The sequence below is a fragment of the Trichosurus vulpecula genome, chromosome 2 (assembly GCF_011100635.1).
Source record: "Trichosurus vulpecula isolate mTriVul1 chromosome 2, mTriVul1.pri, whole genome shotgun sequence".
In the NCBI taxonomy this organism is placed as follows: domain Eukaryota; kingdom Metazoa; phylum Chordata; class Mammalia; order Diprotodontia; family Phalangeridae; genus Trichosurus; species Trichosurus vulpecula.
This window is the reverse complement of record NC_050574.1, coordinates 93,262,125-93,334,213: the sequence shown is the minus strand read 5'-3', so window position 1 is coordinate 93,334,213 and position 72,089 is coordinate 93,262,125. Positions and strand designations below refer to the sequence as shown.

At 38.6% G+C, this 72,089-nt stretch overlaps 2 protein-coding genes across 2 annotated transcripts; one reads left to right on the top strand and one right to left on the bottom strand.

The window, feature by feature from the left end:
• Positions 1-17,543: 17,543 nt before the first annotated feature.
• NHLRC3 (NHL repeat containing 3) lies at positions 17,544-34,173 on the bottom strand. The gene is made up of 7 exons (XM_036746264.1): positions 33,787-34,173; positions 31,066-31,218; positions 29,845-29,992; positions 26,009-26,209; positions 22,643-22,734; positions 20,928-21,040; positions 17,544-20,338 (listed from the first exon to the last, which is right to left on the bottom strand). The coding sequence occupies exons 1-7, from the start codon at positions 33,868-33,870 to the stop codon at positions 20,110-20,112; spliced, it is 1,020 nt and encodes a 339-aa protein (XP_036602159.1). The 5' UTR covers positions 33,871-34,173; the 3' UTR covers positions 17,544-20,109.
• Positions 34,174-34,462: 289 nt separating this feature from the next.
• On the top strand, positions 34,463-67,738 carry PROSER1 (proline and serine rich 1). The gene is made up of 13 exons (XM_036746820.1): positions 34,463-35,377; positions 50,876-50,941; positions 53,308-53,376; positions 56,215-56,309; positions 57,486-57,579; positions 58,068-58,178; positions 59,305-59,388; positions 60,228-60,306; positions 60,704-60,799; positions 62,724-62,765; positions 63,484-65,293; positions 65,687-65,837; positions 66,309-67,738. Exons 1-13 carry the CDS (start codon positions 35,333-35,335, stop codon positions 66,429-66,431), a joined length of 2,865 nt encoding a protein of 954 aa, XP_036602715.1. The 5' UTR covers positions 34,463-35,332; the 3' UTR covers positions 66,432-67,738.
• Positions 67,739-72,089: the final 4,351 nt, after the last annotated feature.

The following is a 72,089-nucleotide window of genomic DNA, read 5'->3' as shown; positions in this document are numbered from 1 at the left end:
AGTCCTCTATTTTATTGAAGATCCATATTTTGCCTTGGAGCATTATACTCAGTTTTGCTGGGGTAGGTGATTCTAGGTTTTAATCCTAGCTCCATTGACTTCCAGAATATCATATTCTAAGCCCTTCGGTCCCTTAATGTGGAAGCTGCTAGATCTTGGATTATTCTGATTGTGTTTCCACAATACTCAAATTGATTCTTTCTGGCTGCTTGCAATATTTTCTCCTTGATCTGGGAGCTCTGGAATTTGGCGACAATATTCCTAGGAGATTTCTTTTTGGGATCTATTTGAGGAGGCGATTGGTGGATTCTTTCTTTTAATTTAATTTAAATTTATTTATTTAACATATTTGGTTTTCAGCATTGATTATCACAACAGTTTGAATTACAAATTTTCTCCCCATTTCTACCCTCCCCCCCACTCCAAGATGGCTCATATTCTGGTTGCCCTGTTCCCCAGTCAGCCCTCCCCTCTATCACCCCCCTCCCCCTCATCCCCTTTTCCCTTCCTTTCTTGTAGGGCAAGATAAATTTCTACACCCCATTGCCTGTGTATCTTATTTTTTAGTTGCATGCAAAAACTTTTTTTGTTTTTGAACATCTGATTTTAAAACTTTATTCTCTCCCCTCCTCCATTCCCACCCACCCTCCCTAAGAAGTCGAGCAATTCAACCTAGGCCACACATGTATCATTATGTATAACCCTTCCACAATACTCATGTTGTGAAAGGCTAACTACATTTTGCTCCTTCCCAACCCATCCCGCTTTATTGAATTTTCTCCCTTGACCCTGTCCCCTTTCCAACGTGTTTGTTTTGATTACCTCCACCCCCATCTGCCCTCCCCTCCATCATCCCCCCCCTTTATTTTTTTTTATCTTCCTCCCTCTTCTTTCCTGTGGGGTAAGATACCCAACTGAGTATGTATGGTATTCCCCCTCAGGCCAAATCTGATGAGAGCAAGGTTCACTCATTTCCCCCTCACCTGCCCCCTCCCCTCCTCCCACAGAACTGCTTCCTCTTGCCACCTTTATGCAAGATAATCCACCCCATTCTATCTCTCCCTATCTCCCTCTCTCAGTATGATGCTCTCTCATCCCTTAATTTCATTTTATTTCTTTTAGATATCTTCCCTTCATCTTCAACTCACCCTGTGTCTGCTCTCTCTCTTTTACATATATATATATATATATAAAAACACACATATATATATATATATACACATACATACACATACATACATATACACATAGATATATACATACATACACATTCACTTATATATATACATAAATATATATATATATATATATATATATATATATATATACATATATATATATATGCATATTCCCTTCAACTACCCTAATACTGAGGTCTCATGAATCATACACATCATCTTTCCATGTAGGAATGTAAACAAAACAGTTCAACTTTAGTAAGTCCCTTGCAATTTCCGTTTCTTGATTACCTTTTCATGCTTCTCTTGATTCTTGTGTTTGAAAGTCAAATTTTCTATTCAGTTCTGGTCTTTTCACTGAGAAAGCTTGAAAGTCCTCTATTTTATTGAAAATCCATATTTTGCCTTGGAACATGATACTCAGTTTTGCTGGGTAGGTGATTCTAGGTTTTAATCCTATCTCCATTGACCTCCGGAATATCGTATTCCAAGCCCTTCGATCTCTTAATGTAGAAGCTGCCAGATCTTGGGTTATTCTGGTTGGGTTTCCACAATACTCAAATTGTTTCTTTCTGGCTGCTTGCAGTATTTTCTCCTTGATCTGGGAGCTCTGGAATTTGGCGACAATATTCCTAGGAGATTTCTTTTTGGGATCTATTTGAAGAGGCGATCAATGGATTCTTTCAATTTCTATTTTGCCCTGTGACTCTAGAATATCAGGGCAGTTCTCCTTGATAATTTCTTGAAAGATGGTATCTAGGCTCTTTTTTTGATCACGGCTTTCAGGTAGTCCAATAATTTTTAAATGATCTCTCCTGGATCTATTTTCCAGGTCAGTGGTTTTTCCCATGAGATATTTCACATTGTCTTCCATTTTTTCATTCCTTTGGTTCTGTTTTATAATATCTTGATTTCTCATAAAGTCACTAGCTTCCACTTGCTCCAATCTCATTTTTAAAGTAGTATTTTCTTCAGTGGTCTTTTGGACCTCCTTTTCCATTTGGCTAATTCTGCCTTTCAAGGCATTCTTCTCCTCATTGGCTTTTTGGAGCTCTTTTGCCATTTGAGTTAGTCTGTTTTTTAAGGTGTTGTTTTCTTCAGTGTATTTTTCAATATTTTTTTGGGTTGCCTTTAGCAAGTCATTGACTTGTTTTTCATGGTTTTCTCGCATCCTTCTCATTTCTCTTCCCAATTTTTCCTCTACTTCTCTAACTTGCTTTTCCAAATCCTTTTTGAGCTCTTCCATGGCCTGAGACCAGTTCATGTTTTTCTTGGAGGCTTTTGGTGTAGGCTCTTTCACTTTGTTGATTTCTTTAGGCTGTATGTTTTGGTCTTCTTTGTCACCAAAGAAAGAATGCAAAGTCTGAGACTGAATCTGGGCACGTTTTCGCTGCCTGGCCATATTCCCAACCAACTAACTTGACCCTTGAGTTTTTCAGCAGGGTATGACTGCTTGTAGACTAAAGAGTTCTATGTTCCACGTTTGGGGGGGATGCACCAGCTCTGCCACACCATCACTCCTCCTTCCCCAAGAACCCCCAACCCGGACTGGGCTTAGATCTTCAGCAGGCTGTGCACTCCTGCTCTGATCTGCCACTTAATCCTCCTACCAGGTTGGCCTGGGGCCGGAAGCAACTGCAGCTGTAGCTGCCCCACATCCGCTGCCCCCGGTGTGGTGGCCGAACCTCGAACTCCTTCCACTCCCTCAGCTTTTCCCACTAACCTTCTCTGCTGTCTTTGGTGTTTGTGGGTTGAGAAGTCTGGTAACTGCCGCAGCTCACTGATTCAGGGCGCTAGGGCCCGCTTAGCCCGGCTCCTGGTCTGGCTGGTCCTCTCCGCTCACGCTGGGCTCTGCTCCGCTCCACTCCCAGCTCCCAGCTCCATGTGGGATAGACCTCACCCAGAGACCATCCAGGCTGTCCTGGGCTGGAGCCCTGCTTCCCTCTGCTGTTTTGTGGGTTCTGCAGTTCTAGAATTGGTTCAGAGCCATTTTTTATAGGTTTTTGGAGGGACTTGGCGGGGAGCTCACGCTAGTCCCTGCTTTCCAGCACCCATCTTGGCTCCGCCCCCCTTTTGCCTCTTTTTGTATCAGAAGCATTTAGCACAGTGCCTGGCATATGGTTAAGTACTTTATACTTATTGATTGATAACCAATAGTGATTGTGGTGGTGGTGATGGCAGTGGTAGTAGTAGGGCTGGAGAGTGGAGTACCAAGCTCCTCTCAATGCCTTTCTCTATAGAGGGCAGAAACTGAACTTTTTGGGTTCACTCTACTCTGCATCTTCTACTCTGCCTGATTTCAACTCTTTGGAACAAGATACTCCCTGGTCTCCCCTCCCTTTCCTGCCTCTTTCCTCCCCATTATATTAAAAGCTCCTTGAGGACAGGGGGTGTTTCTCTTTTTATTAATTGTGTCCTCAACACTTAGCACAGTGCCTGGCATTAATAAATGTTTATTGGATTGGAACAGAAGTAGTTGTAGTAGTAGTAGTTGTAGTACTAGTAGCAGCAGCAGCAGCAGCAGTAGTAGCCAAGTTCCTCTATCTTCTGTTGGTCTTAGTTCGTCAGCTTTTTCAGTACAATGTTGCACTCTAATAGCACCTTCTTTTATGTAGCTGTGGGGAAGCTTCTCTTTTGCTAGAGACACCAAGGGAACTTTCATGCAAAAAATGAGCATGATAAAAGACGAAAATGGTAGGGACTTAACAGAAGCAGAAAAAATAAAGAAGACGTGGCAAGAATACACAAAAGAACTATACAAAAAAGACTTTAACATTACTGATAACCAGGATGGTGTGGTTACTGATTTAGAGCCAGACATCCTGGAGAATAAAGTCAGCTGGGCCTTAGGAAGTACTGCTAACAGTAAGGCTAGTGGAAGTGATGGAATTCCAGCCAAACTAATTAAAATCCTAAAGGATGCTGTGAAAGTGCTGCACTCAATATGCCAGCCAATTTGGAAAACACAACAGTGGCCACTGGATTGAAACAGATCAGTTAATGTACTGTAATATCACTTAAGTTGGGACTTATTTTTTACTGTTTTAGAATGATAGATTAATTAAGTGTCTTTGATTGAGCCTTACTAGATGCAAATCCCCAGGCCCAAACCCCTAACTACTAGGTGCTAAGCCAATGTGGGTGTGAAGCCCTTGGGACCCTAAGGGTAGTTGCTAAGACAAGAGCCAACAGTATGCCTAAGTTCTGGTTGCTCAGATGACGTTTGATGATGTCCAAAGACTGTATAAAAAGAGAGAACAGAGCTTTTTGTCTGGGGCTCTGAGGCACAGGAGGAGTGGCACATGACTGGGCCAGCCATTGTTGTGAGCTCCCCGGCTCCTGAACTCAGATGTTGATAGTTCCTTGGTAACTATGAATTGTATTTGATCTGTTTATAATGTATGTTTGTAATTTGTTTGTATTTGAACTGAAGTTCAGGGTGATTGTTTTTTCCCCTGAACTAAGTGGATGATATTTGCATGTTGGTTTGAAACAAGATTGTTAACCCCTTAACATTACTTTCCTTAGTAAAGCACATCAAAAGAACCTGTACTGGCAGCATTCTTGTTGTTGGGCTTGTGTTGGTCTTTTACCCCTACAGAGGCTGCTAGCTGAATTGTTGCAACATGTACCAATCTAAAGAAGGACAATTGCAAGGAATGTTCAAATTACTGAACAACTATACTCATTTCATATACCAGCAAGGTCATGTTTAAGATTCTGCAAGCTAGGCTTAAGCAATAAGAATTACCAGAAGAGCAGGCTGGTTTGCAAGGAGGCAGAGGGACTAGAGACCAAATTGCCAACATTTGCTGGATTATGGAGAAAGCAAGGGAGTTCCAGAAAAACACTGACTTTTGCTCCATTAACTACATAAAGCTTTTGACTGTGTGGATCACAACAACATGTGGCAAGTCCTTAAAGAGATGGGAGTAGCAGATCATCTTACTTGTCTCCTGGGGAGCCTGTATATGATTCAAGAATCAATAATTAGGACTGATCATAGAACAACTGATTGGTTTAAGACTGGAAAAGAAGTACTACAAAGCTGTACGTTGTCACCTTAGTTATTTAGCTTATATGCAAAGTACGTCATGTAAAATGCTGGATGGTTCAAAAGCTGGGATTAAGATTGCTGGGAGAAGTATCAATAATCTCAGATATGCAGACGATAGCACTCTGATGGCATAAAGTGAAGAATTAAGAATCCTATTGAGAGTGAAAGAGGAGAGTGTAAAAGCTGGCTTGAAGCTTAACATTAAGACATGTGTGCACACACACACACACACATTTTTGGCAAGTGAGTCCATCACTTCCTGGCAAATAGAGGGAGAAAAAATGGAAGCAGCATCAGATTTTGTAATCCTGGGCTAGGAGATCACTGCAGATGGCGACTGCAGCCATGAAACTAAAAGATGCTTGTTCCTTGGAAGGAAGCGATGGCAAATCTGGACAACATACTAAAAAGCAGAGACATCACCTTGCCAACAAAGGTCCATATAGTCAAAGCTATGGTTTTTCCAGTAGCAGTGTACGGCTGTGAGAGTTGGAATATAAGGAAAGCTAAGCACTGAAGAATCAACGCTTTCAAACTGTAGTGCTGGAGAAGACTTTTGAGAGTCCCTTGGACAGCAAACAGATCAAATCATTAGTACTTAAAGAAATTAATTAAGCGTTGTTGTTTAGTCATTTCAGTTGTATCTGACTCTTTGTGACACCATTTGGGGTTTTATTGGAAAAAATACCGGAGTGGTTTGCCATTTTCTTCTCCAGCTTATTTTACAGATGAGGAAACTAAGGCAAATAGAGTTAAGTGAGTTGCCCAGGCTCACATGGCTAGTAAGTGTCTGACGCCAGATCTGAACTCAGGAAGAAGAATCTTCTTGACTCTAGGCCCTATACTCTATCCACTGCACCACCAACCTGCCTCAATGATTTCAGAGACCCATCCCCCCAAATTCCAAATCTATTGCATGGAGTTGGTAGTCCCCAAAATGCTTCTAGTTGCTATACAAATCAAGGTGGGGAAGAGAATCAGGAGAAACTGATACACAGGTCTAAGTGGCCTAAGGATCCTTTTTTTATAAATCCCTAACTTTATTATGAACATCTGTCAGCCACCAAATCTCTGATCTAATATCAGCGTTCTTCTCAGTAACAAACCTTGGTAAGAGGCCAACATATGTAATCTCAATTTGGCCCTCACAGCTGCACAGCAATCCTCTTATTCTTCCCTCTACAGAGAATACAAAGCACAAAGCATTAATTCTGCTGGAAGGCTGAGGCAGCCCGGTAGCTGTATTAGGAGGGCAGAGTTTATAATCTCAAAGAGGATCATATATATGTCTGAAAGGTTCAGAACCGCCGGATATAAGAAACTCTCAAAGTAGGAGGCAGAAGAATCAAAGCATATATTTAGGCTCCACAATAACCAACCCATGAACCAGCATCCCCATTTTGATATATTGATCAAAAGCTTCCAGGCCCAATAAGTACGCCTCGAAAGAGTAACCAGGAGGCTACAGAGAAGCATGATTGCGTAAAGCAAAATCATGCTTCCCCCTCTATGGTAAAAAGATTACCCACTGGCCTGAAGTCCTTGTTCAGCTTCCTCCCGTAGGTCAGCTCTGCCACTGGCAGCTCCTGCTTCAGCTGTAGCTGTGGCTGTGGCTGTGGCTGTGGCTGTGCCTGTAGCAGCCTCTGGCTCCAATGGAAGCTGTTTTTAACCATCCAGCTTCTGCGGGGGTATAAGGTACGCTGGGGAAAGCACAGGTTCTTTCAATCTGCTTAAGCAAGGTGAAGGGGTTGACCGGGAAAGCACAGGTTCTTTCGATCAGCTTAAGCAAGGTGAAGGGGTTGACCAGGAAAGCACAGGTTCTTTCCATCAGCTTAAGCAAGGGAAGCAAGGTGAAGGGGCCGACAAGCTTACTCCAGTCCAACATACAAACAGCATTCAGTTCAGGGGAAAAAGCCAAACTAGTCAAGGGCACTTGTTGACTAAGTGCTAAGGAGCCCATTTTTGGTTGCCAACATACTTCTCCACCCCTTGTTATAGGATACATAATCTAATCAGCCATGTATCCTAGAACATACATTGTGATCCAATTACAAAGGAAACTAAAACATATCATTCATAATAAAGCAAAACATATCATTTGGTGACATTCCTAAATATTGGTTTATGATTCAAATGTGATCCACCCCAGGTCCCAGCAAGATAATCTCTTCAATCAATCATCCCAAAAATAATTATTAATAATTCAAATGTCCACCCCTAGATCCTTGTATCCATTACATAAGATCAATAATATCATAACAATAAAACAACACAGCAAGGATAACACAAAATAAGTAAACAGAACACTATCATCATTTCCACCCCCCTTGAACGATTGGGGCTCAAAATCTTGGGGTGAGGGGTGAAGGTCTCATTTTCCATAGCTTCTTCTTGCTGAAATTGGATGTAGAGATGGCCCTGCCCCAAAAAGTCCCATTCCAGAGGTCAGTTCTTTAACGAGCTGGCAGGAATTCCAAGAATGCTACGTGCTTAGGCAGTCACCGAAAGTGCAGGGTGCTTAAGCCTAAAGGAAACAGAACTAGCAACAACGTTAGCCAAAACAAAGGACAAAAAGAGTAGACAAGTATGGGCTATTATCCTTCAAATAAAATCATCTCAAGTTTGGTTGAGATTTCAGTTATGCAAAGATCCAACATCAGAGCCAAACTCAGGTGGGAAATGTTTCTTTTCAAAAGGAACATAATGAGGAAGCCAAGAGGATCCCACCCTAGATAGAGACTAAGATTGTCCTCTCAGCCTTTCCCCAGATGTACAAGGAAACACAATGGGAAAATTAAACTAAGAGGATCCCATCCTAGATAGAGACTAGGATTGTCCTCCCAGCCTTTCCCCAGATGTACAAGTTTTCATCCGTTAATCACACAAGGTCACCTTTCCTCTGAGTGGCTTATGGCATTTACCAGCATCAGCCATACCTGTGGAGTCCGTGAATCTATTATTATAACCTATTCACGGTAAAATATATGGTTCAGGGGTACTATTTGGTAATTATTTTCCCCTGAATAGACAACTATTACAGTGTTGTCCTTCCCATGGGCTATAACTTCTGCAGCCTTTGGAATATCATCTGGCTTCCGTTTTACCCATACCTTAGCTCCTGACTTTATTCTATCAATGGAGCAAGACCCTTTTGCCCCTCTAGTAGTTATTTTGGGAGGAGGGTCAGTTTTCACAAAGGGTATTTTTTCACAGGGGATGATAATCACTTGAACTATCCTATCATTTCTACAAAATTGTACAGGTTTTTTACCCATATTCTGGAGTGTCACAACAATTTCTTTTTGATAATTAGAATCTATCACTCCAGCCAATACATGTATTCCTTGAGCCGCTAATCCTGGTTTAGGTAATATCCGTCCAAAATGATTCTTGGGGATTCTCATACATACTCCAGTAGGGGTTTTTCTTATCTCTTTCCTATTCAACCTAAAATTCTCTATACAATGTAAATCATATCCTGCTGAACCAGGTGTTCCTGGACTTGGTAGTGGGACATCTTCCCTCACAGTCCAAAATTCAATATTTTGGATCTCACGTGTTTGCTGTTCTCTGATCTGCAGATTTGGGGTCATCATTCTGGCTAGAGGTGTACTCCCCCCTAAGGGCCTATTATTCAAATTACGTAAGGCAATAGACAAATTATCCTTCCAATGTCGATATGAATTATTAGAGCTTAATTTTCTCAGCTGTTCTTTCAACAATCCATTCATTCTTTCAATTAGCCCAGATGCTTGTGGGTAATATGGAATATGATATATCCATTCTATATTATTCAACACACAATATCTTTTCACTTCTTTGCCCTTGAAATGTGACCCATTGTCACTTTGAATCTGCATTGGGGTTCCATAATATAAACTTACAATATCTAGAGTTTTACAGGTGTTTTTCTGAGTTGCGTCTTTATAAGGACAAGCCACTAGTACACCTGAATAGGTGTCAACACAGTAGCCCAGGCTCAGGGTTCTGCTCACCAGATAAGGTGAGGAAGAAATGTTGCAGAGGTGGGGAGTGAAAGGGTAGTGAAGAAAAAATGTAGACATACCAAGATAATAAGAAAAAGAAGCCTCATTAAAAACTCACTGCAAAACAAAACAATAGATCATGCAACATAGGAGATTTTAACAACAGAAAGGAGTAAAACCACAATGAGCAAAGAAAATTTAGTAACTATTGTAATATATAGGGTATATGAACCAGCAGTTCCTGATGAAAGACAGTAATGCTGTGGACTACTCAGAAATAAAGGAAAAATAAGGAAGTCCGGAATGGTTCAACAAGAATATACATTTTATAAAATAAGAAATTAGGAATGAATTTCGGTAAAAAATTTATTTTTTGGCATTTAATAGATGACAAACGTCAAGGTTGGTCTGATGAAAATGATGGGGAAATTAGAAGCTACTAAATGAAAAACAAGAATGCTGTAGTGTTTAGCAGTGAAAAAGTTCATCCATCTCTAAGAAAGTAGTGTTTAACTCCATCAAAAGTAAAGTGGAACACAGTATGCCTGTATGAACATTTAGAATAGAGATGTCTCAAAATTTGCACTTTCCATGTTCCTTTTGAGCTACTACAATTCTGCTTCATTCATGGAGCACAGCACCCTCTTTGATGCAGGCACACTGTGCTGGGTGGTCCTGTTCCAGTGTCTCGAATGTCTCACGATTCTGAAGTTCTTTAGAGAGACCTTGAGAGTATCTGTGTATCATTTCTTCTGAGCTCCATGTGACTGCTTGCCTTGCATGAGTTCTCTGTAAAATAGTTCTTTAGGCAAACATATGTTTGGCATTTGAACAGCATGGCCAGCCCATCAGAGTTACACTCTTTGCAGTAGAGTTTGAATGCTTAGCAGTTCAGCTCAAGAAAGGACCTCGGTGTTCAGTACCTTATCTTGCCAGGTGATCTCAGAATCTTCCCAAGATGATTCAAATGGAAATGGTTCAATTTTCTGGCATCTCCATTCCAAATGTTCATACAGACTACTTGTGGCTGACTTATGATTGAACCTTCCAAGCTTGTATTGGTTTGATCAGCCACAGTCACATTATACGTTGATCCTGCTGACATAGTGATGCCATTTCGGTCCTCTTCAAGTATGAAGGACAACTACTATATTCCATGGCTATCTTTGGTTACTTTTCTCATTTTCTTTGCATGCTTTTTCTATATACTGTTTTCTATATGTTGATATTTTACAGGAAGAACAATGATATAATACTTTATAAATAGTTACTTGCATTTTGTATTTTGTCTCCTCCATTTGACTGTGAGCTTCTTGAGAACAGGGGCTATTTTTTGCTTTTGCATCCCCAGAGTTCACCATGGTCCCTAGTACATGGTATGTACTTAATAAATGATTGTTGATTTGAATTAGCAGAGTAGGAAATTTTTGATTCCATGATGGAGAATATGGTCAAAGTCGTGATTAACAGATTTGGAAAATGAAAAGCCCATAGTGAAGGATATTCTGGCAGGAGAGAAGCAAAGGTAACATTAAAAGAACACATGAATTCTAAGCAAACCAAAGAGGCTGACCTTAATAATAGAATGCAAAACAAAACAAACAAAAAAACCCACCATCACAATAGAGCAAATAATGCAAGAAAACTCTCCAGAATTTCTGAATACAGAGAACAAAGCACTGATTAAAAGAATACATTGATTGCCAACAGGGAGAAAAACAACCTGCTCTTCTAACTCCCAGATATGTAGCAGAAAAATCTTAACAATTTCAATGACAAAACAATAATTTTGGGGGCAAAATTTTGCTCAGAAACAAAATCTACTCTTCAATTGTAAACAGTCACTGTGAGAAGGAAGCCAGGGAGTGATGCAGAGAGACTGATGTTGCTTCATGGGTTCTTTGTTCAGTGACAAGCTTACTTTTTAAAGATGTACCTAACAAATGAAAAAGAGGGCAGATGACTAAGGGTGAACATACAAGTGAGAGAATCTTGTGAAAATAGTATCAAGAAGACAGTTGTGAGGCGTCAGAGTGAGAAAATAACTTGGAGCAAGGGAGTCGAGAAACACACTCCTTTGGTGAGTGCCACCTTCCCCAGGGCTGCTTTTCCAGATTTATAATGCTACTCTGCAACTGACAACTCTTCTTTTCCCCGCCCCCGCCCCCAACACTTCAGACATACCTAGAAGGGGACAGAAATAAAAAGCATTTTATTAGCCTTTTTCACTTATCATTTGGTTGCAGTTTATTTGATGCTTAAGAGTATCATCTTTTACTCCCAGTTTTACATAATTTGTTTTTACTGACAGTTATTGTAAAAAGAAAGAAGCCAATGTGTTTATATCCTAAATGAATGTTGCCCTTGGCTCCCAACCCTTTTGATTTGGTAAAATCAATTGCTGTCTGAAGCAGTCTCTGGGCTTTTTTGGCCTCCTCAGGGCTGCTTTATCTCTGTTAAACCTTCATAGAAAATAGTGAATATTTTTGCCCTTTTTCAATTTCCCATTTTCGGTAATGATGGTTCATTGGAATAGATCAGGTTAAAGTTGCTATATTCATCTTCTATTCTTTATTATCTTGTATTCTAATGTGATGTTGGCTTTAACCTTTGCTCTAATTCAGTGGTTTCCATTTAGTTAGTGGTTGGTTTGTGAATCCCTTGGGGGTTCATGACTATGGTCCAAGGGGCTCATACTAAAAATTCTGTAAAGTACTTTAGGCAGTAAATAATCACACAATTATGTTACAAATTTATTTTTCCTCTGTGAGAACAAGTATGTGCATGTCTGAAACATTACAGGATTTTTTCTTCTGCAATTTAAAACCACCATGGTCATGTGCACAATTTTGGTGTTCATGCATTGATTATATCAAATTCTGACTGCTTTTGACTAAGTGCAACATATTATTGAAGTTTTTTAGCCTGTCATCAAATTGTTTCCAAACCTTCAATAGGGTTCAACATTCGAAAGCAAATCCATTCCATATGGACGAGCAGATGTATATGCACATTATTATATGCATTCTGTACACTGCACCAAAGTAGCTCCCTCATTCCATTACCCTGTAATCCTGTCTCAGCAGCTACATAATCACGTGATCAAGGTGTTAACAAGATGTTTGCATTCTTGAAGTACAAATGTCAGGCTGTTTGAAAGCCATGATTGCTAGGTATGAGCATTACAAGTCATCTTAAAACTTTGATGGTTCATCGCAAAAAGAAACAAATCTTATATTGCTTCTCATTGCAGTATTAAGGCTGTTTTGCAATTTAAACTTACCCTCCACTTGCGTTACTATTTTTCTCTCTGGAAGATTTTCAAATGAATTGGTAGGCAACATTGGTCAGTCATTCAACAGGGTTTCTGAGAGGGTTGCTGGTGTACCAGGGTAGAAGTCAATCTAAAGAGATTCTTTCTTTACAAAGATTAGTTTATATGTAAAATTTATTAGAAATGAAGCAGTATATGCAATTGATTTTTAAATATGCTTATCATGGGCGGCAGCTAGGTGGTGCAGTGAGTAGAGCACCGGCCCTGGAGTCAGGAGGACCTGAGTTCAAATCCGGCCTCAGACACTTGACACATGTACTAGTTGTGTGACCTTGGGCAAGTCACCTAGCCCCAATTGCCCTGCCAAAAAAACAAAAAACAAAAAAAAACCATAAATATGCTTATCATTTAATAATATATTTTTCATTAACCAGTAGAAAAAAATTTATAAAATCACAATTAGGTATTCATTTTCACCAATTGGTTAGGTGCCTAAAATTTTTTTAAAACAAATTTCCATCTCTCAGATGAAAGAGCTTGTACTCTGCAAGATGAAAAAAAAAACTAGTAAATTTGTCTTACCATTCTCCACCATTATTTGCATAATATATTTGTGTGAGTATATTTATTCTATTTAAACAGGTAACACTGTTCTTCTGGTGTTGAACCAAATATTGCAAAAAATTTTCAAATAAAAATTCCAACACTGAAATTAAATTTGTACGTGATTATTATGTTGTTAAAACACCTTACAAGTTGGAACTTATTCCATCAAAAATGTTATTTGTAATGAATAAAATTTGTGAAATAAATTTAATATGAAGTCTTGCTGGATTACTTCAAGTCTTAAAAGAATGTTCCAGACAAAAGTATTTGTATTTTTTATAATTATAATTTTATAGTTTTTACAATTGTGGGCAAAATAAAATTGTATAATTATATAAATTTAAATTGGAGCTTTGGGAGGACAAAAATAATTATCATAGTTATTGTAAGCAGCTAATGAATAAATCTAAGAATATTGAGTAGCATATTAAATTACCTTGGGGATTCACAACACAATTTTTGTTGCCGCTGAATGGGATTCAAGGAACAAGTGATGTTGGGAATCAGTGCTCTAACTTCTCATTGTCTCACAAACCATTTAATTCCAGCATTAATTCCCAGGGGTAACTAATCACTTCCTGCCTATTAAGATACAATTTCATATTTTGTGATTTGGTGCTCACCAGTGTATTCATTCATTAACAAGCATGTATCTAGTACCTCCTAAGCACAAGCTGGAAGAGACAGGGTGGTGTGATGGCTAGAAAGCAGGGCTCAGAGTCAGGAAGACCTGTGTTCACCTCTGACACATAATGTTTCTATGACAAGTCATTCATCTCTAATACCAGGCAATTCTCTAAGATTTCAAAGTTCCAGAACTAATAAAGCTTGTTGGATGGAGGCTCCTCTCTCAGAAGAATTGGAAAGGTCAATACTAAAATAATTTGGCTCCTTCCCTCAATGGGGTTTCATTTAACTGCTTATGTTAATGCCTTAGTAAATAGTCTTTGTGAACTTTTGTGACTGACAGTTTTAATCACTTTGTTCTTACCTAATGAAGAAACTTGCTGGACTTAACTAGGCAGTTCCACAGAGAAGATACCAACAGGGTCATTGTATTAGGAGGGCAGAGTTTATAATCTCAAAGAGGATCATAAACATGTCTGAAAGGTTCTGAACCGCCGGATATAAGAAACTCTCAAAGTAGAAGGCAGAAGAATCAAAACATATATTTAGGCTCCACAGTAACCAACCCATGAACCAGCAACCCCATTTTGATATATTGATCAAAAGCTTCCAGGCCCAATAAGTACGCCTTGAAAGAGTAACCAGGAGGCTACAGAGAAGCATGATTGCGTAAAGCAAAATCATGCTTCCCCCTCTATGGTAAAAAGATTACCCACTGGCCTGAAGTCTTTGTTCAGCTTCCTCCCGTAGGTCAGCTCTGCTACTGGCAGCTCCTGCTTCAGCTGTGGCTGTGGCTGTAGCAGCCTCTGGCTCCAACGGGAGCTGCTTTTAACCATCCAGCTTCTGCGGGGGTGTAAGGTACGCCGGGGAAAGCACAGGTTCTTTCAATCTGCTTAAGCAAGGTGAAGGGGTTGACCGGGAAAGCACAGGTTCTTTCCATCAGCTTAAGCAAGGAAAGCAAGGTGAAGGGGCCGACAAGCTTACTCCAGTCCAACATACAAACAGCATTCAGTTCAGGGGAAAAAGCCAAACTAGTCAAGGGCACTTGTTGACTAAGTGCTAAGGAGCCCATTTTTGGTTGCCAATACAGTCATTCATGGTGGAACACTTTCTATCTTGCTCTTTGTAAAATGCTTTTCAGGTATCTCATTTTATCCTTACAACAATATTGGGAGGTAGGTGCCATTTTTAAGCTCGTTTTATATATGAGGAAACTGAGGCAAACAGGTGATTTACATAGTCAAACAGCTAGTAAGAGTTTGAGGCAGGATTTGAACAAAGGTCATAATATGAAGTCAATTATATGTGCAAATCTGAGTCATGCTATTGTATTGCCTACCATGGACATTTAAGAGGCAAAGGAACCTGAGAAACATGTAGCTCAACAGACTAAAGGAAATGATTATCAAAAAAGTTCATGACACATGTGAACACATAAATTATTCCGACAAAGATTCCCAAAACAAAGGTGAAAATCCCTTTACTCTGTGTGGTATGCTAAGTTCCAAATTTGTGTTCATTAGTCCCTCAAGATAAAATATATACCTTTTAGTATGCAAGTATCCTCCAACTTGCCTGGAAAACAGAAGATGTCGTATATAAAAGCAACACAAAATAAGCAATTTGGGAGAGCAAGGAATAGTTTACATGTCAGATTTATGGAGATGGGAAGAATTATGATCCAAACGAGATAGCATTATGAAATGCAAACTGGATAATTTTGATTACATTAAATTGAAAAGTTTTTGTACCAAGTCTTGCAACCAAGACTAGGATAGAAACAGAAAACTGGGAATTTTTACAACCAGCGCCTCTGATTAAGGCCTCGTTTCTAAAATATACAGAGAACTGAGTCAAATTTATAAGAATACAAGTCATTCCCCAGTTGATAAATGGTGAAAGGATATGAACAGTTTTCAGAGGAAGAAATTAAAGCTATCTGTAGTCATATGAAAAAATACTCTAAATCACTATCAATTAGAGAAATGCAAATCAAAACAACTCTTAGGTACCACATCTCTCCTATCAGATTGGCTAACATGACAAAACAGGAAAATGATAAATGCTGGAGAGGATGTGGGAAAATTGGAAGTATTACATTGTTGGTGGAGTTATGAACGGATCCAACCTTTTTGGAGAGCAATTTGGAACATTGCGAAAAGGGCTATAAAAATGTGCATACCCTTTGACCCAGCAATACCACTTCTAGGGCTGTATCCCAAAGAAATCATACAAGTGGGAAAAGGACTCACATGTACAAAAATATTTATAGCGGCTCTCTTTGTGGTGGCCAGGAATTGGAAATCGAGGGGATGCCCAGCAATTGGGGAATGGCTAAACAAGTTGTGGTATATGAATGTGATGGAATACTACTGTGCTATAAGAAATGAGGAGCACACAAACTTCACAATAACCTGGAAAGGTTTTTATGATCTGATGCTGAGTGAGGAGAGCAGAAGCAGGAAAGCATACATGATTACAGACACACAGTATTTCTGATGACTAACTTTGATAGATTTGGCTCTTCTCAGCAATGCAAGGTTCTAAGACAACTTCAAAAGACTCATGAAGGAAAAAGCTATGCGCATCAAAGAATTACAGTCTGAATGCAGACTGAAGCAAACTATTTGCTCTTTTGTTGTTTTTGTTTCTGTTTTGTTTCTTCTTTCTTGTGGTTCATTTTATTGGTTATAATTCTTCTTTACAACTTGACTACTGTGAAAACATTAAGTGTGAAGGTATGTGTAGAACCTACATAGGATTGCATGTCATCCTGGGTGAGGAAAGGGGAGGAGAGGAAGAGGGAGAAAATCTGAAACTCAAAAAACTTGAGGAACCGAATGTTGCAAACTAAAAATGAAAATTAATAAAAATTTTTAAAAAGTAACACATAATATATAGTGTCTGAAGCATTCACATAGTCTACAACCTCTCAGTTCCTTGGTAAATGTTATTTCTTTCACTTTTAAGAAAATAGTCTGAGATTTTGTAAAGTCAAGAAGATGAACTCTTGCTTCCACTTCTAGGAATCATTTGGCCCATTTCTACCTGGCCCATGTTTTTTATCTGTTCATAACAAACTGAACATCCTTAGTGCACTGTTATCCTTGTTTGAGTGGCAGAACTGCTATAAAAGCCAGGCTGGAGGAATGGAAAGGTCATCTGAACAAACTGTTGTTGCAGTTGTTATACCAAACTTATGACAGCAAGTCGTACTAGCACATCTGGCTAATGCCAAGATTTCAGCCTCTGGCCAACCGACTAAATTATTGAAGGCATATTTTTGTTTTAACCAAGAGATCTAATGGGAAAATGCCTTCCAACAATACTTTAAAACATACTGAAACAACTAAAATAATGATTTTCATTGTCAGACTGAGAAAAAGGGGGAAAATTAAAAGTGTGCTTTAATGGGGCCTTAAAATTTTAACTTTTAATGTAGCTAAGATGCTTTTTATCTTAAACAGAACTCCACTGCCCTCTTCTGTTGTCAAAGAGAAAGCACGCAGCTATATTTTTTCTAGGGAATTCCAATCATTTATCTTAAAAAAAAAAATTAGGTAGTAATTTTCTCCAGTTTGCTTATCAACTATTAATACATTGCACAAGAGAACAATAAAATAAAATCACAGAAATCTTTTCATGTTACTAAGTTATCTCTGATCAACTCAAGTAGGCAAAAAAAATGAGTGCCATTTTTAGTGTTGATTATCTAGAGTTTCTACCTGTTTTGCTTACCCTCAAGAAGCCTTAATGTTTATATTTATTCCGTCATTCTCTGAAAACAAAAGGTGAATAATATACCTACCAAAATATTGATTTAAAAAAGTTTTATTAGCAAGTTATCTGTAGAAATCTGGTTTACAATTTCAAATGTGAGAATTACAAATGAGTAGTTAACCAAACCCTCCCCCTTTAACAAAAGTCAAACCAACCCCTCCAAAATCAATCAACAAGCATTTATCCGTATACAGATTTCAAAATGAGATAACTGGCATTTATTATGTCATTTGATCCTCAACAACCCCGTTGAGAGAAATATTAAAGGTATTATTAACACCCCTATTTTACAGATAACGATACTGAGGCTGAGAGAGGGGCTCATATTGATGAAAGCAATAAAAGCAAATGAATACCCACAAATTACTAGATACCAATGACATGGCATTAATATTATTTATTCACATACTAACAAAATCTTTTTGTTTGCATAGATGCACATGTGCTTTAAAACTTCTCAAAGTGCTTTTCTTATCTACATGGTATCATTTGGCCCAAACAACATTCTTCCAAAGTAGGAGGGCAGATATTATTTCATGACAGCCACAATCCTATGACTCATTTGACAGAGAAGGAAAAGATTTAAAGAAGTAACTTGTTCAAAGTCACAAAAGCTGGTTAAAATGATAGTCAGGAATAAATTTAGGTCTCCAGATCCTAGGTCTTGTGCTTATAAAGTTCTAAATTTGACTATGGCACTAAAGAATGATGACTCACAAAAAAATCACCCATATTTACATTCTCAAAAATCATGTGTCTGTATTACAGTAATGGAGTCAATTTATAGGTTATCAACAGTATTCTGGCCACAATAATTTCCAAAGATAATCTAGGAATAATTCACCAAAATTTCTATAGGGTTTTAGGGTTTACAAAACATTTTATTCACAACAACCTTTTGAGGTAGGTAGTAAAAATATCATTATTTTCATTTTCTTTATGAGGAAATTGAGGCTGAGTAAGGATAAATGAATTGCTTATAGCCATACAACTACTGTGAGTCTGTGCCGTTAGTCACATGGTTAGTATGTCACCAGGTTAGTCTGGTAAGTCAGAAATTATACTGTATCGCTTCCTACTTATTGACATTGTTCCTAGGTAATCAAGGAAGCTACAGTAAATTAAACTACTCCAGTAGCATCCAGGATGCCCTTAAGCTGATTGGAAAAACAACCCTTGTATGACTTTATGCCAGATCATTATACAGAGGAAAAAAGTGCCCTGTGCACAAAAATGATTGTGGTGCCAGCGGTGCTGATGACTACCAAAAGTTCAACTATGAAAGTTATAAGATAGTTATAAAGAGAGCTACTGTACAAAGTGCCAAATAACAGAAGTGAGCTTCTAAATCATCCAGTCCCTGGCTTTGTACAAATTATATTCCAAAGGACATACCAAAATAAAGTACAGAGAAAGCAAACAAAATGCTGACCCATAAACACTTAACTTAGGATTACTAGAGTAGCATGGATAATCACAAAATCATTTGTATTTGCCTTTCAAGTACATTATGTGATTTCTGCGGAGAGATTTAATTTGTTAATTATATTTTACTTAGGCCAACATTGAAATGAACTAGAATTCTGAAAAACTAACAGAGGTCTCAGAGGGTGGCTGGCTGGGGTATGTGATGACTTGTGAGGGAAAACACCCTAAGAGTAAACATGTGCTATAACTAATTCGAGGTAGATAATCAATATTGCCCAGTAATGTAGGAAGTATATGATAACAGGAAAAGGTGGTTAACTGAGAAATATGCCAATGTAGTATCAAGTACTGGCATAAACAAGAACTGAGGATTGGTTATAATTAAGCTGGTAGATCACATGAAAGAATGATACAGGAACAGAAACATAGAAAGAGAAAAAAAAAAGACATTGATCTCAGCAACTCAAACGTTTTGGCAAACACCAGCATATTAATTCTTCCAACACCTCCCTGAGGTACACGTATTCTTTTATACCCTCCACATTTACTAAGGGCCTAAGAAGCAAAAGCTCACAACCATGTTTAGTGGTAAAGTGCATAGGTACTACTATATTATTAAATTAAAAAATGAAATGATATAGTTCACAGCCATAGAAAATGAGCTCAATGGCATGCTTCTGATGTCCTAAAATCCATGTCTCCTGCCTAACAATCTCCCTTGCCATTCACTGTATGGATCATATCAGTTTGAGGCTTGCAGCTTGTTTTTGAAAAAGCCTTTAAAACTATCCTTCAACTCTTATATCTATATCATTACTTCCCCACCCCAAAGGCAACCTTCCATGGGAAAGCTATTTAGTTTAACATCAAAATGCTGTACACCATTTTATCCCAATTCTTTGGAATCACATTTTCTCCCTTAAAGTGCCCTTTATTCAGAAGCAAAAAAAGCTAACATGTGATGGTACCAAAAAAAAAAATCTGGATTCAATGATTATTACTAAAAACATAAAGCTTCCTGAAACACTTTTTAAAAAGAATATGCCAGAACACTAAATTCTTACACGAATATTTAGTCATTAATGAGAAAATCACAAAAGCTTTTCATAGAAACATATGTCAATCCCTGGGAAAAGTAAATTTATGAATATCCAAGTGAAGGAAGATAGTTATTTATTTTAAAGGGATGTATTTCTGAACTTGTTGTGCCCCCAGTTCTGCCACATAGATCGCTCCAGTCATCCTATCAACATCCATAAGATGTGGTGACACTTCACTGGCTAGCTGAACTGTGCTTACCACAACACAGTCCCCAATGTTCCCCACAGGGGGTGCAGATAATATAGTGAGCCTGTCGATATTCAACTGTGCAACAATGAGGTATTTCTCATCAGGAGTAAACCTACAAAAGATAAACACAAGAAACACTTCTTAAATGTGTGTGAAATGTTCTATGATGGCCATTTTAACAAGGTTGTGACTTCTTTCAGAACAAAGACTGTTTACACATCGGTAACCCCTACAGCACTCAACTTAGTGCCAAGTACACACCAGACACTCCATGAAGACACGTGGGATAATTTATTATTTAAAGGAAGAGAATAAAAAACTAATTCTTCAATACACAGTCTTAGAAAAAGAGTCCTTTACAAGTGAGTGAAGCTGAAGATGTCTGTCAGTGGACCAAACATCTCAACCCACAGGTCCTGCCCCCAGTGACCTCGAGGGAAGCTGACGAGGCATCTCTTCTCACATACCAGTGTTTGTTTACTGGCTACACATTCAGAAGCCTGATGCTTGTCTTTGCCTTGGGTTTGATAGGCCACGTCATGACCAGTTCTCTGACTGTTCTTTTCTTTCTCATCCTTCATAGTCTTTTTTCTTTGCTTGCAAATTGTAACATTAAACAAATTCTTAATAGTACACAGAGTTCTTCCAGAGAAATGGTGCTCCAAATCTAATAGTTTTAAAAATCTCTCTTGAAATATTACCTGACAGAATAAGGACCATCTTCTTTGAAACAATCACTCCATGATCCCAACCACTCCCCTGTATTTTTATCAAATACTTGGATTCTTTTGTTTCCTCTGTCAGCAACCCATACCTAGGAATCAATTAAATGGTTATTAGTAAAGACTTACACTGAAAACATTTTTTTCCAAACACATGGCTTATTGTATATAAATGAACTACTATATAATAACATAAAGCATCAGATATTTCAGCAAAAAAAGGAAACGAAAGAAAAAAATAGGACATTTTCTATTAAAAGGTCAATTAAGAAAAAAGCCAGTGAGACAAGTAGCTCTGCATTGGACTCACTATTTCACAGATAACTCTATACACTTGACAACTAAATGATTTTGATTATAATTTATGACAATTCGCCAGCTGGTGTGGCTCAGTCTTAAAAAGTACAAGTGGCAGAGACCCAGAAGAAAGCTACTTTAATTTCAGCACTGTGAGAATATACTGTGGTTGATTCATTTGACTTAAGATATAACAAGAAAACCCACATTTATTTATTTATTTTTATTTTGGAGGGGAGAAGGCAGGGCAATTGGGGTTAAGTGACCTGCCCAAGGTCACACAGCTAGTTAAGTGTATCAAGTGTCTGAAGCTGGATTTGAACTCAGGTCCTCTCGACTCCAGGGCTGGTGCTCTACTCACTGCATCACCTAGCTGACTCAAGACATAACTCTTTTGATGTTGTGGGTCTTCTTTGAGTTTAAGTTTCCCTTCATGAGCCTCAGTTTTCTCTTCTATAAAATGTAACTGATTACTACCCCAGGATTTTTCCAAGGATCAAATGAGATGCATGTAAAGCACTTGGCAAACTTAAAAGTGCTGTTAAACCTTACGTGTCTGTAAGCTATTAGGATTTTTGTCAGGGACAGAAACTTTAGGACTTGAAGAAAATGTGTTCTTAATTTAGAATCCTCATGATTAAAGGGCATTGAGAGATTTCAAGCCTGAGCTTTAATGTCCTTTCTTCTGTAGTATGTGAAGGCTTTGTTTTTCATTTCTAAGGAAGATGGGTGATGGTGGTCACCCATCCAGCCCCCAGAAGCTCACTTGACTGGCCAGGCTGAATCTCTTGTCAGGTACTCACTTTAATACTAGATGGGGGAGCTCAGCCATCTGGCCATTCTAACCACCAGAATGGGTCCCAGCCCATCCATGGCTACTTATTCTCTGAAAAAAATTCCTTTTCATTTTCTTCTACAAATAAATCCCCATGGAGGCTACTGGAGGTCAGTAATGCAACACAAGGTTGTGTTTTGGGTTTTTTTTGTTATGTTAGCTTGCTCCCCCATGTCTTCCCAGTTATAAGTCTTTGTTGTTGCCTTTTATGCCACTTTATAATCACACCTTGGAGTTGTTAATATTCTGTGCCTATCTATGCTTACCATGTTTATTTATAGAAGAGAAAACTGAGGCTCACGAAGGGAAACTGATTTGCCCATGGTAGCACAGCTAGCATTAGATAGGACTCACATGACTTCAGAAACAACATCTTTTTCTGTTACAAAAATGAATGACACTTTGAACCGTTGAGAAGTTTTCCTCCTACATTTTAAAGGACTTAAAGTATTGGTAATATGATTTTTAAAAACAATGAAGTACTTTCTTATCTCTTAAGTACTTACATATTCAATGTTTCAAGTAAGTGTGTACTTAGATATAGGGAGAAAAATGTTTTTACCCGACCAGTTGAATCAACTGTTACACTATGTGGAATGTTGAATTGACCTGGACCTGTTCCATTTTCCCCACGAATCCACTCCATCACAAAATCTAGATATAAGGGAACATTAGAGCATGTATAGTCAAATTTATAGAACAATGAAAGAAGTATCCCTTCAAATAATCACAACACAAAGTTATCTCGTGTAAAAGGTTTAAGGTTACATGGTTGAGGCAAAAAAACCATGTCAAAACTTCAAATCTGCAGGAACTATTACACTCTTTTTCCTTTCCTAAATCATCTGCTCTCCCACACCCACCAGAAAGGTGACTTAATTTTCCATCTTCCTTCTTACACTTCCTCTTTCATTAAGTACCAATTATCAGTACAGAAAATAAAAGGCACAACCAAGCCCCTCTCCCTCAAGGAGAGTATACTGGTGGCATAAAAGATAAGTAAATGCATAATTTTTCCTGGAAAATTGAGGTAACCTATTGGGGGAAATGAAGGAAAACTTTACAGATCAAGGAACACCTGAGATGAGGAAGGAGTTCATTCTAAGAAAGGGGTATAACATATAAATGCACAATGATGGGAGTGGTAAGTTTGAGGAACAATCACTAGGCCAGTTTGGCTCAAATGAAGAGTTCATGAAATATAGCTATAAATGTAGGTGACAGCCAGATAACAAAAGGCTTTAATTCCAGACTAATGCCTATAGGAAAGGTCACCAATATCATCATTCTTTTAGCATGCCATGCTCACTTAGAAGTCATCTTAACACTCTTCTCTCCTTCAGCTCTCATATTCGATTTGTGTTCAAGCTCTGTTATGGATTAAATGATTATCTCTTTAAAACATCTCTAAGTCCCCTGTGTTACAATCCTACATTACCAACCCCTGTTGACATTTCTAACTGGATATCCTGTAGGGAACCAACTCAAAAACTTTCCTCCCAAACAATCCTTCTTTCTAATTTCCCTCAATCTGCTAGTCATCACTCAGATGTGCAACCTTAAGAGTTATCCTCAAATGTTGATTCTCCCTCATCTCAACATCTAATCGTCTATCAAGTTTCATAATTCCGTGCCTTACAACATCTCTTGCATCCTTTTCCTTCTCTCCACTCACACTATTTCAGGCCCTCATCACCTCACATTTGGATAGCAATAGCCTAACTGGTGTCTCTGCCTCTATCCCCTCTCTTCTCAAACCAATCATCCATCTAGCTGGCAAAGTGATATTCCTAAACACAAGGCTGACCATGTTATTGCCTCATTCAAAAAGCTCCATGGCTTGCTATCACCTCTAGGATAAAATATAAATTCCTGGGTTTGGCACTTCAAGCTCTTTGCAATCTGACTGTAGTCTACACTTCCTGGCTGCCCAAAAACTGAAAGAATTTCCCTTAATTAGCATGTACATACTACATATTTGCATGTGTGCACCCACACATGCCCGAATACCATTTCTGCCTCTCTCCCTCTTCCCATCCCCAACAGAACTCAAGTTCCTTGAGGGCAGGGATGGTTTCATTTTTGCCATTCTCTACATAAGATGTATTTCTTAGATTCATTTTCTATTCTTACTCCATCAATTTAGTTCACGCTTTCATTACCTCATGGCCTGATCATACAACAGCCTCCTTGCTGGGGTCTGACTGAAATCTCTCCCTATTCCAAATTATCCCTGTACTTAGGCTCTATCTTCCTAAAACACTGCTCTCATGTCACATTTTTTTTTCCACAAAAATTTTCATTGGTTCTGTAAGACACTAAGGATAAAAATCAAATGCCACAGGGGTAGGATGGGGGGAGGGAAAATAAAAAGAACAAATTAAAAAAAAAAAGAAAAAAATCACATGCCATACCTTTCCCTGCCTCAGCACCTTTTTCCAGTGGCTCCCCTCTCCCATAGCCCAGAACGTCTTCATCCTCCCTTCTACCAACCACCTATCCAAACCAAAGCTCAGTTCCAGTCCCACTTTCTTTATGAAGTCTTCCTTATTGAGTCTGCCTACATTTAATCCTTTCCCGTCTTTAATCTCATATATAGTATAATCCCAAAGTCTTAGCACAGCTTTAAGTACTAATACTTTTGCAACACCACGATTACTTAAGTCAGTACCACAGTTAAGCACTTACATAGTTCTGATTGAGTATTAGCTGTACCTTCTCCCCTGCATTATAATTGTTTATTCCTATTAGAATCAAATCAATGACTAATTCTTAAGACTCAAATTAAAGCCTCTTTATCCTTATTTTTTTTTCTTGTGGTCACCCAGTCACTTTTTCAGCTCCTGAACTCACTATCTCCTATACAAACCTCACTTTATTGACTTACTCTTCTGAGGTTAAGGAATGACTCATTAACACAATCATACCATGTGCTGGTCATTTTTCCATACAATATATCCAAATGCCATGTGTATAGCCAAAGACATATATCACATTATAAAAGCCTTCTAAAATAGTGGTTCTCAACTTTTTTTGATCATATGTACTTTTATCAGTAAAGTCTTTTTGACCATACACCCCAATATGTGAATATTTTCTTATTTATGTGTGTGTGTTTATTCTTAACTGTGCTAAAGTAAAGATGAAATATTGTCTCTAAAGTCGATACGGAGACATTTGAATTTACTGAGACAGACATGGTCAGGAATATCAGTGTGGCAGCTGTATATGGGTGTAGTAAGGCAAGAGAAGATGAGGGTCTGAATGAAGATGACAGCTATATGAGTGTACATATTTGAGATATTAAGATGATTGCCTGTGAGAATGAAGGAGAGTAAGGAATAGAAGATGACCCACCAAGCTGTGAACTTGGGTAAATGGAGAGAAATAGAGAAGTTCCAAAAAAGGGTAGTTTTTTGGGTTAAATAAGGCAACAAGATCTGTAGTGTGGATCACAGCCCATCCATCCCTAGTCATCATGTGGAACACACTCTGTCCCACTAACTATAAAAGTGGTAGAAGGACAGGATTCACCAGCCCACTGAGGACACTTTGTCACAGACACAAGGAGATGGGGGAGGAGGGAGTGGTACAGAACACAGGTGAGCCCAGAAGGGTCAATTCTACCTATGCAATTGCTGGTACAGTGGTCCTAGGTAGGTTATGTGTCCTGAGTTTATGCCTGAGCAGAAGGGTAGAGTTTGGGAACTCATATAATCACTGGAGACTAGTGGGTATGGGGGATAAGGGGGAACAATGGAGTACTGGAGACAAATCAACTGGCTAGCACAGCAAGTGTGGTCTGGGATCCATCTTCCCATAAACTGATTGGTCACTTTTTGGATGATACCATGGTTCCCTGTGGTTATGAAACTTAACTTAAGACCACTCCTCTACATGACTCTAGCAACAAAATGAGGTTATATACCTTGGGTCAATTTAAGCAGTCTGTTATTCAGTCCTCCATCTCCATCCACAAGGTAAATTTCTCCAGTGTTTTCCACATATATCTCTGCTGGGTTATCAAACTGGATTGGGTTTATGCCAGTCCCTTTTTTGCCTGGGGTACCCAGAACTTGAATGAGATCACCAAAGGAGTTGTATTTTTTCACTGTATGTCCATAGGATCCTGCATTTAAGATAAATATTTTTCATAAATAAAGCTCTTGGACAAATGGTTAAATAGATTGTGCATTAAATGAAAAAAATCAGAAAAGCCTGGGAAGGGGTAGATAATGCAGTATTGTATTCTGATATGCATTATTATCTAAATCTTTATTACATAAAATCTCAACAGTTTGAGGTTGATTTGGACCTTCTAATTTTTTTAAATGACATTTCTTTTTATGATCAATGTTGCTTATTTTAGAAGAGGGATTTTCTGTTAGTAATGTTACTAGATTACTGGAACCAAGCAAATGTGACCTATTCTGATATCGCATAAGCTTTTATAATTAAAGGATTTAAGTATTGAAGGGTAACTCTGAAAAGACCATTAGTTTCAACTTTTCTATTATAATAGTCAAGTTTTTGTAGGACCTTGGGGGCTATAATTTCCATAATACAAATATACTATTTTTCTTTTGGTACTTATAATTCAACTCTTTTTAAAGCAAGAATAAATGTTCTAAAATGACCAATATCTTAACTTTTCACTTAGTTATTTCCATATAAGATTTTATTGTAAGCAAAAACATGAAACATACTTCTTTTGTAGAATTAGGGGAATTATCATAGAGAAAAACTATGGAAATCAATGTGGAGTTTCAAAACTAACTAAATTTACAATTTGAAGTGTCACAAAAGTAACAAACTGCATAATATGAATTTAAAGTAATCTGAATTAATTTCTAGTTGTTTTCTTAAAAAATAACTAAAAGTGAAGCACACTATGGTAGAATGGAAAGTGCATGGTTCTCAAGACAATCCAAATCCTGCCTTGGACACTAAAAGGGTATGTGGCTTTGGGCAAGTCACTAACCTGTAATATGAGGAGGTTGGACCAGCTGGCCTCTAAAAGTCCGTCCCTTCCACCTCCAGATCCTATTGTTTGGAGTCTTGATTAATTAGTGAGAATAACTCCAGAGGCTGAACCATGAGATGTTTGGAAAGGTGCAAGAAGCATACTTGATTATAAAGAAATGCAAAAGGGAAAAAAATCTCATTTTTAAAAATAAAATAATGCTTATTAGTAGCCAATGTTCTGACTATTGGAATGGATTTTCTTTTTGGTTGAGGCAACTAGGGAAAATTTTAACATATCTGTGGTTAGGAAAAAAAACACAATGGAAAAAGATAAAAGAAAATTTGTCTTTTTTGCATATGTGGGATTTAGTGGAATGTTATAAAACAGAATCACAGGATGGATTTTGTTGAAAGTACAAGTACTTTATCAATGAGAACCTGAAAAAGTGACACATCAAATCTCCCTACAATTAACTCAGAGACAATATAGGTTTTAGAGTGGTCCTAGGATGATGTCATAGCAAAAATGGTCAAAAAAAAATGAGCCATCAGTCAAAGCTTTGTAATCTTTTGGTGCAACAATATTTACTGTATAAGGGATCTATTTTTAAGGTTTTATCAATTCTAAGAGCATTAGGTCTAAAAAAAAAATCCCCAAACATTTAATTAGTGACATTTTCATTAAAGGTCATAGAAACTAGGTATCTCATTAAAGAGACAGGTAGGTGATGAACCTGGAAGTCTGGAAGATAGGAGTCCAAACCCTAGCTTCAGACACTTACTAGCCCCATATATGTCCCTAGGCAAGTCAATTAGCCTCTGCCTCAGTTTCCTTAACTGTAAAATGGGGATAACAGCATCTGCCTCTAAGGGCTGTTGTGACGACTGAATGAGTTAATGCTTGTGAAGTGCTTCTCCCAGCGCCTGGCCCACAGCAGAATCCCAAAATGCTCCTATTACTGCTGCTGTTATTGTTACTGGCATCCAGTCAAGTGGAGAGCAGAATGTGATTCAAATTATGCACTAACAAGTATTACACTACAAGGTTTTTCCTCTACTAGCATAAAATAACATCTAGATTTACAAATCAGGTAAGTTAGGGGAGGATTCCTTTTTAAAAAGGGAACTTCCATTTTTAAAAAGGGGACTCAAGTTTTCCTAAAGCATTTAACATTTCATTTGACAAATAACTCTTTAAAAATGCATTATTAAAACTTGCACATATACACATGTCATAAATCAGGTAAATATCACCACCAAAAATAGGAGAATTTAAAATCTGTTTTGTTTAAAAATGTCAAATAAACTCAATGGAATGTGATATGTACAAACTAAAATCATAACTCATCCTACAAGAAGAGATCTAGAAAAAGGGGTATATTTGACACAATAGTGACCTTCATTTTCACCTTCATTTTATTATAAGTTGAGGAAACTAGTCTATGAGTTAGTGGACCGAAAAACTATGCATCTCTCAAATATGTATCACCTTCGTAAAGTTTTTAAGAAATTCAAGGCCACTGCTATTCTTCAAATCCTGGGTCACAAGTTCAAACCATCTTTTTTCCCTCCATATCTGTGAATCTAAATGTGTTGCTAATAAACTTTGATTTTTCCCATTTGTTGGTATATTTGGCAGAAACAAGTGTATAGAATCACTAACAATGTCATGGGGGTTACAGAAGTTTTTATACCAATTATTATACTACAGATCCTTTTTGGAGTAAACATATCTACTTTATAACAAAAAATTTAATTTTGCTGGTGGTAGTCTTAGTACAAACTGTCTTGAAAAAAATAGCTGAGTTCAATTCTGGAAGAAAGAAAGCCACATTCCATTTGTGTTTCCTGTGCTTTCTTAATAAAGGAGTCAGATTTCTACAGTGTATGTGTATATACATATACCTAGATAGATAGATATGCCTGTATCTATATATTTTCCCCAACACAGAAAACCAAATTACAATTTAAAAATTCATGCAGACATTTAGTAATAAGAATTCTCTTTTAAAACAATAACATTTCAACATTAAATGCAAAAGAATGATATGATAGGGCTTAAAAAAGCTGAAGCAAGTAGGGAATAAAAAACGTAACCAAAACAGGTTATCTTTTGGGTCAGCTAGGTGGCGCAGTGAGTAGAGCACCAGCCCTGGAGTCAGGAGGACCTGAGTTCAAATGTGGCCTCAGACACTTGACATGTACTAGCTGTGTGACCTTGGGCAAGTCACTTAGCCCCAACTGCCCTGCCAAAAACAAACAAAAAACGAAACAGGTTATCTTTTTCCTCTTTGGCTTGTTTTAGAGAATTAGAATTCTTTGTCATTAATAGCAAGTTTGGGAATTAGACTACTAATCAAAATTAATCAAACTGGAGATGTAGTACAATCAAATATGATGCACTAGCTCTTCCTGGAGGTAAATGACAGCGACAAGCCCAAGGTTCAAATACCCTACAAAGAGAAGAACTAGGCCTTCTACCCTAAATAGATCTCCTCCAGGGTGCTAACCAAAATGGAGACAGGTCCAGTCTATTTGGGCTACTCAGTCATCAAAGTCCATGTTATCACTGACTCAGCCTAGTTCAATGATTCTCACTGCTGGGTCACCAGGGAGGATAGGGTGATTGCTTGCTTCAGTGTGGTAAGAATCATCAATGAGCCTACAGAAGTTGCCGTTGCTTACTGCCTGGATTTCTGAGGGGGAGAATTTCTAAGTCTCTTAGAATTGAGAAATTGACCATTGGAGGAAATCAGCTTTCAAAAAAATGAAACACAACATAGACATTACTACACATACCACTTCCTACATCCGTGATCCAGATTGACTGTTCATATTGGGTACTGCTTGCAAAGATACCATGAGGTGTGTCAACAGTGTCATTCCAGGCTCGTAGGAAATATCCATCCTCTGTGAACACTAATACCTTTGGCATGTTATCCCCTCTCTAAAGGTATACAAATATAGCTGCTTAGACAAGATCAGGTTTAAGTCAATACAATCCTTATCGTGGCAGGGTAAAACAAAATGTGAGCTTAACTGGAAAATCAATGGGAAGCTTACTGAAAACACCACCCGCAAACCTAACATAGTCATGAACCAGTAGACTCACACCCAAAATAAAATCTTTGGCACTTTCTGACTGGTTTAATGCTATGTAATTAAATCAATACAACATTTAAACTCAAATAAGATCTTTAAGAAACATTACAAACATATCCTAAGTGTTAATGGTTAAGAACTGTAGTGTGAAGACATGTCTTTGTAGAAAGGACAGTCTTAGAGGAAGACAGACTTGAGTTCCAGTGCTGCCACTGACACATACTGGATGTGTGACCAAGAGAATATCACTTAACATCTCAGTTCTCCAGGCAACCTTTCCAGGTTTACCATATCTTACTCCCTGCCACATACTGTCTGATTCAGGGATACTGGTCTTTTTACTGTTCCAATCAATCAACATTTATTAAGCACCTACTATGTGTCAGACACTGTTCCAATAACAGGACATGCTCTCAGATCAGAGCACTTTCTCTTGCTGCTTCCCAGGCTCCAAATGCTCTTCCTCATCTCCACTTGCTGGCTTTCCTAAAGTCCCAACTAAAATCCCATCTACTATAGGAAATTTCCCAACCCCTCTTAATTGTAGTATCTTCCCCATTAGTTATTTTCTAATTATCCTGTATGTAGTTTATTTGTACATATTTGTTTGCTTATCATCTCCCCCATTTGATTGTGAGCTTCTCAAGGGCAAAGGCTGTCTTCAGCTTCTTGTTATATTCCCAGCTCTTAATATAGTGCCTGATACATAATGGGCACTTAAATGCTTACAGACTGATAAAAAAATTTCCCAAACCTCAGACATTATAAACATGTGATCAGTTTTCAAAGATTAAGAAAGTTTCCTCATCATATGTTCTCCACACTGCTGAGAAAACATTATATAAAAAAAAAACACTGACAGTAAAAAAGGAATCATATTATTCCCTATGGAGGGAAAAAAATCCCATTTTTACTTACCTGTGCTACATACACCAATCCTTTAAGGGAGTCTACTGCAACACAAAATGTTGTGCCAGTGAAGTACTCTGGATGTTTAGGCCAGCCTATATCCAAATGGTAAAGAGGTTTCTCTGTCCTCCAGGAAACAAAAAAAGCAAAGGTTCCTAAGCCCTTAAACAAAAACAACAGAAATAGAATCAATTCCATTCTAAAGTAAAAGAAGACATGTTAAGAATTAGAACTAATGGGAGGAACCACAAGAAAGAAGAAACAAAACACAGCGCTCCACCCACCCAAAAGAGAGCAAATAGTATGCTTCCATCTGCATTTAGACTCCATGGTTCTTTCTCTGGATGTAGAGATGAGTCTTTTGGTACCTGTCTTAGATCCTTGCATTGCTGAGAAGAGCCAAGTCTATCAAAGTTAGTCTTTGAACAAGATGGCTGTTACTGTACAATATTCTCCTGCTTCTGCTCACTTTACTCAGCATCAGTTCACCTACGTCTTTCCAGGTTTTTCTGAAGTCTGCCTACTCATCATTTCTCATAGCACAATAATAGTCCATTACATTCATATCCTACAACTGGTTCAGCCATTCCCCAATTGACAAGTATCCCCTCAATTTGCAATTCTCAGCCACCACAAAAAGAGTTGATATATTTTTGTACACGTGTAGCAACAATCTGCTAGCAGCTGCTGTAGGGATTTAAGACCCACCAACAACCAGCACACAGAAATCTGCCGACACAGGTTCTTTGATCTGCTTTTCTAAGGAGAGCAACTTTAAGGGGTTAACAATCTCAGTTTAATCAAATATACATATATCATTCACTTAGTTTAGGGGGGAAAGATCAACCCCCTGACCTTCAAGGCAAATACAAACAGAAATCACAAACACCAACAGACAGACCTTTTCTGATTCAAATCATAATTCATAATTACCAGAGAAGCACCAACATCATATCTGTCTGGGTTACAAAGCTGGGGGGCAATTACGGCTTGCCCAGAGTCTCAACACTCCTTCCATGAGTGTGCCCCAAAAGTCAAACGCCAAGCTCCCCTCAATTATACTCTGTTCAGAGCCCTGAGGGCTCTGACCTCACCCAGGCTGGGTGTGTGAAAATTCCCAATCCCTAGTATCACATCATATACAATTCAATGACTCTTGATTGTCTTAATGCTGAGAAACACTCCAAATCTGCTCCATTCAAACACTTAAAAGAACAGCAAAAAGTCCCACCTTAATTAGTATTACAACATGTGAGTCTTTTTCCCATTTGTATGATCTCTTTGGGATACAATGCTATAAGTGATATTTCTGGGTCAAAGGGTATGCACAGTTTGATAGTCCTTCAGAAGTAGTTTCAAACTGTTCTCCAGAATGGTTGGATCCGTTCACAACTCCACTAACAATGCACTAGCATCCCAATTTTCCCACATCTTCTCCAACATTTATGATTTTCCTGTTTTGTCACGTTAGCCAATCTGATAGGTGTGATGTGTTACCTCAGAGTTGTTTTGATTTGCATTTCTCTAATCAATAATGATTTCGAGCTTTTTTTATATGACTATTGACAGCTTTAATTTCATTTGAAACTGCCTGTTCATATCCTTTGACCATTTATCAATTGGGGAATGACTTGCGTTCTTATAAATTTGATTCAGTTCTCTATATATTTTAGAAATGAGGCCTTTATCAGAGACACTGCCTGTAAAGATTGTTTCCCAGCTTACTTACCATTTTAAGGAAGACTCCATTGATTCCTATGCTCTCTAGCGTTTTTAATAGAAATGGGGTTTGTATTTTGTCAAAAGCTTTTTCCATATCTATCGAGATGCTGATATGATTTCTGTTAGTTTTGGTGTTGATATGGTCAATTATGCTGATAGTTTTCCTAATACTGAAACGACCCTGCATTCCCAGGTAACTTTAAATAGATTTTAGAGGCTCTGTAAATTTGGATTGGGGGAAAAAGAGTTCTACTTTTACTTTCAAAATTTACCATTTCTTTGGATTATTAGTGTAGGCAATAAACCACAGTCGCATTAGCAGTCATTTTGGCTGTTGTTTGTTGTTCAGTCATGTCCAATAATTTGTGACCCCATTTGCGGTTTTATTGGCAAAGCCACCGGAGCGATTTGCCATTTCCTTCTCTTAACTCATTTTATAGATGTGGGAACTGAGACAAACCGGGTTAAGTGACTTGCCCAGGGTATTAAGAATCTAAGGCTAAATCTGAAATCTGGAAGATGTCTTTCTGACTCCAGGCCCGGCATTTTACCCACTGCACCACCTAGAAATCAGTGATTTTCTCATCCTATCAGTTACTGCACCTAAGAAGAAACAGTTTATCCTCACCACCGCTTTGAAATCGCTGTATCACACATTATTCTCTAATATTTTGATAACTGTATTTGAAATTGTGTATTTTGTCCTATGCATTTAAAAATCTTATTGTGGGACTTCCAGAGAGATCCACGGCACAGGTAAGTTTACAAACCCCTGAGTTAAAGAACAAAAATCTAGAATCTGGGAAGCAGTACAACTATGTTTACTTGACCTCAGGGGCACAAAGGGCCTTTATTGCCTGCAGGTGTATAACGGAGCTTATTTTATTTGGGTGGGGGGTGCTGCGGTGTGCAGAGGAGCCTGATCCCTGCAGGTTCCTATTAGGTGCCAGTCACTCACCCATTCACATACGTCTCTAAAGGTGAATCCTCCCTCCCCACCAGACTCACCGGCGACCTGCAGAAGCGGGAATGGAAAACCAAAAGAGCCAGGAAAAAGGTGGCGGTCCCCACGCAAACCCAGAATCGGGCCATGAGCGCAGCTCGGCGGGGGCAGGAACAGGAACGCGGTTAAGCTGAAGGGTGGTCGCAGCGGAGGACGACTAGGTGGGAGGCAGCCCCAAGGGACTTCGGCTGTCAGTGAGGGCGGTAGCTCCTCGCACTTCCGTGACAGGGTTTGCGGAAGGGAAGGAAGAGAAGGAAATCTTTGAGCAAAAGGATGGGCTGCAACGGAGGAAGAGAACGCTACACCTCCCGCCGCTCTCTTAAACCGCTCCGGCGAACTGAGTTCCAGACCAGCAAGTCATGTGACCCGGCAGGTGGTGGGATCAGGTGACTATCCGGCTCTGTCCCTCCGGGCCGTTCGGAGCCCGGGCTTCCCCGGGTCCTAGCTGGGGGTGCCTTGGTTCCTGCCCTCACTGCGCTCTTTTCCTATACTCTTCAGCTTGGAGTGGAAAATCAAGCAGATCACTAGAAAATCTGGACTATAAAGTAGGCAACGCCTAGAATTCACGTAGGCAGACTCAAAGGAAAATCAAAATCTCGCCTAAATTCTTTGTGAATTCTGGCATTCTCAGAAGACGGCCCACTTCAGCTTAGGGCCCCAAGAAGGAGGGGTGGGGGGGCTGTGTTTTGTTCCTCGCGTGTAGGAGGCGCGGGGAGTTGAGTTTCTCCGCCGCGACGCTAGGCTTTGAAGGTCCCTCCCCCCCAGGGGTGGGGTCCGCAGGTGGAGCTTCGGTGGCCGAATCCCTGGCGGCTTCGCGCGGCATCGCTCCTCGGTGCTCGAGATCCCCCCTGCCCCAGAAGGTTTCCCCCTCCATCCGGCTCTCCAGGCGCTCGGCAGCCTTGCCCGCTCCCGGAAGCCGCGGGTTCTGGTAACAAAGAGAGCCCCAGCGCTGCCGCCGTCGCGGCCCGGAGCGTGTGGAGCCGAGGGCGCGGGCCGGGAGGGGACGTGAGCGAGCGAGCGAGCGCTGCGGGTGCGCGGCTGGCCATGGGGCCGGGCTGGCGGTGACGGGCGCACGGACAAGCGGCGGCGGAGGCGGGGACAGGTGCAGGGCGCCTCGCCTCCCTCCTCTCGGGCTGCAACCCTGGCGCAGGTGCTGCTGCCGCCGCTGCTGCTACTCTGCTTCCCCCCCCCCCCGAGTTCTCCTCCTCTTCTCCCCCCAGGCCTCGGGCGCCCCTCTCTTCCGTAGCAGTCCGGCTCTCTGCTTGTAACTCACCGGGAAATAAATAAGACCTTCATCGCCGCGTCCGCTTCGTGTCTGCACGTCACTGGAACTGGGGAAACTTTGCAGGGAATTGTTTTGTTTTCCTTCTCCCAAGTTCCTTTTCTAGCGAGCTTTTTTTTAAGGGTTTCTTTTACTAATCCCCTAGTTCCATCTTACTTTTGGGGTCATTTACTGATACTTCAGCCGTAGCTACTTTATAAAGCAAAACAGAGCAGCGCGAGGACGAATGCTTTTGTTGAAGACCTAACCACGGCTAGACTGCAGTCAAGATGGATAAAAAGTCCTTTGAAACGGTGCTGGATGAAATCAGAAAGGTAAAAACGTGGTCTTGGTGGCTCCAAGCAGTGCGCTGAATAACCGTGTTTTCTGGCGGATTGTCCTTTGAAGCAGTCGGGAAAAGGGTTTGATCCAGCCGGAGATGGGATGCTCGAGTGCCGAGCATTGGGTTCGGCTGGATTAGGGAGGTGGGGTTCTGTTAGGTTTCAGTTCTTTGAAAAAAAAATGTGTGTGTGTTCGTATATGTACATATACATGTATACGTACGTGTATACAGCCGCATATATGCATCCTATATATGTTATTGACATGTTCTGGTTTTACGTCACTAGAATTTCCCCCAGTATTCCCCCCCCACCGCTCCGAGAACCATCCCGTTTAACAAATATTCCAATAGCTTACAGATACCTCAAGTTTAATAGCTCTTTTACTTTTGAAAGGAAAGGAAGTGGGATAGGAGTCCGACTTATTTCATTTCCAGTGAGGCCCTCAAAACTTTGAGGAGACCATGTCTCCAAAACTAATAGTTGCCTAGTACCTAGTAGGAGTTCTTAAACGTGATTATTTAACAATGTATGATGGCCTAAGTCTTCGTGCAACACAAGTATTTAATACCGTTTGTCGTCCAGGCAGCTTTCTTCCCACTACCAAGATTAAGCCAAGTTTGCTTATTAAACTAGAAAAAAAAAAAAAAAACTAATTGTTGTTTTGTTGGGGAAAGTTAGTATCCCGGGTTAACTTATTGGAACGATGCTTTCTTGAGCAGTATGTTTACTTTTGCTTACTGAAACATTGGAATATTGATTATAAATTCTAGAAATTTACTTCCATCTAGGGTATTTTTACCGGACAATTTGTCACAAACCAGAAAGAACTAAGATTTTTTTTGTACAACAAAACGTTAAAAGACATAATTTTAAAACATAATTAGTTCCTCCTTAGGAAAAAATAGATGAATTAATTGAAATGATCCCAATTTGTTATAAAAAAAGAATTATGTTATTTTCTATTGCTGGTACAAGGTAAATTTGCCAAGGTTGACTCCTTAGAATTATGCCTAACTTTAATGAAGTGTTGTTATTATCCCCATTTTACAGATGAGGAAATTAAGGCTTACAGATTTCTGGTGACTTGCCTGGGGGTCACCCTACCACTAAATGCTAGAGGGAGAATTTGAACTCAGCGCTTCCAGACTCTAGAGGTCCAGCTGTGCTCCAGCTAGCTGCCTCCTTAGAGTAGCCTACAAGACATTTAGGCCTGAAAGATTTAAATTTTGTTTGAATAGAGTTTGATTAGTAAGTTTGGTTTTGGTTTTAAACTCCTTGACTCCTATAGTACTAACCTTATTGTGATCCTTTGATCTGTCTTCTGTTTTCATGTTCATTTCAAATTCTTTTTTATTTAAAATATATTTCTTATGCAAGTCTTTCACATTAACTTTATAGAGTAGGAGATTATTGTACACACTAAAAGTTTTTGGTTGAAACCAATTAAAATAAGTTTACAGTAAAAATATTATTGACTTCAATTTCACCTAATGTGGAATCCAGGATAATTTTGATGTTGATTAGATCTAAAGTTGCCTCTTTCTCAGTGTCCCTGAAAAAAAGAATTTGTAATTCAAATAAGTTGGCTAAGTAAATGCTTAGCTAGAACTCACTGTCTTAAGAAGTTCTTTGGAAGTACTCCTTTATGAGCAATTGATATGCTAATTACCAAACAGTTTTATTCATTGAAGCATGGTTATTTGATGTTTGTTTGGACTACCTTTGAGTTTATGTATTGGAAACTACCAGTTTTTTTTTTTCCAAGAAAGAATTGTATTTACTTTTAAGTGTTCTATGATCAAAATATTTTAGGGTGTCTGAGGTTTAGGGGAGGGTTAGAAAATACTAGTGGGTAGAGGGTCCCCCAAAGAGTTTAGCCTGGCTGGAGAGGAGTGACTTTACACAGATGCATAGTTTAAGTAACACAGGAGTTAAAGTATGAGCAAGCATCTGGTAGATAGATTTGATATTTTGAGACTAAGTGCCTTGGCCATTCATGGTCACACAACTTCTCTCTTTTTTCACCTGTAAAATAGGAATAATAACTTCACAAGTTAAATGTGAGAAGCTCTTAGCAAATCCTAAAGCACTGTATGCATTTGTTGTTTTACAAATAATTCACGTATGTTAATGTTTAATTCTTATCTACCCTTATTCTTCCTCCCCTCTTCTCATTGCTGAAGCTCCTAACTGTTGCTGAAGTAGGAGCTGTGAGGAAAAATTTAAGGGTTTTTAGAGAATCTGTGGTTTTTGAAAGTAGAAGTAGTATTCAGCAAATCCAGTGCAAGAAACACTTATTACATACCTACCATCTTCAAGACTAATGTAGGTGCTGAGACCTAAAAAAATGATAGGCCCTGCCCTCAGGGTGCTTACTGTCTTACAGGGGATAGAACATGTGATAGAAGCAGTGAAGAATTAGAGCTATCAGCTTCAACCAGTCTAGCAAATGGAAGCAAGTAACAGGCTATCAGATAAGTCAAACTATGGTGAGATTTTACAAATGATCTCAGCTAAGGATTTCAAGGGAATCTAAAAAAATGGGAGTTTTGTTTGGGGATATTTGGTTTGAAAAGCACTTTGAGGGAATCAGGCTGGTGGAATGAGGGATTTAAGTAATGAGGGACTTAGAAGTAGTATGGAGTCAGGATCTACATTCAGATGCCTTTTCTGAAGCTCACTGCGAGAACTTGAAGAAGCTGGTTTACCACCCTGGGATTTAGTATCCTTTGTAAATAGGGGGGAGTTTGGGGTAAAGTGGACTCTTGAGTTCCCTTCTAACATCAGTTCTGTAAATCTCTTAAGGCTCTGAGACCTGGGGCAACAATAGAAGGTATATCATCAGGGAGATTAAAAAAAAAATCAAGACAAGCTTTCCATGTTTTTTGTTGCTAGGACCTCTGAAGATCATGACTAACCACTCAACTAGTGATCAGTACTCAGCTTCATCAACATCATCCTGGCTTCATAGACTTTTGTAAAGTGGCCTAACATTATTAAATAGTGTAACAAGTCTGGGATTTTGAGATGAAGACCTGAGTTTGAATCCTGTGTCAGATACCTCGTCGAAGTGAATATGGGCACCTCACTTAAGTGCACCTGAGCCTCAGTTTCTTCATCTGTTAAATGGGAATTGTAATACCTCATAGGGTTGTTAGGACAAAAACGAGATAATGTATATAAATGTATATGTAATGTATTTAACTTTGTAAGGCTTTAAAGAGTTTTCAAGCCATATAATACCATGAATGTCAGTTGCTATTTTGATACAACATTGGTACAGTGGGAAAATTCTGAGTGTCAAACAGATGTTTTACAAAAGAACTTCAGGAATATTGGGAACAGTTAGAAACTTCATATAATGATTTTGTGGGTTAGTCATTTTTCAATCATGTCCAACTCTTCCTGACCCCATGAGGGGTTTTCTTGGCAAAGATACTAGAATGGTTTGCCATTTCCTTCACTAGCTCATTTTACAGATGAGAAAACTGAGGCAAGCAAAGTGAAGTGACTTTACCAGAGTCACACAGCTAGTAAGTGTCCGAGGCCAGATTTGAACTCATGAAGAGGAGTCTAGGACCAGTCCTCTATCCACTGCACCATCTCTACACCCTGTAGCAGGACTACATCAGGAGTGAGTGAGAGCTAAATGTGGCTCTCTTAAGTCCTCAAGTGTGGCCCTTTGACTGAATCCGAACTTCACAGAACAAATCCACTTAAAAGGATTTGTTCTGTAAAACTTGGACTCCGTCAAAAGGTGGCACCCAAGAACCTAGAAGGCCATGTTTGGGGCGCAGGTTCCCCACCCCTCAAGTACATAATTGCAAAATGAGGTAGACACCCATGCTAGGGGCTCAGAAGGGGGTGAAATCAATTGGCCTTAGTGAAGCCCAGGACCTAGAGCATATGCTAATTTTAAATACCCCTTCCCTGTTATTCACTGTTGAGATGTTCTGTGTTTCTTTCTAGATGAGGTAAGTTAGTGATTATATATTGTGGTTTTAGCTTCACCATAAAATTAAGTAACTGAAAACTATCTCTTTGGAAAAATCACTTGAGGAAGAAATGAGAATTCTTGGCCCCCAAGAGTCATTGTAAACCTTGGTCTGCCTTCCTGTCCAATCTCACTACTAATGTACCTTGAACTCTTCAGTGGGTGGTTTTGCTTTGGAGGACAGAGACAAAATGATTAACCCACCCTAACGTTACTATATACTTTGTGTTTTACAATTAAAATATCTTAACTGTCAATTATATTAAGGAAATGTGAACTTAAGTGAAAATTCCTGTCTGCATAACTGTACCAGTAGAGCATTAGATTTTAGTTATTTTCCCAATATAGGTTATTCTTCTCCCATACAAAATCTGAACATTATACTTAGAGTGGACTTCCATTTAAATATGAGAAATTAGAAAAATAAACTCTTCAAGGTATGGAATGGTGATAGTAGAAGGAAACTGCACTAGAAGTTTGCAGACTTGGATTCTAGTCTTGGCTTGGACAGCCACTAAATATGTCACTTCACTATTATGGTACTTTTCACATCTCTAAAATGAAGGATTAGACAAAAATGGACTCTAAGGTACCTAGGTTTTGATGGGAAACATCGTATGTCTTCTGAGAAGCTTTAAGTCTTTCAGTGTCTGTCATCAGGATTCCACTGCATGTAAAGATGAGGACTTAGAATGTGTACTGTAGTTTCTTCTTTTGGAAAATCAGCAACAGAAAAGGCCTAAGCTGGTCAAACATCAGGAAATCTTATGGTAAGATCTTCACTTGGCAAATAATGAAGGACATTTCATAGTCAAAAGTAACTATAGAATTTTAGAACTGGAGGGGACATGAGTGTCTACTCTAAACTGCATCATTTTGCAGCTGAGAGGATATTAAAGCGTAGTGAAGTTAAGGATTACACAGGTAATCACTGGCAAAGCTGGGGCTAGAACCCCCCTAGAAGATTTGTTTCACTTCCCTCTGAGAGAATGTAACAATACCAGTATCTCAAGTTCTGTCATACTTACTGGTGTTAATGCTCTGTGAACACATCCATCTGCTATAGTAACTCAGTGAGTAACAGTTATTTTCTGCCCGCATGTTGCTGTGGACTCTTCTGATGTTAATTCTCCCTTACCATTGTTCAGAACTATTTCACAACCTTCAAGGGGTGGGAGTGGGGGTAGGGGAGAAACTCTGAGATAACTTTAATGAAAGTAATAAAAACTGAGTGAAGCAAATCTTGTAGCTGAGTTCCAGCAGAATTATGTGCTTCTACCTCCATGTTGCTTTTGTCCTTTTTTCTTTCTCATTGCCCTTCCCTCTACCCCCTCCCTTTTTTGTCCATTTAAACCCTGCCCATCCTTCACTACTATCTTCACCAGCCATGCCATCCACTATAGATTTTGCTCTTTGAACTCCAGTAGTAGTTATTCTGATGGAATTCATTTGGTAATGAAATCTATATAGTGTTGTGAAATTTTTTTATCTTGAATTATTTAAATCTTATGTTAATAAGAGTGTCTTTAGGAAGCTACTTGAAGATAATCATTTGGCCTGTATTTCTTCACATTTCATAGGGAGGGCTGGTGAAACAGACATAACAGTCACTAAATAAATGTTTGTGAAATTGAAATGAGCTGCTTTAGGGGAGGTAGTAAGCTCCTGTATCCTTATTAGAGTGATGTCTGGATGACCATTTGTTAGAAATGTTTGTGGGACTCCTGTTCGAGTACAGATGATCTTTTTATTTCTTCCAGCTCATTTAGTCCAAAGGCGTGAGAAATAAAATAGCTATTATCTCTTGTTTTTGTGTCTAAGATGTTTAGAGAGCTAATCAATTCCCTTTTTTGTATGTGACTCAAAATATTAGAATTGGAGCATAAACAATATAAAAGGCACGAATTCCTAAGTATACTTATGTTGGAAACAAAGTAATGATAATTCTTGTTTGGCTGATGACATAAGTTCTTTTTAATTCCTTGGGCCAGTGTTTTTATTAGTTAATCATTCAGGTCTAGGTTCACACAATACTTTTGCTGTCAGTGACAGTCATATCACCTCTGCCTCTTACTCTCACCTAGAAAATCTTAACTGGCCCTTACATATCCCTGATGCAGGTTTCTACAATCTTCGTAGTACCTAGTTTGTCATTTTTATTTCCTCTTCTCTTTTCTCTATAGCTCTATTTACAGGAAACCACCTTAATAACATTATTATAATTTACCCCAGAAAATTTATTCAGACTCCTACTTCCTAGGAAAAGAATGGCTTTCTTAATTTTACTACCTGATATCTTCAAGTTCTTCTTCTCACTTCTAACCATATTTTAGGTTGTGGGACATTGAGCAGAGGCATTAAAGAAAACCTAGTCTAGTGCCTTTGTTTTACAGGTAAAGAAAGCATGGTGATATGACGATTGATTTTGTCACAAGTCACAAATAAAAGTAGCAGGCTAGGATTTAAACCCAGTCACCTAACTCTAATTTCTACCATACGATGCTGTCTCAAAACATGAAAACCCACACCTACCTTAATAAAAATAAGATTTTTTTATAGTATGGTAAATAATTTTTAAAAAAATACATATTTATATGTGTTTTGTATAGCATTCCTGCCTACAGCTTGTTGATCCATCATAGATAACCAGTTCAGGACCTCAAAATCACATAATATTACATATGCTGTATTTAATGTTGCTTGGGCATGGAATAATTCTAAGTTATATATTAAGGAAGGTTTTTTTAGAAAAAGTGATAATATGCTTTTTGGGGAAGGGAAATGTTCTATAAAAATGATTAAGACTTTATAGGGCATGTGGCCTCCCCAGAAGACATTAACACAAATTCTTGAAATTGTAATGGATGTTCTCTTTCACACCTGATTAATAAACTTAATTCGAAATTGAATAGAAAAGTTGGTTGAAGCTGACCAAGTAGTAGGTTGGTGTGAGTGCTTGAATGAGTGTGCAATGTAGAAAAATCTGTATGGGACAGAATTTTCAAATAATAGGAGAGACATCTTTAGGAGAAGCAAAATGAATTTATTTTACAAACCTTGCAAGATTTGGGCACACCTCCAATATGGAGGAGGTGAGGTAAAAGGGAAAGCTGCTTTAATTTATACTCTTAATGAAAAGATTCCCACCCACCTCTATCCTTTCTCACCATTGACTGGGAGGTGGGCTTACAATCTAGGCACAGAAAAACTAGACAGAGGACTAGGGGACCAAGGTTGATTGGGTCGGTCTGTTCAGATTTTCCCTATCCTGAACTGAACTGCTGGGGGTGGCATCCGAAAGTCTAGGAGAAGAAATGGGGGGGTGGGGAGACCTTCTTGGAGCAGAGAACAAACAGCTCATAGGTAGTCCATTATCTTCCTATTTGGTGCTAACATCTGGGGGGGGGGCACGCCCACAACTCCAGGCCCTGACCTTCCAGAGTCACCACAAGGCCAAATCCCAAGCCTCTCCTACTCCCTCAGACATTCCCTATTTCAGAAATATGAGAAGAGTGTAACCCTGTGTTTTTACCCTGTGAAGTCTTCACAATTTATCCTTCCCATTCAGTCCCCCCTCTGATTTCTTACGATTTTGAAGACTTCACACATCATTGCTGTTATAAATTGTCCATCACCTTATCTTCCTATCATGCTTGCATCCCCATTACCCTTTTCTAAGGTTTCCATTCCTCAAAATCTCCCATGCATTGACAAATCAAAGGGGGCAGTCCCCTTTGTAAATACAGATACAGAGACCCAAAGGAAAACGACGATGCAACTGTCCTTTAAGATTCAAAAAGCCTTTTCCTATATAGCTGTCCAGCAGGGAGCATCAATGAAGTCTTCTGGTCCTTGGCATTTGCTCTGCCATCTTCAGCACAGCATCCCGGCATCTTCCTCTTGTCTTCTTATAGGAACCAACTTTCTGTTCATCCTCCTACAAAAGTCACCTTAGCACAATTTTAAGTTATCATTTCTAATTCTTATAACCCTGATCATTTACAGATTCAAAATTGGAACCTTGACCAGTTGTTCTGTTTGAGAAATTCACATCAGAACCCAGTTTCTTATACTTTACATTAACTCATTATTAATTTCCTCACCAGGAGGATGATATTTCACTAAGGAATTAATAATGGGCTCCGGTACATACATAAACACATTAAATAACCAATTCTTAACACAGTACATACAACGTCATAAACTTTTGTCATGCCATGTTTCTTTGATGGCATTTACAGAATAAACCACAAGCCATTCTTCTTTTAACACTATTAATTGTAGCAAAACCCTAGACAAGCTTGATATTAACCAGATAGCAAAATAATATTCTCACAAGCCCTTGACCTAATTGTCTCCATACCACTACTGCTCTTAGAATACCCTTTAAATAAAGGGAAACATCTTAGGATGAGTCTTAAAGCAGTTTGCATAAGTTTCTGCACATGTTCTAGTTCTAGATAAAAATAATATTAGGCTGCCCAGTAAGATAACACAAAAGAGCTCATATCTTTTACTGACTACTTGCTTTGGTCACAGAAATTTGCTATAGAAGGAAAGAAAGCAGGGACATGTGACGTACCAAATATGACAGGATAAAACATCCTTGGCTTTGTTTAAATTTGGATATAGTTATGGTTCTCAAATTATGTCATATCTGCCTCCATAGCTAAATTCAGGGATAGTCAGGTGGGAAAATAATTCCTTTCCAAAAGAACACAAGGGGGAAGAACTGAGCCAAGAGGATCCCAACCCTCGATTGAGGCTAAGATTGTCCCCTGGGCTGTTCTTGAATACAGACCTTCACCTGTTAATGATACAGAATCACATTTCCTCTGAGTAGCTTATCTTGTGCCATTTCTCTCAGATACTGATTTAAAGCAGACAACTATACCCGGGTTTAAATTCAAAACAAAATTAGTTATGGTCCTAAGTGCCTTTTGCCTCAAACAGCAAATTTCACTAATTATAGCTAATCAAGTTCCTCCCTTAAATATTAACTTCATCTCTATGCTTTAGACCATGGAATGAATTCAAATTCAAACAGCCATATTTAACTTTTCCCATCAATACAAAAATATTCTACAGCTTATCTCTCTTAAGGAGACTTACATTGAAATTCTTTTCCTAAACTGAAGATGTCTCTGATTTAGTTCCAGTGATTAATTACACTATTTGTATTAATACTAATTGCTCTTATATCACTTTAAAACATCTAAGGACTCTATCTCACATAGATACAATATAACTTTAAATCCCAATCTTAGTCTATGGGATAATGATTCAACCTTACATTTGTATCTTATCTCATAAAACTTCTTTTCCCTTTTCCCAAATTATTCCCATTAATATCTAGAAACAATATTATCTTTCATTTAACTATACAAGAGTACCAATGTAACCAGTCATTTGATTAAAAACAACAATATTTCACATATTTGCATTTATCCAATTTTCCGTTTTTCCCCATAAAACCAACTTCTTTCACAATGGTAACAGATTCTGGCAGGTACCGTCTCTAGTCACTACCTGCTTATTTCTGATTACAGAGACCTGCCATATCATCTCCCCCTGAGGGTGGGTTCTTTTCCATCAGATGGCAAGCTTTACTAATGAAAACTACCAAACCAAACCCCTTCTCAAATCTAATATTATCAGTTCTGCTGACTTTAAGAAGCCAAGTTCAGAGGCTTCTGACCCCTACTGTTCTTTTTCTTTCAGTAAAAACTCAAATCCCAGTAACTGCTGCTTCTCCCCCTTCTTTCCCTTCTGACAGGTGGGCAAAGGTAAAACTCTTTCTTCTTATCTAAACTAAGGGGGAGAGAGGAGTAAGGAAAGCACAGACTGCAGTTTCAAAACTCCTTTTTCAAAAATCTAGAATAAGACATTGAATGGGCCTTTCTTGGGGTACTTAAAACACATGAGGAAACAATGCCTTAAGGGTTAAAAATGCCCCCCCTTTTCCTAGTTTATTCTCTAACCTGGAGGTGGCCCAGAGTCTCTTCCCCTTTATCTTGAATTATAAGGCTCCTGGTCTCCCCTATTTTGTCATCCATCTTTAACCACCCTCCCCCAAGGCCTCTATAGAAGCCCCTGGATAAGCATTAATTCCCCAAGTGTAAGTTTCTCACCCAGAAACTTGGAAAATTCGTAGTAGGTTTCAACTGCAACCAATTAGCTTTCAAATGGAAATTCAGTGGGCCTTCTGAAAATTATACAAAAGATTTCACAAAACTTTTTTCCAAAGTATTTTCCCTTCTTTAAAACAGTTTGAAATTGATGCTGATATAAAAAGGGCTTATCACTAAACTTTCATGAAGAAAAATTATTTGGACAGCTCTAAAATGAGATGTGTCTCTCTCCTCCTTAAAGCAAAATAATCTTTAAACATTGGGATTCATTCACAAATTCCCAAAGTGCCATCACAAATTCGTCCATAAACCTCCAGATTAACATACATAAATATATCTTTAGATGATACAGGCTTGAAAATCACACCCCTATATTTTTCAAAGTATTGTAACAACTCAGTTCTTTGTTATTACAGAATTTCTAGATATCACAAAATTCTTTAGTCAAAAAGGTGTTGTAATGGGGAGAATAGTTTCTATAAGTTACATACCCAATTAAATTAGCTTTATCACAATAACAAAGTTTACCAGGACTTTAAAAACTTTGTTCATAGGAATTCTTCTACACAGAAAACTTTACACAAGATTGAATATCCAAAAGCCCTTGATTCAGTTAACAACCTCAGTTTCTTAATTAAGTACAATTGTTAATCTAACAACATCTTAGATTATAAGAGGAATTATTTTAATCACTAGTGGTAACGTTTTAATTTCTAAGGCCCAATACTCTTAGCATTGTAAAAGAAAAGATTATTGTTTATAACAGTTCACAATGTATCCTGAGTTGACAGAGATTACAAGAGATTACAACAAGGCCTTTGCATAAATACTTGTTTTATAGCAAAAAACAATTTCAACTGAACTTCCAGACAAAGCTTGGAAGTTATAATTTCTTAGGTTACAGCAGTTGTCCCAACTTCTTAACCTAATACAACTCTAACAAAATTTATACTATAGAAATGTAATAATTCCCTAAACATTATTATGTATGTAAAATTTGAACTACTCATTTCAGTCTAGGTAAATACATTTCTAAACCAAATATGACAGTTTAAAATTATCAAATTTTCATCACATCCTTTAAAAGCACCCAATTCACGTATATCACACTCAGATTAAAATCACATAATGGTCTTCTCAAATTTCACAGTCTAAGAGAATTTTAGAAATACAGAAACAATAAATTTCAGATGACATCAATTGTGTTTCCAGAATATCACATATAGGAATTGTTGATCCTGTTACTTCTGGTATTTCTATATTAATACATTAATATGTAAATACATGCATAACATATATTAATGCATTAATATCTTAAATACACTGTATTTATTTAGCCGTATATTCCTCAGCACAAACTGCCTCTGGCCCAAGTATTAGGAATATTTGCCTGGCCATGAATGAACTTAGAAAAAAAAAAAAAAGAAAACTATTTCATCTCATTCTTTGCTTTTTTTTTTTTCTTTTGCTTTTTTAGGCAGGGCAATTGGGGTTAAGTGACTTGCCCAAGGTCACACAGCTAGTACATGTGTCAAGAGTCTGAGGCCGGCTTTGAACTCAGGTCCTCCTGACTCCAGGGCTGGTGCTCTACTGACTGCGCCACCTAGCTGCCCCCATTCTTTGCTTTTATGAACCATCCAGATTTGAATTTGGCACCCTGCTTTCTCCAAACTTCATCTTATGCATTCTAATCCCTGACTCTTAATTTTCCAGAGTTTTTACAAAAAGGTTTGAATTAACAAAAGGCCTAAGGAGTTTGAAGGAGGTGGGCCACTCTAAGTGGACTCTAAGTCCTCTAGTCCTCTAAAGAAAGATGAGGAGGTTCTTAAGAGCACATGGGTTTGCTGCTCCCCCACTCAACTTCATACACACCAATTCTCTATACCAAGCTAAAATATCTTTAGTTTCCCCTTTATCCTGCTGCCTCAGATAACATGAAGGGGAAAATCTCTTTCAGTTGCTAAAGACAGTTGACAAAAGGTGAGTTGAAGAGGATCACAGGATTATCAACAGTATAGATCTCATCCCTAGGTGTATTACATTTGGGCCTGGCAGCCCCTTTTGAGAACAAAGGAGCCTGCCTTTTAGGTGGTGGCTAGCTTCCTCAACGGCTTTGGAATGCAGTTTAATTTCCTACCACTAGCCAACAGTAAGACTTCATATTTTTATATAATTTCTGTGGAAACAAAATTCAGTCATACTTTAGATGGACAAAACTTAATGATCTGTATAAAATCAAAACCTTTCTCATAGTCAGTACCCATATTCAAGAAAACCTTTCATCACTAACTAATCAGCCCTATTTTCCGATCAGGTTACAAGTTTCTTTTAGCTTAACCCGCACAGCCTTTCAGTGTGGAGGAAGGGCATCTCAGCTAAGAGCAGCACGTGGACTCCAAGCCAGGCGATCTCAAGCTGCCATTCGAAAACCCATACCTAATCTTGACCCAAACTACCGCAAACATTTCAAGTAGATAATAAATTATATACTCACACAGCTTTTCCTTTTCCCAGCTGCTTTCTTTTTCTTTAAAACTTAAAAGTTAAAATGACCAAGAAAGAAAATTTTTAATCACATTCTAAGCGGACCACTGAACCTCTTAAAGTGATCATCCAATTTTCGTACAGACCCCTTTACTTCTCTTCTACAGTTTAAACACTTGCTTGATGTTAGATAGACTGACTCAATACAAAATACACAGTTTTTTTTTTTTCCCTTTAGAATCTTACCAACCCTTAATTCAGAGCCCCAAGCCCTCTTGGCTGGCAGCTTCAGCTCTGATTCCTTATCTAACAATTTGCATACCAAAGGAGCCCATTTCCGTCTCCTAGACATAAACATTTTTACCTGAACATAGAACAAAAGCTTTTTTCTCAAACACATACAACATTAGTTAGACATTTCACACAATTTAGAATTCAAATTCAAACCCATTCCCAGTATTAAAAAAAAAAATGCATTTCCTGCCCCACATCTCCTCTGGCAGTTACAAGCCTTCTTTCTGTGAAGCAGTGAAAGGTGTTGAAATACAAATCAACTTACCCTTCCATGAGAGAGAATTTTCCCAAATCTTCCAAATCTCTTTCCCTTCTGGGTAGTGCCTTTCCTCAAAGTACCAGGAGAAACCCATTTTTCCCCACCTGAGTCAAATATTTCAAGAACTCTTTCTGTGGCCATTCCTTTCTACTTTGGTACAGCACGCCAGGGCTGTCCAAGCACTGAGATTAGCAACCATTTTACACAAGACAGGTCACCTTTGTCTCTGGGTTAGAAACCCCACAAATTCCAATCCCCTGGCACTCCGGGGCCAGGTGGCTTGGTTTTTTTCCAAGACCTCACAGCCTTGACTCAGTTCCCCAGTGTCTTCTCAGTGTCCTTAAATTTGCTAGTTGACACTCCTGGGTTGAATAGACAGGACACTGAGGACTTACCGTGGGTCACACAGCGTATGACTGTTCTCAACTGAAATTTCACAGTGGGCCCATTTCCACTCAGCACATAGTGCATTCAATCAAATTTCCCCCTATCACGTTGCTTCTCTGAGTTCCTCTCCTCTGAGTTTGTGAATGTCCAGTGAGACCAGCCCTGCGCTTGGGTGCTCAGCAAGTGGGAGAAATTTCCCATGCGTGTTGGCCAAGCCCCCAATTTGGTGCCTGTCCTCGTGAAGAACACAGATCTTGGTGGGACCTCCAAAACTGTATGGGACAGAATTTTCAAATAATAGGAGAGACATCTTTAGGAGGAGCAAAATGAATTTATTTTACAAACCTTGCAAGATTTGGGCACACCTCCAATATGGAGGAGGTGAGGTAAAAGGGAAAGCTGCTTTAATTTATACTCTTAATGAAAAGATTCCCACCCACCTCTATCCTTTCTCACCATTGACTGGGAGGTGGGCTTACAATCTAGGCACAGAAAAACTAGACAGAGGACTAGGGGACCAAGGTTGATTGGGTCGGTCTGTTCAGATTTTCCCTATCCTGAACTGAACTGCTGGGGGTGGTATCCAAAAGTCTAGGAGAAGAAATGAGGATGGGGGGAAGACCTTCCTGGAGCAGAGAACAAACAGCTCATAGGTAGTCCATTATCTTCCTATTTGGTGCTAACATCTGGGGGGGGGGCACGCCCACAACTCCAGGCCCTGACCTTCCAGAGTCACCACAAGGCCAAATCCCAAGCCTCTCCTACTCCCTCAGACATTCCCTATTTCAGAAATATGAGAAGAGTGTAACCCCTGTGTTTTTACCCTGTGAAGTCTTCACAATTTATCCTTCCCATTTAATCCATGATGTTTTGAATGACTGACAAGACAATGTTGGAGAATTCAGGAGGATAATCATTTAATTACATTACCCTCAGAACTACTCTCGTCCATCTGGTTCCCCCCCTTCTTTTTAATGCTTCCCTCAGGTGACTGAGAGTATGTGACCTATCTCTTTGCCCAAGCTAACACCTCCATTTATGTCTTTGATTTAGACTTTCCATGTGTATTTCTAGGAAAAGTTTAATGATGCAATTGTAGTCATTAGAAACAAATATTCACTAATAGTATTTACTCTATTTGCTAAGGTAGGATAAACTGGTTTTCTGAAAGGTATAAAACACTCTTACAGACAAAAACATTTGGGCATTTTAGTGATTGTTAATTCAAAATTCATTTTACCATAACCATTTAAAACATGGTTTCTGGTTTCCTAGGACAGTCAGTAGAAGCCTGTTTTTAAACTCTTAAGACATCTACCACCTAGCATTTTAAAGTGGGAATTTGCATTCCAACTTTCAGAGAAATGTTTTACAAATCTTCATTGTTAACTGGAGGCTATATGTATTCAAATTCTTAGAATATGCATAAACTCAAATTGTCCTATTTTGATTTGTAAAGGTCATATGATCAGAATTTGAGAGAGAGGTTCTGCTGATAAAACCTTTGGAACTTAACCTGGGCTCCTGGGTTCTAGAGGGCCATCACTGTCAAGCTTAGGGAATAGGTAGAGAAATAGGGAAGGGGCTTTTGTGATGGAATAAGAAGTGGGTAGAAGTCTCAGCAAGGTGATTTCGACTAGATATAATTATGTGTTTCCTATCACAGCCTTTACTTTACAAAAAGTAAAAGGACTGCTGCAGGAGGTGGTGGGTGCCATGCCACCAAAGGTTTTCAGACTGAGGCTGGTTGAACCACACAAAGCACTATATAAATAGTAGTTATTAGTATTATTGTTATATGACCTGCTGCCTCTGTGATCCTGCTGCTCAGTTATATGAAGGAAAACTTGATAATTTACAGGACAATTTTCATGGATGCTTATTATTGTTTTGCTATTTACATGTTTAACAGAACTGTGTTTATGGTGTGTTTTTTTTAGGCCGTTTTGACAGAATACAAATTAAAAGCAATTGAATATGTGCACGGATACTTCTCTAGTGAACAGGTACTGTTCAGTTTTTTTGTTTGTTTTTAGTATTGAAACTGTTTTCATGACAATATTATCATGTAAACGATCGTTATACTTTAGATCACTTGAGCCCCAGATTCATTTACTGCTGTGTTTATTTTTTAAAATTCTTTGTCTTGTTGGGAGATGCCATAATAGGAGCAGCATAATTTATAGTATTAAAATTGATTTCTAAAATAGACACAATAAGAGGGATGGCTTCTATCAATTCCCAGACTTAATCTAATATTTTTAAGCCTAATGACAGTTTAATCACAGTTATCATGTTTATTACTTGAGGGAGTTGCGTAGATGGCAAAAATTATCTGGAAATAGCTAAGGGTTATATTGGTCAATTAGAAAGTATTTGTTAGAGTAATCACGCTTAGGCCACTAATAGAAATACAAATCTGAAATAGCCTTTGATTTGCTTAGCAAAGGAAAATTTCTGGGAAGGAGTAGAGAATATCTATAGATTGAGTTAAGAAAAAGTATTCCAGGAGTAGCCAATGTTGAAACTTGTTTATCTAGCATTTCTCAAGAATTTTTGATATTTTCTGCTCCTTACTTTTGAACTTTAAACCTATGAGAACTTCATTTTGGGTTTTTTTTTTTTAATTGTTAGGGTTGTGTAGGAAGTTAGGGGAAAAGAACTGATTTCAATTTTGAGATTTATTCTCTTTAGTAATTCTGGGGTAACCTTAGATTAGTAATTCTACAAACTCATAACCAAACCTTATTGCTTTAACAGGTTGTCCAGTTTCTTCTTAGAAGAAAGTCCTTTACAAACTTCTTTCTTTTCTAATCAAACTAGTTTTTTAAGCCTTTCAGAAAAGCTTTCTATTTTTTATAGATGTAGACTTTTAAGAAAAACTTCTTTTCTTCCCTATAGATGTATTCTGTTTAGCTGTCATCAAAGACAATTAAGTACTATCTGACTTTTTTCACAGTGTGCTAACACTGGCTGAGTAGTTTACAAGATGAAGGATTTTTATTAAGATGCTAGGTTATGTAGTGTTCTGATTAGGTTCCAGATGACAGCCTTTACTGTACTGACAATGTGACCTTTCTAAAAGGTGTATGTATGCATTCTTACCATCCAAGTACCTAAAAGAATGCATATTTATGATCTCATGTATAAAGTGCCTTCTTCTAAGGAACAAAAAATGCTTCACTAATTTGATTTGTTCAAGCTCTTTCCCCAAGTGGCTGATAAGAATGGGATTATACTGCACAAGAAAATGAGGTGCAGAGAAACCAGATTGTATTGTAAAGTCATGCAGATAGTTGTTGTCAAATTAAGATTAGAACCTGCATTGTTTACTGTTTCTGCATTGTTCCAATTGAACTAGTTATCAAGGTACTCATAGGCTAAAGAGAAGTAGAAGTAAAAGGGGAAGGGGAGTCTGGACCAGGTAATGTTTTGAGGGGAGGGAAGGGAACAAGCATTTATTGAGCACCTACCATGCAAGGCACTGTGCTAAGTGCTTTACAGATATCATCACACAACCCTGGGAGGCAGTTGCTATTATTATCCTTATCTTACAGTTGAGGAAACTGAGGCAGATAGAAATTCAATAACTTGCCCAGGGTCACATAGGCTAGTGAGTATCTGAGGCTGTATTTGACTCCAGGTCTAGCTCTAGCACTCCATCTGTCCTGTACCACCTAGCTGCCTCAACGACAGTTATGATATTGCACTGGTCTCTCTCGATTTAAATTTATATAAACTATCCTGATTTGATGATGAACCCATTTTCAACATTGTTATCACAAAGAGCTTTTTCCCTTCTTCCTGCTCCAAGTGGTATAAGTCTACCCTGCCTTTGCGCACTCCCCACCCCCAAAAAAGTGTAATCTGTGGTGCTTTTTCTCTCCCCTTTTTTGAGAAATACACCTATTGCTTGTGCTTTTTGGGAAATAGACCTTGGTATTAATGCCGTACAGTCTATTTCACTAGTTCAAATTGTGGTACTTGAACCAGACCATTGATTCCAAAATGTCTTTTGTTCCAAAGTCACTTCAGTCTTTGACTAAAACTTTTTTTAACCAGTATTATTATTTGTTTATATGTAGTTTCCACATTCAGTCATTATCAGCTAAAATGTCTTTGCATTCATATGACTAATATTGCATCTCGATAATAAACAACCATTTTTCTTTTGTAATTAGGAACTTTCTGTTATATCCTGTACTTTATTCATACCTTAATCGAACTTGGGATGTTTGACCATGATCCTAGTCTGACAGGGGCAAACAGTAGAAATGGTGTAGAAGTAGTCATAAAACTCACACAGAAAATATTTTCAAAGATAGTAGATTTTGCCTTAGACCCCATGAGTAAAAATTATCCTTTATTTCAGGTAGTTGAATTGCTGAGATACTTTTCTTGGGCTGAACCCCAGTTGAAGGCAGTAAAAGCATTACAACATGTAAGTGTGCACTTTGCCCTCTTTTCTCTTCTTAAAATCTATGACTCAAATGTCTTCTTTGTTATACTATTTTGTCTAGTTATTCCATTGCTTTTTGAATTTCAGCCAGTTTGAAAACTTGTGTATCAGGCAAGATGACTTTAAATTTGTTTGATTCCCATTTTGAAAAAGCTGGCGATTATTCAGAACAATATAAATTACATTTTACAAACCATCTGAAGTCTTAGAATCATGTCACTAGACCTGAAAAGGATGTTAACGGCCATCTGGTTCATTGTATAGAAGAGGAAACTGAAGCTCCAAAATGTACAATAAATTCCCTGAGACTTTATAGCTAACAGTGGCACAGCCTAGACTTAAATTGTGCCCTCTGACTTCAAGTCCAGCATTGCCTTCTATCATGTCACACTTGAGAGTCAGAAAGAATCCTGACCATCATCTAACTTAGCTGTCTATAGGAGACTCTATTGCACCATACTGATCTGGATTCTGGCTCACAGCTTACAGTCTAGGATTGACAGATTTCTAGCAAAGAATGGAGCACCCCTAACAAAGACTGAGCAGAATGTATGTGACAGGTGTGTTGCTAATTTAATCAAAAGAGCTGTAAACTGAAAAGAACAAAGGCATGAGAAGAATTCCTATATGTGCCTCCACTGGTGGATACTAGAGAGAGGACCACAAAGAGATGCTGATGGAAAATATTAGGGTGCAGATCAGAGCAGAGATATATCAAAATGATATGGTCATTGGAGTATACTACAGACCAAGGCAAGTCATGAACCACTTGGACAGAAAGATAATAGATGAGGAGTTTAAGAAATGGATCACAAGCCTGGCCCTGAGGTATGATATAGTAGTTCTAGACATCTGGAATTCTCCATGAAAAACAGAACAATTAATGACTTCTTGATTCACCTTAGGGATAATTTCATGCCTCAAAATGTTATAGAACCAACAAGGGGAAATTCTGTTCTGGACCTGATTCTTCCTTACTGGGGCAGAAGTGATGGAAATTCCATCTATAGTTTATGATATCAAAAGGTTCTGAGGAAAGAGGTGACATTCTTTTGCATTAAAATGTATCAAGGTGATATAAAATGTGTAAGGAGAGATTGAACATGCTCTGAGTTTGAAGACATAAAGGACAATTCCAATAAGAATAAAAATTGGATTGATCTGAAGAGACCTATGGATACACAGGAAAGTTACCAACCAACTTATTTTAAAAGAAATAAATAGAAGATGGAAGCAAGGCCAAGTAAAAAATAAATATGAGGGCATGGTATGGTCCTATAAAAAGAATCAGAAATTCTCTATCCCCAAATGAGCTTAGGCTGGCAAGGGAAACTAAGGATAACATAAAGGTGTGTGGGTGTGGGTGTTATTGGTAGTACAGGGAGGATCCAGGAAGGAATAGGACTTTTGCTTGGAGTGGGTGGGATGATGATATAAACAGTAACAGAAAAATGGAGGAGCTGCCCAGTTCCTATTTTGTTTAAGTTTTCTCTGCAAAGGAGAATGTCTTTCACAATGGAAATTAGAGAACAAAAATGACTAACAGTGACTTGATGCCTAAGATTTAAGGAGATAATAAAAACGCACTTTGCTGCCCTTGATGAATGTAAGTCACTTGAACCAGGAGAACTATGTGTGTGTTCAGGTCCTGAAAGAACTGGCAGAAGTCATTGCTGAGCCACTGTCAGTGATATTTGATAGATCAGAGAAAATGGAGAGGTACCAGATGACTGGGGAACCCCAGGTTAAGAACTCTTGCTCTGAATAAATCTTTGCAGAGTGACTTAAATAACTTTCTGTAGATCTCTTTCTTCCGTTTTCCCCTGTCATTAAATAATCATGAAGCAGGCCTATTGAGATACTCAATTCTTAAATTTATATTTATTAATGTACATAATATATTGTTATATAAGATAATGTGTTAATTATATTATAATACACAATTATAATAATATATTTAAATTTGATAACCTCCTGGTTCTTGATTTCTTGTGTGTACATAGAACCATATTTTCAGAGCTCCAAGAAATCTTAGGGATTATTGAAGTCAAAACATTTTCACTTGACAGTTTAAAAAATTGAGTGTCAGAGAATAGATAGCTTTGCTAGATAACACCGTTTGTTGATCATAAAGCTCATATACTAAAACAAGACATTCTACTCCCTTATCCCCATCCCTATACCCTTCCTCGTCTTGCACATAGAAACTGGAGTCCCTCAGTAGTAAAGGAACTTACCTACTATGTCATACAACTAGTTAGTTAAAATGACACTGGAAACCCAGGTATCTTGACCTCTTAATCCAATGACTTTCTTTTAAACCCTTAGTAGTGAAATTTAGGTAAGTTAATCAGTTAAAATGGAGACAATGAACCAAAAATGGAGCCAGTACTAGAATCATGCAAGTAATTTAAGTTTCTATGTTAATCTGATTTAGCTCTTCAGCTTCTGACATAAAAGACTTGGATCTTTAGATTTTTTTTAAACCTTTATTTTGACTTACTGGTGTTACATTAATATTCCCAACCAAGTTTTTTGTTTGCTTTTTACAGTAATGGCATTTTGACAAAGTTGACAGTGACTTTAACCATAACAAAATCAACAGCATGGGATCGTAAGGGGGCATCATAAGATCAGAAATCCAGGGGTTAAAAGAAGCTTAGAAGTCGTCTAGTGTCGCCCTTTATTTTGCATATTGAAGAAACTGGAACATTCAGAGGCAGACTTAACTTGCCCAGAGTCAGTGTCTGTGCCACTCTGCAAGGCAGAGGATAAATGCTATGACTTGTCTGTTACCTATTTTCTTATTTCTATTACTAGAAAATGGTCGCTGTCCCTGCAGTGAAAGTGGTCAACATCCTCAACTGCTTCACCTTCAGCAAAGATAAGCTGGTTGCTCTTGAACTGTTGGCTTCGTGAGTAATTCTTTGTGTCCTTTTTTGTTTCAGATGAAAAGATTTCAGTTAGCCTATTAAGGAAGTTAGTAAATGTTTCTTTTAATATCCATGAATTTTAAACAGTGCTAAATGATGTTTGGTAAGAAAGAATCATGATTTTATTTTATTTCCTTCTAGGAAAAGCCATCGTACTTATTATGTAGAACACTTTCCACATTAAATCCCCAAACTGAGACCACAAAGCTGGATTGTGAAATTGGCATTGTTCTTGTCTGCATTCTATCAATTAGCCTTTCCTTTTGAATTCTTAATACTGCATGCTGCTGCTTCCCAGAACACTGTGCTAAAAGAAATGACTCTGCTTTATTCTATTACATACAGAGTTCATAGGATAATAGATTCAACCCCCTCTTTTTAGAGAAGAGGAAACTGAAGACCAGAAAGATTAAATGACTTGCTCAAATTCTCTCAGGTAGTACATTGCAGAGCCAAAATACCAGCTTTGGTCACCTGAACCCTGATCCCTCTTTGTCTTGACCATTTCATTTTGCCCTATTAAAGATAAGGTTTTCTATTAAAAAGCAAAGAACTCAAAACTTCATTTTTTGGATTTATAATTTCTTTGAAGTCCTAGACATTTGCTCATTTTAGGTCAGTTCCTTTGTATTTACTGAGGAAATAATAAAGAACTTTGAATTCTTTTAAGCTGAGATGTAGGAAAAGCACTTTGTAAACCATTGAGTGCTATAGAAGAGATAGGAATTGATAGAAATGAAGCATCACCTATTACTACTTCTTAAAAATAAAATTTTATTGTTATCCTTTGTTTTGCACATTGCCTAAATTTTCCCGTGCACCATTCCTCCTCCTCTCATCCAGAAAACCATCCAGTACAACAACAACAACAAAAAATTTTTAAAAGAAGGGAAAAAAATCAGTAAAACTAAGCAATACATCCGTGCACCTCCCATCTCTGCAGAGGAGTGGAGAGTACTTACTCTACCTTTTTCATTCAATTGATCTCAATTATGCAAACCTGCATTTGGTAGTCATAAAATAAAGCTCTTTAAGTTGGATTGAGATATATGTATATATATTCAATCATTTTTCTCCGAAGAAAGATTGTTAATTCCCATAGTATGGTATATTAGAGCTTCAAATAACATAAATGAATTAATTTTATTTTCTTGGTAGGAACATTATTGATGCACAGAATTATCGCCTTATTGAAGATCTTTTTAGGATCAACATGTCTGAAAAGAAGCGGTGTAGGAGAATTCTTGAGCAGGTGATTTTATAGACGTTTTTATTTAAACAAGTACACATCTTTTGGGATTTAATTTAGAGTTCCAAGAAGCAATATAATAAGAGTCCTGGAATTTCAGGCCTAAAAGGGATCTGGGAGATCATCTAGTCTCCCAGTCCCCTGATCTTACAGGTGACGACTGAGACTCACAAAGAAGAAGGAATCTCCCCAACGTCACAGTGCTGTCACTGTCATGTCTTATGAGAAGAAAAATTTAATAATCAAATAAGTAAATGTTTCTACAACAGAATCCTAGATGTCATCATGCAGCTTATCTTTGATGCTCTGTTTTCTTAATTATGAGACATCAGTGTATCATCTCCTTCCACACTATTAGGAATTTGGATTATTATGCCATTTATTAATGAGTTTCTCTGAATGTTTATCACATATTCAGATACTAATTGTTTCATAAGAAGGCTGCGTTTCCAAAGAGTCTCATTTTTATTTTCCTTTTGGCTTTATTGCAGGCTTTAAAGGGAGGTTGTAAAGCTCCGCATGCAATGATATCTTCTTGTGGAATGATTCCTGGCAACCCATATCCTAAAGGGAAACCCAGTCAGATAAATGGAACTTTCCCAGTAAGCAAACTATGATTATATGATTCTCTTGTGGAAGAACAAGCATACAATAATTATAATTTGTAAAGAAAATCTATGGTGGAAAAATGTGTACATGAAGGAGATTCTATTGTGCCATCAGAATTGCAAGTTTATTATTAATGTGCATCCTAGTTGTTCAGAATCTGTGATAATTCAGACCTGGAATTAACTGGTTTCCCTCTGCTTACCTGCCGCTCCCTTCTCCCAACCACCTGTTTTTCATAGATCTTAGAAATTAATTGTTGTTCAATCCTTTCAATCATGTCTAACTTTTTGTGACCCCATTTGAGGTTTTCTTGGCAAAGTGGAGTGGTTTGCCATTTCTTTCTCCAGCTCATTTTACAGATAAGGAATCTGAGGCAAACAATGTTAAGTGACTTGTCCAGAGTCACACAGCTAGTAAGAGTCTAAGGCCAGATAATTAGTAGTATTTTTAAAAAACATTTCAGGGGCCATTTTCTGTTACATAAAATAATTTTAAGTTGCAGAGAGCATTGATAATGGGGGGAATTGGGGAAAGCTTCTTGGAGGAGGTGAGATCTGAGCAGAGCCATGAAGGACTGGTTACAATTCAGGACAGTGTTGATAACTCACATTGGCAGCTGTTGAAAACCATTTCCTAGAGGAGCGGTATATAGCCTGTTGGTTGAAAGAAGACCTACAAGTAAATCAGAGACCCTCACGTATTTAAGGAAAAAGAATATTCTTTTTTGTTGAGTGAAGCTGTATTCAGAAATCAGTGTTAGAGTTGATAAAATGGATATGTGACCCTCACTCTATAGAAAAAAGTGAGCTCCTAATTTTAAGGTGACTTGCTGATGACCACATAGTGTTAGTACTGAGTCCAGCTCCTTGACTCTAAATCTATTGCTCTTTGTAGACCAGACAAAAAAAGTTCTTTGCATATAATCACACCAGGCTTATGATTTCTAGGTCAGTCTCAGAGATAACACTTGAAACTCAGATCTTCTGACTCCCTGCCCAGTATTGTTTTCCTTTTACTATACTACTGTTACCATACAACTAGGCTACTTTTATTATACTACTATACTATCTTCTATGTATAGAATATTATAATCCTGAATAACTAATTTTCTTTTTATAGGGATTCCCTATTAAGAAGGATAATGAAGATTGTACAAATGAAGGCAAAGGAATAGCTGCACGGATACTTGGCCCATGTAAACCAGTATGTATGGAATAGAAAATATAGTTATATTCTTAGGAATCTTGAGATAAAAGAACAGTGTTCTCATAAATTCATTAATTAGATGTGAAAAATCTGTCAGTGCTGGATACCAATTTCATTTTTTGCATCTGGGTATTAGAGTGTCATTTTTTATTATTTCTTTTTTAAAAAGAATTGATAGACTTTGTTTTTTGTCATCTTCCTTTCCAAATATGTCCCTCCTCTTCCTGTCTCCAGAAAGTGTTCCCCTCTAGCAATTAATGAAAAGAGGGGGATGGAAACAGGCCATCCCATTCATCTACACTAACCAAGACATGAACTGAGTCAAACAATGTGTGCTGTGTTCCATACCAAAAGCTTCCTCTGCAAAGAAAGGAGGAAGATGCATCTTCTCTTTTGGGGGGTGGGGAATAAGATTTGTCTGGTGTAATTATACTTTTTTTTCCCTTTTTCTTTCTGTTTACATTGTTGCAATCATAGTATATATTGCCTTCCTGGTTCTGTCATAGGACTTTTTCAAAGAAAAATGTTATGGAACTCTGTGTCTTCAATGACTTAATGGTTAGGAGGTTGACACATAGTATTTAACATTTTTAAGAATCACTAAGTTAAGTGACTTGCTTGAATTAAGTGACAGAAATTTAGAATTAAAACTTAAATCTACACCATTGGTATTGGATAGGCATCCCTACTACTGGGTAGATGAATAGGGAAAAGTGCCTTACAGGATCTGGTATGCATGCTGGGGGACTTTCAGTTTATTTGAACATATTTTTTGCTGTAGTGCATATTTGATTTTCTGTTACAATTGTTACTGAAATTATTCTATCCTTTTCCAGGCTCCTGCAACATACAATCCACATAAACCTGTTCCATATCCTATACCCCCTTGCCGACCTCATGCAACTATTGCACCAAGTAAGATGTCATTTGATTCTGATTTGATTAGTGTGCATATACTATTTAATTTGTTAAATGTTTCATTTATTGAGGTTACTGAAAGTATGTACTCTTGAAAATTAGGAAAAATTGAAAATCTAGTATGTACTCTGGAAAATTTCCAGAAGTATCATAATGAGTTTTTTTTCTCCCATCAGCTATTATATTTTACCATGCCAACTGGAAGCAGTTGTTGTTTATTTTAGTGTTCATATTTTTACCATTATTTAAAATAAGTCCTATCATCTCTGACCATTTGGTCACTGTAATAATGAATACTATTGGAAGTAAGTCAGGTAATATTGTGAGTGAAATTAAATAACACCAAGTTATGTACTTTGAAACAATATCTATTCCTTACGTATTTATGTTTTAGGTGCTTACAATAATGCAGGTTTGGTACCACTGGCCAATGTTATAGCTCCAGGAGTCCCACCTCCACCTCCATATACTCCTAACCCAGTGGCAACAGGTAACAGAGTCTTATTAGATCATTTCTTCAATACACAAAATTATTTTTGATAATTCACAGTTGCATATTTGTGGCATTATGATTTGAAGTGCTTTAAAACAAGCTATCTGAAACTCCTGAAAAATAGCTTATTCCCCCACAATAATTCTTTTGGAAAGTCAGGAGATTGGTGAGGAATAGTGCTAAGATGGAAACGTAAGAGGCTAGAAGATAATGTGAAAAATAAAAAAGTGACATAGAAAGGTGGTCATTAAGTATCAGCATGGCTTTCAAGAACAGATGGTGCCAGACTAATATCATTTCCAAATTGGGCAGGGTTAGTGCCCTTCAGTCTAGTGGATAAGGAATTCTGAACAGAGTGTGCTGAGGACTTCACCAGAGCATCTGAAGCTTCTAATGCTGTCCTTGTGGATGAGGTACAGTGACAGAGAGAGGATAGAGCAGAGGTGTTACACTCATTGCCTGGGACCTGGCCACCAAAATGGCATGGGGAAATGTTGAGCAGCATAAATTAAAATACAGTACAACATAGATAAGGTGAATTGGTGGCATATTGACAGAAAACCACAGTTTTCCATAATGCCACAGTAAGAGTAAGGGGACAGTATTGGACCAGTAACTAGAAAGATTCAGTTGGGGTAAGCAGCTGGATGAATGCTGAGAAATGCTCAGGTATAAGACCATGCGGAGTCACAGGGGCTAGAGCAGAGGGGCCCTTCCCTTAGTCCTGGGTCACTGAGCCCAAAAAAGTGGTTGATGATCCAGATCAAACTAATCTCATCAAGGAAGCTTGAACCCAAATTGCCATCTACTGGGCATGAGTGAGATCTGAAAAGGCCCCAGAGACTATCAATCTAACCCTGTTATTTTATAGATTCAAGGAAGCTAGGGCACTGAAGAATTCAGTTACTTGCCCAGAGTAACCACAGCTACTAAGTGTCTGAAGTGGATATGAATGAATGTATCATTGGAAAAAGCATATATTCATTAAATGTTTATTATATGTAAAGCACTGTGTTATGTGCCGGGGATACAGTTCCTGCTCTCCAGGAACTCACATTCTTGTGGGGGAGATAACACACATGGAAGGTGTTAGCTGCAGATCACATGGAAAGGTCCCATGATCCATAGGGTGCAACAGCAAAGCAAATGGTAATGCCTCTTCTTTTAATGTCATTTCCACTCTTAAAATTATATCATTTTCTAATGTTAAACTATTTGACAGTACCAAGGACTTTGATGGCAAGAACTTTCTTTTCTGGGTCTTCAGTTTGAACCTAGTTCTTCCTGACTCTTCCGCAGGAGACTGCTTTCAGAGTCACTTCTGCCATGTTTTTGTTTTGTTTCATTTTGTTTTAACAGTTGTGGATAATATGGACACGTGTACATTGATGGTACTTTTGACAGGAATCTTGGGTTTTCATAAGTTAACTTCCACTGACTCAGCATTAAGAAAAGGAAATGGGCCAGGGAGAGGGAGCCTCCCTAAGCTCCTAAGAAATTAGGGTCATAGATTTAGAGCTACAGGGGAGATTAGCCTGTCCCAGCAAACTTTCTTAAGTCCTTTCCATCTGGATTTTCAGGACCTTGTATAGTTTTGGCAGTGAAGAGTAAAGATGTGGTGTTGAACGGTGGATCCCAAATGATAATTCTGTTTCAACTATTTTGTTATTAATATCTGAAGCATATTCTTCTGTGGACTAAGAAGGGGCCTGGTCCTTTGTGGATTGAGAAGAACTCTGGATATGTTATAGTGAGTTTAACAGCAGTGTGAACACTGCAGACTAGATGGCACTTGTCCTCCCTTCTTACTCAGTGAATCTGAACTTCCCTTACTTTGAGATATGTGACTCCCATCTCTAATCAATTTGGAAAAAACAGTTCTGTGGAACCTTAAAATCATCTTATGTTTTTTTCTCTGCAGAAAATGAAGAACTTTCTAATCCATCAAAACCCCAAAATCCAAGTAAGTGTTAGATTTACTGAGAGGATAACTACTATGTGTCTTCCTGTTGCGTCCTGCTAATTTTTGTTCACTGACTCTAAAGAGAAACAGTATGATGTAGTGGCCAGAGTCCTGGTCTGGAAATAGAAAGACCTGAATTCAAGGCCTAACTGTGTGACTGTGGACAATGACTTAATATCTTAGTGCCCCCAAGCAGCTCTTAAGACAGATGAATTATTGATCTTGTTAGTGGAGGTAGTTTCTGCTCTCAGTTTCTTACTTGACTGGAATCACAGCTGCAGGACTCACTCCCCAAGGATGCTCCCCCCCACCAAAAAAAATAAACTTACAAAGTATTTTTCTCACAAGAACTCTGAAATAAGGAGTGAAGGAGTCATCCATATTTTTTTAATCGTCATTGATCTGAGGTGCTCAGGGAGATGAAGTGACTCGAGCAGGGTCCCATGCCTAGCAGATGTCAGAGCTGCGAGTTGAGGCCAGCGGTTCCTACTCCTACTCCAGGACACCAGTGTCTTTCCAGCTGTAGTTTGCTGCCTCTTTGTGATCATGATATATGAAAGACACTGTGAGTGTCGGGGGGCGGGGGGGAAGTGATTTTTGTGTTCACGTGCAAAAAAAAAAATCTTAGCAGTTCTAGATTTTAAGTTGTCATTTATTTCTTTAAAAAAATGCATCTTAAATTTCTCTATGTTAATGCTTGTCCTTTATTTCTTTACAGCATTTCCCTCCCACTCAAGTCAGCTTTTTTCTCCTCATTGTTCTAATCCTTCAACACCTGTTGCTACTCCAGTCCCTACCCCATCGCCAGTGAAAGCAGTGAATCATCCATCAGCACCAGCAACTCCAGTCATTTCTGGGATGAACTCGTCCGCCCCTGTTCTTCCAGTGTTCCCAGGGCAGGCCTCTTCAGCAAACCACACGCCTCAGTCATCAATCCCAACATCAACTGTCATCAAAACCCTTTCACTGCCAACAGTTCCTGTTACATCTGTACATAATACAACTTCAGCCCCTATACCCACAGTTTTTCCTGGCCTGACCCCTATGTCAGGTCTTGCAGCTGCTCCTCCTCCTGCCCCACAGGGCTCTGCTACACCTTGTGCTCCTCCTGTTCCCAATGAAGCATTTGCTTCTGCTCCTCCTCCTCCTCCTCCTGCTCCTGCTCCCACTCCCTCTCCCGCTTCTGCTCCTGCTCCTGCTCCTTTTAACAGCCTCCCTTTTCCTCCTACTTCTACAGCTGTTTCTACTAATAATCTTAACCCTGCTCCATTATCATCAGTTTTTGCAGGGCTTCCTTTATCCTTAACACCTACTCCCCAAGTGGTATCTAGTCCAGCTCCCTCTGTAATTGCTGGTGGTCCTGCTACCAGTCTTCCTGGGCTGAATAATCCTATTCTGTCTGTCTTGAAAGGATTTCTGACTTCAAATGATACAGCTTCAATCAACTCTTCTGCTTTGGCTTCATTATCTTCCCTCACTAATCAAAACTCTGAATCTCCTGCTTCATCCATTAACAAATGCTATACACCTTCGGCTACACCTATACCCCAGAGGTCTGCCACTCCCGGAATGGCCATGTTCCCTGGTCTTTCATCGCCTTCCGTGGCCAATCCCAGTTCCACTCCCCCTTCTTTGCCAGCACAATCTCCGTTAGCCACCCCTGCATCATCATCAATAGCACTACCAGTTAGCTGTGGTTCCTCGGCCTCTCTTTTGCATGGTCCCCACCCAGGTAATCCAGAGCTGCAGATTCCAGCTACCCCTGTTGTTACAAGTATTCCTATCATGGTGAAAACTGAGCCCACAAGCCCCACGCCATCAGCTTTCAAAGGCCCACCCCATCCTGCTACTCCGTCTCATAGCACTTTAGGCCTCTCAGCGGCACTAGGTCGTGCATTTACTTCAGCAGCAGCGACAGTGCCAGTTAGTTTATCCACTTGCCTTAATCCAACATTATCAGGTCTCTCCTCCCTGAGTACTCCCCTAAATGGATCTGCACCTCTCTCCTTGACCCCTCATGGTTCCTCCACAGCAATTGCTCCTGTGTTTACGGCTCTTCCTCCTTTCACTTCTCTGACCAATAACTTTCCTCTAGCTGGTAACCCAGCACTTAATCCTTCTGTATCTCTTCCGGGCTCATTAATAGCCACTCCTCCTACGACTGCTTCCTCCACATCAGTCCCCCATCCCAGTTCTACTGCAGCTGTGATCTCAGGGCTTACAGCCTCAGCCCCTGTCTCGGCAGCACCGTTTCCCCTCAACTTGTCTACTGCTGTCCCGTCCCTTTTCTCTGTTCCTCAAGGACCTGTACCATCTTCAAACCCATCCTACCATGGCTTCCCTGTCTCTAACACTCCAACAGTTACTCCTGCACTCCCTTCTTTCCCGGGGTTCCAGGCATCATCTACAGTAGCAGCAGTCGCTCCATTGCCAGCAGCTGCTACAGCTCCATCACCAGCTCCAGTCTTGCCAGGATTTGCATCCGCGTTTAGCTCCAATTTCAACTCTGCACTTGTTGCACAAGCTGGGTATGTTTTCACTTCTGAAATGGCATAAAAGTCTTTATTTCTAACCTTGTATACCCTTAAAAAATAATTTTCAATAAATTATTGGGTGGAAGTCAAATACTCTGCAGCATTTATTTTTTGTGAGCTTATAGTGTACCGTGTATGATCAGAAATGGTTTCTGAACAGCCTTCTTGGACCACTGTTGACATGCTAAGCATAGGGGAACATAGGTACAATGTGTAATTTCACATTTGTAAACTTGGTAATTAGATCCCAGTGTTTTGGTTTGTTGAATTCAGGAAAATCAGAAAGTATGATAAGGTTTAATATTTATATGAAATATATTTGACAAATGTCAGAAATCCAGGTTGTAAACATTTGTGCATGAACTTTTCTTAATTGACTTGTTACAGATTGTCATCTGGACTTCAAGCAGCTGGAAATTCTGTTTTTCCTGGACTTTTGTCACTCCCAGGAATACCTGGGTTTTCCCAGAACCCCTCACAGTCTTCCTTGCAGGAGCTGCAGCACAATGCAGCTGCACAGTCAGCCCTCTTACAGCAGGTAAACCAATCATACTTGTAAGTACTTTAGAATGGTGATGGTTGAGTGCCAAATGTGAAGTCTTAACATTCAGCAGTAAAAACTCTCTTTCTGTGTTTATTATCACTGCTCTCCTACCTAAATTGTAATCGATCTCATTCCACAAACCTTCAGATCATACTGCCCTCCCTAAAATGGCAAGACAGTGTTGGCTGTGTTAATTCGATTATTTTTCCTGTTCTGTGGTTTCTCTATTTTTTAAAAGAATATTTGGATCAATAAACTAGCATTTTTGGTTTTTCTGGAGCTGACACATTCTTCAAAAAATTTCAAGCAATTAAATAAAATTGTCTCAGCTAAACATTTTTTCTGTTTCTTCCTCCCCACTATGCTGTAGGTTTTGTATATTTGCTCAAGTCAAGTGGAAACCTAGTTCTGTTAACAATTATAGCTGGAATGGCTTCTTAAATTAATTCTTACTCTTTGTTTTAGGTACATTCAGCTTCAGCTTTGGAGAGCTATCCAACTCAGCCTGATGGATTTCCTAGTTATCCTTCAGCACCAGGAACCCCATTTTCATTACAGACTGGACTTTCCCAAAGTGGGTGGCAGTGAATATAGTTTTTAAGTGTTTTTTTTTTTCTCCTTTGGAGCAAGACCAAAATAGTTTAAGGACCGTGGTGAACACCCTGGTGAAAAAAAGAAGTTGGGGAGAAGACAGAAAATGAGAGTAAGGATTACTCTGGGAAAATTGTAATGTCTCAGAGTTAAATTGTAGCTGCAGTTTTTCTTTATAGCAGTTTTAAGTGTGGATACTTTCCCATGTAAATAGGACTGACAAACCATATGGGAAACAATATTACACAAGTTTTCTGTATTTATCAGCTCTCACCTTATGAAATTTTGGTATGTGTGATCTGTATAGAAAGAATGGTAAAGAGGAGATTGGATTCTTTACAGCCGAATACAGCCTTAAATCTGCCTGTGATTTCTCTTGACATCAGTAATAGTTGTGCCTAGGGATTAAAGGTTGCATGTGGCCCTTAGGGTTTTTCCCCTTAGTATGCATGAGTAGTTCCTATTAGCATCAATAGGAACTCAGAGTGTATACATGAAGGGGATTTGAGACTCCTTCCTGATACCTTTCCCTCCCCATTCTTTTCCCTGCCCCCAATAGTTTTTAAATACTAATATGAAATGTCTTGCACATACTGCTGAATTAAACTGAAAAAATATATTTTGGGCAAGGAGTAACTAGAAAAATGGTGCTTATTCTTGGTCATTAGAATGACTATTTCAGGTATTTTGAGTAAAATTATACTTCCAGGCATGCTTTCTTACAGAAATACAATTGAATCTGTAATAATTTGCCTTCAGGATATGTTTCTTAACAATAGTGGTGACAGCACTCGTACAAATAGGAACAATTAACTGGCATCTAGGCCATCTCTGTTGTTCCATTGTACTGGAAATCTTCGGTGAATGTTTACAGTCATTGGATTTAGTATTTCTCTTTGAAAGACTTTATGCTTAAATACCGAAAAAAAAATGGTATGGCAACATATAGAAAAGATTTCCTTTGTTAGTGAAATGCAGTGTGCACTCTATTTTAAGTACCTGTGGTAGCGTAACACATGATTGAAAGTCATTTGTTTAAGACAGCTATCTCTCTACCAGATTTTAGAGAAAAATGAGAGAGAATGGTCTCCAATCCTGTGATTTTACAAGTGTGAACTGTAGAAAATCTACTGTAGAACATTTCAGCACCTAGAGGTTTTACTTTTTTAAAGATGGTCTCTGATGGAAGATGTTGCTAATGTATTTTCCTTTAATGGGGGAACAAACTTTTTAAGCCTATTAATAAAATTCCTGTATGATTAGTTTTTAACACAATTTTTAAAATAAAGTTTACAGACATGGCACAAAGTTTTTAGTGATTACTTTTTTCTAGTTTAAAAAATACTTGAATAAATTTTTGGATATTTATATGGATTGGGTAAGTGAAACACTTTCGTTTTATGCTGTATGTTAGATGGTCTATAAAAAATTACCATATAATGTTCTGAATAATGTATTGCCTATCTGAATTGAATTTAATACTTTTAAGTTCATACTATTGAGCATAAATTTAAGCAAGCATTTAAGTATAAAAATGAAATTATTAAATTTTGAACAGTTAAAAAGAGGGGTGTGCTTATGTCTGAAATTATTCACCTTTTAGACTCAATAATATGAAGCCATAGTTATATAACTACTTAACAAGACTGGGGTAAGGGTGGAGAACTTCTTTTGGATCCCATCTTTTCTTAATTATCTTAACTCCATAATTATTTCATTTAAAATGCATATTGCCAGGCACATAATAGTAGCGGCATGGATTTGTACAGCATTTTAGAGAATTATTTAGTGTCATTTTTCAAACACTCCTGTTAGGTAAGCAGGACAGATGTTGCAACCATTTGATAAATTTTGGAAATTGAGGTACTCAGAGGTTTTGGTTTGGTTAAAATCACATTACTAGTAAACCTATTTTGGCATATATTTGACCTAAAGTCTTGTGTCTGGCAAATGTATCTTGGTATTTACTAGTTCTCCGTCTTTCACTTGGCTTGAGGTGTTTAGGAGTAGGATTCCTGGGCCCAGAAGGTGCAGAAAATTTGTCCATTGTGAGGGGTTCTCTTTTTTGAATGTTCATTTCTCTGCTGAAGTTTCTGTGGGTTCCTTGCTGAAAACTTGCTTCTTAATCATCTTGCTTTTCCCTTTCAAAGCCCTCCCCCAGCTCTTCTACTTAACTTTCTTTCTAAGAAACCACAAGAGTTGGATAAGGTTTGCATGCCTCCGAGGGTAAGAGGGACCATTTGGAACTTGGCTGTAGGTGTTCTCCAAGATTAGCTTTAAAGGTCACCTTCAGTCATGACCCTGCTGCCTCCCAGATCATCTTTGTGACTGCTCCTCAGTCTTCTTTGTAGGATCATTTTAGTCTTGCCCCCTAAGTATTGCAACACTGTCTTGGGCCCTCTTCTGTATTCTCTCATGGTAATTTTATCAGCTCCTTTCTCTATACAAATGATTCCAAATCTATATATCCAGTCCTAGTCTGCTGCACTTCTATTCTCCTTTACCAGCTGACGATTAGAAGTTTCCAGGATATCCTATAAGCATTTTAAAATCAAGTTGCCAAAAATAGTCCATTATTTCTGTAGAGGTTACCACCATCCTTCTAGTCACCTGTGTTCACAACTTTAGTCATCCTCACCTCTTCCCTCTTCCTCATACTTTGTACCCAGTTAGCTGCCAAGTTTTGTCAAATCTACCTCCATAACATGTTGAATCCTTCCTTGTTTCCCCACTCATAATAACCACCACCTGTCAAAGCCCTCATCACCTAGACTTTAGCAATAACCGATTTTCTCTCCTGGTTTCAGGTCTCCAGTCCATCCTCTAGGGTGGCTGCTAAATTGATATTCCTGAAGCCTAGGTCTGAAATACTGATCAAGAAGTTTGAGTAGCTCCCAATAGTCTTTAAGATCAAATGTCTAGGTTAGTCATTTAACATCATTTGCAAATTGGCTCCAGCCTTTTTTCTAGGCTCACTCATCTCCATAATCTTGGACTGGCTATCCCTCATGGCTAGAATGCACTTCCTCCTCACCAATGTCTAAAAAGCTTCTTTTGAAGATCAACTTCAAGGCCACCTCCTCCACAAAAGATGAAAGCAATTGTAACTTTTCCCTCTAAGCTAAGACACTAATGAGGTAACTAAATTTATCAACTAAAACAGCAAAATTCAATTCACCATCTGCCCAGTGTATGGGACAGAATTTTTATATAATAGGAGAGACATCTTTAAAAGAAACAAAGTAAATTTATTCTACAAACTTTGCAAGATTTGGGCACACCTCCATAATGGAGGAGGAGAGGTAAAAGGGAACCTGTCCTAATTTATGCTCTTAATGAAAAAGATTCCCTTCTCACCATTGGCTGGGAGGTGGGCTTACAGTCTAGGCGCGAAAACTACACAGAGGACCAAGATTGATCCGGTTCATTCAGGTTTTTTCCCTATCAGAACTCAACTGCCAGGGTGGCGTCTGAATGTCTAGAAGAAGAAATGGGGTGGGGGAAGGAGAGACCCTTCCTGGATCAAAGAACAAATAGCTCACAGGAAGTTCATTATCTTCTAACATCTGAGAGAGAGGGGGAAGGGCACGCCCACAGTTCCAGGCCCTCACCTTCCAAAATCACAAAGCCAAATCAAATCCCAAAATCTCTCCATTAGACATACCCTGTGAAGTCTTCACAATTATCCGTCCCATTCACCAGTGAAACCCCCTTCCCCACCAGCCCCTTCACAAAAAGATCGACAGGCTTGTTTTATGGAAAGTGACTTAACCAGGTCCCTTGCTCCCCTCCTGTAGTCTGCCAGCACCCTTCCCCACCTTCCTTCTATCTACTATTCTGTGGTAACAAGCAACAAAACTCAACTCTGTAAGGAAGAGGTAGACACGGGAAAACTGAAGCATGCTTTTCTCGGGGTGGGGAGGGTGGGGGGGTGGGAGGTGGGAGTGGGTGGGGAGGAGAATGGTGCACCTTGCCTGCTGTTTGGCTGCTGTACTCATCCAGGGAACTAAGGAACAAAGGGAACTGGGAAAGGCACCAAGGGGAGTGTGTGAGGTGCCTTCAGGCCAGAAGGAAAGAGGATAGGCATCCAGTCGAGATCAGTTCTAACTTCTCCCTACTTCCCTGAATGTCACTTGGGATGGAGACAGGCCACTGGAAAGTCAATTCTGTAGTATGAGAAGAGGTTGTTGGGACAACTTTACAATCCAGCTGTCTGGGAGACTACTGTCAAAGGAGAAGTCAGAAATTAAGAGAGGGAAATATAAAGGGAAAAGAAAAACAATTGAAATTGCTGAAGATCTCAATAGGAAGAAAATTCTTTTAACATTGAACACAAGCAGATTAACCAACAAGGAGAATATTAAAAAGAATGGGATATTCCCTCCAGGACATCTAAATGACTCCAAACATCTCTGAAAAACGAATAAATGAATGAATAAATAGATAAAGAAAACAAACCACAGCTCAAGTACCACTTACTAAGGTGTGAAATGTTTCGGAATCCCTTCAACTACTCATGTACTTTCATTCAAACATCCATTATTTAGCTTCTTTGTTTTTATTTTCATTGTATTTATGCTATAGAAACTATTTCTATAGATGTAGAGCTATAGACCTAGAGATTTGTCCATTTTCTCTCCTCTTGCATCTTCTTGCAAGTAGAGATTATTTCATTTATTGTATTTGAATCCCCGCAGCCTAGTACAAAGCCTGGCACCCAGTAGGCATTTAATAAATGTTTATTGGTTGATTATTTCCCATGGGCTACGTGAGAAATTAGAAATGGCATTAAACAAAGCAGGGGAACAGGAGTTGGACAAGGACTAATGAGATACAAAGGAAGTCTAGACTGCAGGCTGCACTATTTCGAGGGTCTTGAAGAAAATTATAAAATATCTGGAAAAGGAAAATTAAATCACAGGGGATTATTCCTGCCAAAAACAAATGGACAAACAAAAACAATAAAAAAAACCAGATCAAGAAATATGAATTATTACCAATCCATAGGGTCATCTAGGCAGCACAGCAGAAAGAGCGCTGGGCTTGGAATCAAGAAGACTCCTTTTCCTGAGTTCAAATCCAGCCTCGGATGCTTAATAGCCATGTGACCCTGGGCTTAACCCTTAACCTTAACCCCACTTAACCCTGTTTGCCTCAGTTTCCTCATCGTAAAAAGAGCTGGAGAAGGAAATGGCAAACCACTCCAGTATCTCTGCTCAGAAAACCTCAAGTAGGGTCACGAAGAGTTGGATAGGACTGAACAATAAACCAATCCATATGCCTCTTTCCACCCCTACAAAATCTTTGAAAGCAATCTACACACATCAAAGAGATCCTAGTGGAAGAGATGACAAGAGAACAGACATGTTTTTATGAGTGACAGTCTTTATCAGAGCACATTGTAACAGTCAGAAGTAATCAAAAGGCAAAAGATAAGGAGCCATAGATAAAATGAGACTGGCTTCATTGGCAGGAGTACCCCCACCTGTGATGTTACGATCAAAGTAGCTGAGGAAAAACTTTTTAACAAAAGGGTAATGGAATTCTGTGGGAGATACTGGTTTTTTCTCACTAGAAGCTTTCAACTGTGGCCTGGAAAATCATTTATTGAGGAGGTTTAGAGAGAATTCTTGCTCTGGCTTAAGGGTACAACTA

What these genes read in the sequence shown, in the direction of transcription:
- NHLRC3 (XM_036746264.1), bottom strand. Translation starts at nt 33,870, where the DNA reads ATGGCCCGATTCTGGGTTTGCGTGGGGACCGCCACCTTTTTCCTGGCT. An exon ending in ACTGCTTAAATTGACCCAAG is followed by an intron (nt 22,735 to 26,008) that starts GTATATAACCTC and finishes CCTTATATCTAG; the next exon opens with ATTTTGTGATGGAGTGGATT. An exon ending in CAGTTGATTCAACTGGTCGG is followed by an intron (nt 21,041 to 22,642) that starts GTAAAAACATTT and finishes ATTGATTCCTAG; the next exon opens with GTATGGGTTGCTGACAGAGG.
- PROSER1 (XM_036746820.1), top strand. Translation starts at nt 35,333, where the DNA reads ATGGATAAAAAGTCCTTTGAAACGGTGCTGGATGAAATCAGAAAG. An exon ending in TCCTAACCCAGTGGCAACAG is followed by an intron (nt 60,800 to 62,723) that starts GTAACAGAGTCT and finishes TTTTCTCTGCAG; the next exon opens with AAAATGAAGAACTTTCTAAT. An exon ending in ATCAAAACCCCAAAATCCAA is followed by an intron (nt 62,766 to 63,483) that starts GTAAGTGTTAGA and finishes ATTTCTTTACAG; the next exon opens with CATTTCCCTCCCACTCAAGT.